This window comes from Nicotiana tabacum, chromosome 24, assembly GCF_000715075.1.
Source record: "Nicotiana tabacum cultivar K326 chromosome 24, ASM71507v2, whole genome shotgun sequence".
Lineage (NCBI taxonomy): Eukaryota > Viridiplantae > Streptophyta > Magnoliopsida > Solanales > Solanaceae > Nicotiana > Nicotiana tabacum.
Window position 1 is genome coordinate 74,825,595 of NC_134103.1, and position 72,089 is coordinate 74,897,683.

A 72,089-nucleotide genomic window follows, 5' to 3' on the forward strand; every position below is an offset into this window, starting at 1 on the left:
GGATGGACCCGGGTGATCAGGAAAAAACCTCCTTCATCACAAAGTATGACACGTACTGTAATAACGTGATGCCATTCGAATTAAAAAAATACCGGTGCCACTTATCAACGCCTAGTAAACCGGATATTCGAGGAACAAATAGGAAAATTGATGAAAGTTTACATTGACGACATGTTGGTTAAGTCCCTAAGAGCAGATGATTATTCAAAATATTTGCAGGAAATCTTCAGCATATTGAAGCAATACAATATGAAGCTGAACCCTGAAAAATGTATGTTTGAAGTTGGGTCAGGTAAATTCCTCGGATTCATGGTATCCAACCGAGGAATCAAGATCAACCCCTATAAAATCAAATCCATCGAAGATATCACGGTCGTGGACAATGTGAAGGCCGTGCAAAAACTAACCGGACACATAGTTGCCCTGAGATGATTCATTTTGAGGTCGTCCGATAAAAGCCATAGATTCTTCACACTATTGAAGAAGAAGAAGAATAACATCTCATGGACCCCAGAATGTCAACGAGCTTTGGAGGAACTCAAACGGTACTTATCGAGCCCACCGCTGCTTCACACACCGAAGGCAGACAAACAACTATACTTGTACTTGGCAGTTTCAGAGATAGCGATAAGTGGAGTCCTAGTCCAGGAAGAGCAAGGTACGCAATTCTCAATTTACTATGTTAGCAGGACCCTAGGTGAGGCCGAAACTAGGTACCATCACCTAGAAAAACTAACGCTCGCTTTGCTAAGCGCCTCTAGGAAGCTAAAACTGTACTTCCAGTATTACCCCATATGTGTCGTAACTACTTACCCATTTAGGAAAATTATGCATAAGCCCGAGCTCTCGGGACGGTTGGCCAAATGGGGCATGGAAATAAGTAGGTACGATATTGAATACCGACCCCGGACCGCCTTTAAGTCTCAAATCTTGGCAGACTTAGTGGCTGACTTTACGCCGGCCCTAATACTCGAGGTCGAAAGAGAGTTATTAATTAACTCAGGGACCTCCTCGGGAATCTGAACCCTCTTTACGAACGACGCCTCAAACGCAAAAGGGTCTGGACTTGGCATCATATTGAATCAACCAACATGCAACATAGTTAGACAATGTATTAAGACTGTGAAATTGACTAACAAAGAGGCCGAATATGAGGCCATGATTACAGGCCTTGAACTAGCCAAAAACTTGGGGGCAGAAGTGATCGAAGCCAAGTGTGACTCCCTGCTTTTAGTAAACCAAGTTAATGGAACATTCGAGGTCAGAGAATAGCAAATGTTAAGATACTTGGACAAGTTGCATGTAACATTACATGGATTCAAATAATGTACTTTGCAACACATACCTCGGGATCAAAACAGTGAGGCTGATGCCCTCGCTAACTTAGGGTCATTGGTCGAAGACGATGAGTTCAATTCGGGGGCAGTCATACAACTTATGAAATCGGTGGTGGAAGAAGGCCATGCCGAGATCAACACGACGAGCCTAACTTGGAACTGGAGAAATAAATATATAGAATATCTTAGGACCGGGAAACTGCCCTCGGACCCAAAAGAATCGAGGGCCCTGCGTATAAAGGCAGCCCAGTTTAGCCTGTCCGAAGACGGAACCCTGTTCAGAAGAGCATTCGATGGCCCACTCACAATATGTCTAGGGCCAGGAGATACTAAGTACGTTTTGTGGGAAATTCACGAAGGTACTTGCGAAAATCATTCGGGCGCCGAATCATTGATTCGAAAAATAATCAGAGCCGGTTATTACTAGATCGATATGTAAAAAGATGCGAAGGAGTTCGTATGAAAATGTGATGAATGTCAAAGACATGATTCGATGATTCATCAGCCCGGGGAGCTGCTGCATTCGGTTTTGTCACCATGGTCGTTCATGAAGTGGGGAGTGGATATTGTTGGCCCCCCTTCCATGGGCTCCCAGTAAGGCTTAATTTTTATTATTTATGACTGACTATTTTTCTAAGTAGGTGAAAATCCATGCATACGAAAAGGTCAGGGAGAAAGAAGTCATCAACTTCATTTGGGATCATATCATATGCCAATTCGGAATGCCATCTCAGATCGTATGCGACAACGAGAAACAATTCATAGGCAGCAAGGTAAGCAAATTTCTCGAGGATCATAAGATCAAAAGGATCTTATCAACACCCTACCACCCTAGTGGGAACGGACAAGCAGAATCGAAAAACAAAACCATACTCCAAAACCTCAGAAAGAGGTTAACTGACGCCAAAGGAAGATGGAAGGAAATCCTACCCAAAGTCTTATGGGTATACCGAACGACCTCGAAGTCCAGTACCGGGGCCACTCCATTCTCACTGGTCCATGGCGTCGAATCTCTAATACTGCTTGAAGTCGGAGAACCAAGTCTCAGGTTCCGATATGTAACCAAGGAATCAAACGATGAGGCTATGAACGAGAGCCTAAATCTACTGGATGAAAGGCGTGAAGCAGCCCTTGTCCGGTTGGCCGCCCAAAAGCAGCGGATCGAAAGATATTACAATCGACAGGTCAACATTCAACACTTCAATGTCGGGGACTTGGTACTAAGGAAGGTTACACTAAATGCCCGAAACCCGAACGAAGGGAAGTTGGGTCCGAACTGGGAAGGCCCTTATCAGATTATTGAGATCACCGGTAAAGGATCGTACAAACTCGGAATGATGAACGGTGAGCAACTACCGAACAACTGGAACATAGCTCACTTGAAGCGATACTAATTGCTAAGGTACGACCCCATTTATTTCCTTTTATATATCTATTCTGAACTAACACTTGCAGGCAATCATCAAAGAACGATACAATTTTTAGGTCTGAAAGCATGCGTTACACTCTTTGTCCCAAATGGGTTTTCCAGCAAGGTTTTTAACGAGGCAACAAGTAAATCGTGCTAACATAAAATTGAAGGTTGGCTTCAAACCGGTGACAAAGATCACAACAACATTTGAGGCCTCTCTTCGATCAACCCCGAACACTGGGGGCATTACCCTCAGATAATAACTTTAGCAAGGAAGGAAACTTTATGATTCAATGGTCTCGGCTTGATCGATAGGATTTATTGTAAGGTTCAAACGGTCACATGAACCGTGCCCGCATAGACTACTCGATCCCTGGCATAAAACTTGTACACATGTATAACTATCACGCACAAGAATAAAAGTTTCTACCTTGCGGATAAATATCTTGTCCTTTAAGAATTTCTCTTTTTTATTTTAAGGAATTTCTTACATTCGTTCCCCTAAAGGTATCGAGCCCAAGGGCCGCCTTTATCCGGGTTCAAACGATCACTCCCAATTAGAGGCCGCCGTCCAAAAACAAACTCGGGCGACTCGAATTATCGGAGCCCGGGGGCACAAAGCCTATTTGGCATTGCCCGAATTAAAAATCTACGGCCATTCCGGGATATCGAAACCTGAGGGCACAAAGCCTATTTGGCATTGCCCGAATTAAAAGGCTACGACCATTCTGGGATATCAAAACCCGAGGGCACGAAGCTTATTTGGCATTACCCGAACTCCAAAATGCTACGACTAACCCCGTTCGGGGATCTTTATCTAAGGCAAATCCGGATAACTCGAGGTGACAAACCCATTGGGCAGCACCCGAACTAAAAGGCTACGGCCATACTAAAATGGCTCGGAGACGTCCGAGACCCGTAACAAAAAATAAGGCCTTTAAAGTTTCATAATTGGTTTTAAAGGCTACCCTCGGCAAACTATAATATAAACTACTTTGGGAAAACAATTCCGGTAATACGAACTCCCACGATGCCTTAAAATGAAATAATGTTGAAGGCATGGTTTGTTCGAACCTCCGAACGTAACCTAACTATTTCATGCTAAGGCATTTCGATCTTTGCAAAGATAAGTACTAAAGCAAAGGAAAATTCAAAAGCTGTTGAAGGGAAAAAGCCTTATATACATATCAAAAAATCTTTTTACAAGGGCCAAACAACCCCGATACAAATTTTTACAAAGGCCAAACGGCCTCAGCAAAAAGGTAATACAAAAAGCAAAAAGCAAAAACATCTAAAAAGGGTCTAAGTGGCCTAGTCTTCGTTGGGGGGTGCATCATCACCTTCGGGGTCTTCGACACCCTCGGACTCGCCTTAATCTTCAGACTCCTCAAAATTTTCTTCCTTAGGATAGGCCAGCTTCCTGCCCTCGGCTTCGAGCACCTTGGCACTCTCAATCTCAACCGATAAATCAAAACCCCGAGTGTGGATTTCCTCGAGAGCCTCCCTTCGGGATTGCCACTTAATATGCTCAACTATATTTTTTACAAGGTCCTGAGCTGCCTCGGCATCGGCCTTGTACTTGGCCACCATTCCATCAGCTTTGGCTTTGACCACAACGACCTCTCACTTGGCTGTTAAAGCTCCTTGGCCAGACTTTCTCGATCTGAGACAGCCGAGCCTAACCGGGATTGGAGCTCCTCAACCTTTTTGGTCTGAACCTCGGCCCTCTCATTTTCTGCTCTAAGCTGGATTTCAGCCAAAGTTAGTTGTGCCTGAGCAGCCTCTTTTTCCAAGGCCAGACAATCCATTCAGCCTCTCCATTCATCGGTCTCAGCTTTGACTATATCCATTTCAGCTCGAAGCTGGTCAATCCGATCGAGTTTTTGCTAGACCTGCAAATTTTGACCATCAGTCACCAAATCAAATTCATCGTCACTAACCTCAAAAACTTTTACATGCTCGACCAAATCGGTATGTTCCTTCCGAGCAACTTCCAGCTCGACACGGAGGTTCTTAACCTCCCATTCGAACTACTCGCTAAGAAGTTTAAAAGCGTCTCTCTTCTCAGTGAGCTCACGAACTTCAGCTTCGAGTTATTTCAGCTCGTCCCGGTACCTTAAAAATGTGTCATGATGAACCACCGAGGCCTACGAGCACGAAGAAAAACACTAAGTTATCTACGAAATAATCTAAGTGTAAATCAAAAAATCACTTAGGGAAGCATGAAGTTACCTGGTTCAGCGCTTGTTGTGCTTCGTTGAAAAGACAGGGTGCATCTACCTCATTTATCTTGGCTTGATCATCCTCGGTCACGAAACACCGAAGATAACTGATCACCCCTACGGGGGTGGAGAGGACTCAAGCATCCTCCGAAAGGGAGATAACAATGGATCGCTTCCGATAGGGATTAGCACTTGGGACAGGGAATCAATCGACTAATTTCGGGCTCGAGGAAGGCACGCTTGCTTCAGAGGGTAAGCTCTTCCTTGGTATCTCTAAATTGCCAAATCTGGTGGCGTCCTCCGTGGCCGCCAAATCCACGCCGTCGAAAAAACCGCGAAAGGGGTCGTTCGCTTTATGGGCCTCCTCTATGGGGCGTTCGTTTGCACCTCGAGCCTCGTTGAACATCGACTCTGTGAATGAGGGAAACTCGTCAATCTCTATCGGGCCAAGTGCTTCCTACGGGGCTTTGCCCGCATCCCGGGAAGCTTCAGTTCGTGCCTCTTCCTCGGCCTCACCGACTTGATGAAGATCGGCCTCGCCTCTCTCTAGTTCGGAGGCCCCTTGCCCTTCGAGCTGTGGTGGCACACTGGCCACCAGATCAAAGGCTTCTCCTTACCCCTCAGACATATCCCTCAATCGATAGAGTGAGTCCGGAGACAGTACTCGAGCACTGGTCTTTTCCTTGGGTTTATGCGCCAATCTTTTCCTTGGCTTATTCTTCTCAGAGCTCGGAGAACTCGGAGCCCTTTATCATTTCTTCTCTTTATCCTGCCTCGGAGCAGATGGTTCGGTAAGGGTATCGTCATCACCGGATGGAGGCCTCATTGCGACATCTTCTGATAAACCTCTCAAAAGAAATAAAATGAGTAAGAACTCAACAGCGCAGAAGGGAAATCAAATGCCACTTAAGAAACATCTCACCATGGGAACGGGCCTCCCATCAGCCATTCGAAAGCTCGCGCCATGAATGCTCGGAATAGGGCCTTTGTGCAGTAATGCCCTCGACCCATTCCTTAAGTCGAGGAACTGCATCTGACATCCGAGCAATAGCTGCACCACCACAAAACATCGATGAAAAATGAGGAAAATGAATAGCGATCAACAAAATCTTGAAAGCTAAGATTATACTTACGTGTCATGTTCCACTTCTCAGGAAATGGCATATGCTCAGCTGGGATCAAATCTGAGGTCTTCACTCGAACAAAACGGCCTAACCAGCCTCGATCCCGATCTTCGTCGATGCTCGAGAACGGGGCCTTACTGGTCCGACGAGCAAGCTTGATTAGTCCCCCTCGATAAAGCCGGGGACTATATAAGCGCATGAGATGGTCGAGGGTGAAGGGATAACCCTCGATCTTGCTTACAAAAAAACGGAGGAGAATTACTATCCTCCAAAAATAAGGGTTAATTTGACCAAAGGTCACCTCGTACCTCTTATAGAAGGCAATAATGACGGGTCCAAGGGACCCAACATGAAGCGATAAGTGTAAACACTTAAAAATCCCTCCACGTGGGTAGTGATTGCTTCCTCAGGATTTAGGAACAATACGTGCTTATTAGCCCAGTTGCAATCTTTCTTGACCTCGGAAAAGACGTCCTCGGTGATCGAGCAAATATATCTCAAGACCGGCTCACACCGACCCGGTACTGAGGAGGGCTTCTCGGTCTTGAAATCAGCACCGGTCAGGCACCCCCCCCCCCCAGGGATGAACACTTTCAGATGCGATTCCGGTGCCGGTTCCTCGGTAGCAACAGACGAAACGTTTTCCTCTACAGCCGGTCGCGAGGCAGAGGGAGTTTCTTTTTGGGGAACAGATTTTGAAGTCTTCGCCATTTCTTTTATAAATGAAGAAAAGAGAGGGAGTTCAAAGATTAAGCTTGATGGTTTGGGATAAAAATAGAGCTGAAGTTCTTATAAAAGGATTTCAGAATAGTCAGAAATTTAATGCTTGGAAGTGTTGAAATTTCTAAAGGTACGAGGTCAGAACATTTGAAAGTAAAAGTTTGAATGAACTAATGAGGGGGTATTTGAATGAACTGACGAGCATTTAATGCCATTAAGACTTGACTGACGAGACGTTTCGACTGTTTTGTCGTTTCTGTCACAAAATATCGAAGTCAGGATCGGAAGTTCATATTGTTTCTCGTCATCTACTCTACAAAGAACGAGGGGACTATCTGTATACAGTCGAAATCGAGCTCGCCTACGACTTGGTAGGTTAGGTTTGGAACGTGGCAATTAAGAAATGAAGATCGACCTCGAGTCCCACCGATCTAGGACCCGAGGTCGGTACGCCTGCCTTCGACTAGCGGTGAGTCTGATGTCGACCTTAGCCTGCTTAGAGAGACATTGTTGGGATAACCAACAGAAGATCGAAATAACGGAAGGCCGAAATATCCATAACCGGTCGGATATCACAGCGAAAATCTCGGCACGTATCAATAAGGAACCAGCAAATCAGCAAACCAGGAAATTTTTACCTTTTATAGAATTATACCTAAAGTAGGACTCCCCTACTATATAAAGGGGGTTTGATTACTTATGAAACATACCGTAACTCGCATTCCAAAGCAATATATTATTATTTTTAGTTCTTATTATTCTCTTATCATTCTGTTCTGATATCGATAAAGCACTTTTGGCTCGAGGGCGACTAACCTTTTAAGGCTAAGACTGTTCAACCTGTGTGGTTTGCATTTATTTTCCTATTACTTATTTCAATTTCAATCTGATTTATCATTTTGTATCAAGTTAGATCACGTATCCTTAAAATCACGTACAAATCTAATAGTTATCCGATTTTGAGGGTAAATAGTCCCAATTTATGTGCATTATTTGATTTGTCACAACATTTTAAAAAAATGAAGACTTTGAAATTTGTGGTCAAATAATACTTAGACATTTGTATGGCCATAAAACATCTCATTAAGGGTAAAACAAAAATTTTGAAGTTAAATTATTTCTAAATATAAAAAGGCGACATTTGATAATCGGCTTAATGAATGCATATTTTGGTATATATCGCCTCACATTTTGCTCATGTCTCGACAATTTGAGATGTTTAATATGATTGTTTGTACTAAATTTTGGTATTTCTATGTGTAGGAATCATTCGGATGCAATTTGGGATGAAAGGGCGCGAATTGGAGCGAAATCGGGACAAAATTGCAGAAAAAGAAGTTGAGCGCCACAGCCAGCGTGGGGCGCTCGCTGTGGCGCACTTTACAGAAGCAAAGAAGTTTGAGCGCCAGGTCCAGCGCCCCACGCTGGCCTGGACGCTCACAACGGGAATTCTCCTTTTTTGACTAGGATTCGGTTATTTCGACCCCTAGACGCCCCCAACTCATATAAAAGCCAACCTAAACCTATTTTTGAAGGAAGAAAACGTGATTTAAAGGAGAAGAGAGGCACAAAACACTGAAAAGCAAGGATTTGATCAATTCTTCCATCCCTTTCCTAGTATTCATTGAATTTATGTTTGAAAATACAATTTTTGATGATTGTATGAACATGAGTGGCTAAGAACCCCTATTGTTCTAGGGTCATGGGTATACATGAATATTGATGTTTGAAGTTTAATTTGATGAAGTTGATTTTACCATATTGGGTTGTTTATTTAATTCTGTTTTTAATTATTTTGCTGAGTAGCTAACAGTGAAATACTATCTACGAATCTAGAGTTGAACTCGAAAGTGGGAACTCTAGATTGCATATAGAATTAAATAGAGTAAGTTCTTAAACCCGGGCATCGGGGAACGGATTCGCAATTAGGATAGACATATACCTAATTGTCTTACTCGGTTGCAATACAGGAATTGTAAATGCGTTCTTGTTAAACTTAATTTCATAGACATATAGGTATTAAGTTAGCTTGAATAGGCGAGTAAGGACTCGACAGATTCTTACGAGTAATATCAACCCTGTGAATCAACAATCCAGATAAATCAATTAGTTATTTTAAACTAAGAATGCAACATGATTGTTAGATAACCCGTGACCCTGAAATATTATATCCTATTGATTGTTATTCAAAACTATTTAAGTGTTGTGTTTGATTCTTAGTAATTCATTACTTGATAGCCTTTAGGTAGTAGTTTAGAAAATTATATATTTTGTTGGAAATATTTTGAATCGATAAGCTATTCGAGTTTGAATTAGTCAAAAGTTAATCATAAGTCTTCGTGGGAACGATACTTTATTCACTACTTTATTACTTGACGACCACATATACCTGCGTGAGTGTGTTTGGTCCCAACAACATTCTTTTCGGAACAAATTTAAAAAAAAATGTCACATAAATTAGGAAAATGGAGTACTAGAGTTAAATTATCTTAAATTAAGTTGCTAGTATTTATTTTCTCAAAATTCTATACGCTATCCAATCACTAGAAAGATAAAAAATAAAAAAAAGATTTTATATTCACATGAAACACGACATTCAGAAGAAATATATAACGTGATGTTTGATCTCTACCTCTTCACGTGATCCTTGTGTCGGTAACATTTATATAACGTCGAAATTTGTCCGCAATGAAATATTTGGCACGTGTACGTTCTTAGTTCCTCGATTTATTTCGTGGCGTAAATCTACCATGATCAAATGAGTATTTGGTTGTGTTATTTTGGGCATCGCTCTAATCAAAGCTATTGCATAGTTTTCCTTAATTAAAACCTCTTCTATTCTCTGTTTTAAAAGGCGTTTCTGGGGCGAGCCTCGGAGTTCGTCCCGGGACGAGGCGTACCAAAAACGTCCCGGGGCGATGGTGTGGGATGAATGTCTCAAGAGGCGTACGCCCCGCAATTTGGGACGTACGTCCGGACGTTCGGAGCGCGTTTTTTTAGTAAGGAATAAGCCCTAGAGACTTTTTCAAATTAAAACAAAATTTCTTGAATTAATCCTTCATATAATATCCAAATTCTCAAAAGTCAGTTTGGTAATTACTCAAAATGGTTTATAAAGGAATTCAAAAGTATTAAATTTAAAAGTAAAGACTTTTTTTATTGATTTAAGACCTAATTCATGGGTTTCCTAATTTTTTATCTTATCCGCTAGTCTGCTAATATCTCCCAAAAGCAACGAATATTTAATTTTTTTTACAAATACAAAGAGAACTACATTTTTCTTCATAGTAGCAAATTCAAAATTCAAATTGCAGGTTAATCATCATTTTTGTTCCTCTATATAGAAAACTTTATTCTTATAGACTCAAATTACTTGTGCTTGTAAAACGTATAATAGATTATTTTGATTAGTTTTTTGTGGGGATGGAACACACATATATATAGTTTTCTTTAATTTTTATGTAATTTTACTTGTTTATAAATATTAATTGTCATTATATTATTTTATAAAATATTAAAAATTAAATACCAATGGGGCTTACGCCCCGCGCCTCAGAATTTACGCCCCGCTAAGGTATATGTAAAACACCCCGTCTTACACCCACGCTTTTTAAAACACTGAGTTCTATTTCATTCGTATTTCAAATCCGTTAGTAATTGAAAAGGAAAAGGTACAAAACCAAAACATATTAGGTCATGGAATAAATTTGTGGAGGTCCTTTTTTTCAACAAATATGTGGAGAAGACAAAACAAATTTTACTTTTGGAAAAAAGTGAAAGAAAAAATAGTTGCATATGGAGCCAAATGATTGGAAAGACTTGACTAATCCATCTCTCTTTTAATTATGTCACAAACCAATGATCCAGAATTCCAGGAAACATATATAATTATTAAACAGGAGCTGCTGATATCAACTCCATTAGCACTATTATACAAACTAATCTCGATCTGTACCCTAAACCTAATTTAGTTACGTAGAAAGTACACGGAAAAGGGAAATAAAAGTATAAATTAAAAACAGATTGAGCTTGGTCCAATATTGTGACAAATAGGATCTCTGGTGTAAGAGGCAGATCTAGAATTTTAACTTTATCGGTTATGTATTTTAAAACGATGACTTTAAGTGTTTATAATTGGGTTCTAAGTTTAATATTTATACATATTTAATAAAAAATTTAATACAAATATATTATTTGAGTAAAAACTATTTCGTCCGAAGAACTCATAGTAGGTCCCGACTATGTGTATAATTCTAATTGAAGATATTATAAACTAAAAAGGGCTAAAAGGAAATGAAAACACGAGGCTATATCTTTAATTAGTATACCTTATCCACAAAATTAAGACAGATGATATAGTATCAACTATGGACTACCATTTTAAAAAATAAAAAAAGTATTTGCTTCCATTTATAATAAAGCTGCATGATGTAGGGTGACAAGATCTTCGAGAGAGAAAAATATCATAGAAGAGTGTGATAATATGATTGAAATTTTTTCAAAGGTCTAAGGTTTGATTTCTAGAAATGAATTTTTTAATAAGAATTATTAATTTTTTAAGTGAACCTACTTGGCGTAAATCGATCTAACCGAACATATAAGTTTCTAGTAACGAATAGCTAAACAGAAAAAAGGAAAAGTAATTAATTTCAGGGAATATTTGTTATCATAATTATGAAAAACTATAAAGAAAAGGTCATAGAAAGCAACCTCATAACTGCAGCAATAATTGGACCGATTATTATGAGTAATTTAAAACTGGGATAAGGTGCTAACTTCGAGAAAAAACAAAGCAATGTTTCTATATTCTAGTGGATAACATAATCAAGAGAATATTTTTTGAAAAAAGAAGAAAGAAAAGAGAGAGCAAAATCATCAACAGAGCATAGAGAGCAATGATGATGATTATGTAAAAAAAATGTTTTTAAAACAATATTTCCTTCGTTTAAACAAAATGAACCTATTTTGTTTAGTTTATTTTAAAAAAATTATCATTTTCTAAATTTGAAAATAAAATAACTTTAAACTTCTCATTTTACTTTTAGTGAGATGATTTACAACACACAAATATCTATGGATTATTTTACACCACAAATTTCAAAAGTTTTCCATACTTTCTTAAACTCTTAACTCAAGCAAATAGATTCACTTCTTTTTGAAACGGGAGGAGTACAATATTTTAATCAACAATGACATTAACTACTATATTTTAATTTATATATATTTTGGCATTTCTCTTTTAAGATGTCGAGAATCAAAAAAGAAAATAGGAACAAGAAAGTTTAAAACTCACAAAGGGAGAATTTGCACTCGCATATGCTCAATTCTCCTACCTTTTCCCCACTCCCCCCGCCACGTAGAAATGACATTAGGTAGTCATTCTAAAGGGCTGCTCTTTAGAAATTAGCTAGTGAGTCTTAACTTTCAGTTTTACAATTCAAATTTTTAGGATAAAACTATCATGAGTTGTCCTGAAGTTAAGATTTTTTAGTTTAAAATTTTAGGACAAAATAAATACTAACTAATCTCTAAATAGCATCCTTAAGAATGGCTATCTGTGCACTTGACCCATTTTCCATCCATTAAAAGAAGAATGGAAATTTTAAATTCTTATACACTATTTGAAATTTTATTACCCTCCCTACTCAAGTTTCAATTTAATTACATCCTATATACAAATTTACCAATTATATACATTTTAGGAATTAAATGAGTATCTCTTTATATTAGGAATCAATTATTTCTCATCCTTATTCTCTCTCCCTCCTGCTCTCTCTCTCTCTTTCTGTCTCTCTCTGCGTCTCTCTCTATTTCTCAAACCCTAATTCCAGTAATGTAGAGCAAAGGGAAAGAGAGCAACAATTTCATACTTATTGAAATTCCAGTAATGTAGAGATGAAGGTGTTGCACAATTGGTGTTCACCATTGACAACCATTAAAAAGCTTTGAAGCTTTGAATTCGAATTTGGGTTTTCAAAAATCACTATTTGTTTGGATTGAGTGTTGTTGCAAAAAATTGAGAATATTGTTTGGAGTTTATATCTCAATTTTGAGGATGTTTTGGTGAAGAATAGACTTGATTTTGGCTGAATTTCAGATTGAAACTCTAAGAAGAAGAAGAAGAAGAAGAAGACATGACATACATTATACTTACGAAATTGTAGTAAAGTTGTAGTAAAATTGTAGAAAAATTATATTCTGTTGTTTATATATATATTTTTATTTAAATATTGTATGAAAGTTGAACAATATTGTATAAAAATTATATTTCAGTTGTATGATATTGTAGTTGTATATAACTGGGTAGAAATAATATATGAAAGTTGCAGATAAGTTGTATAATATATAATTAGTTGTATAAAATTTTTACTATGTATAAATCAGATACAAAATATACAAAAGACATATTGTATAAAGTTTGTATAAAAATTGTAGTTAAGTGGTATGATATTGTAGTTGTATATAACTGGGTAGAAATAATATGTGAAAGTTGTAGATAAGTTGTATAATATATAATTAGTTGTATGAAATTTGTTTTTACTATATATAAATCAGATACAAAATATACAAAAGTCATATTGTATAAAATTTTGTATAAAATTTTATTTAAATTGTATGATATTGTAGTTGTATTTAACTGTTAAAAAAATATACAGTAGTAAAGTTTGATGAAAATACTTTTAAGTCTATTATAACCACTGTTATTTCCACTTTACTCGTTTTAAAATTTAAGTATAAAAAAGATGATTTTTTCCATTTTGCCTTACTGTTGGTAAGGATTTCCAATATCAAAATTACCTTACACAGAAAATATTTGATGAGGTATTTGTGTTGAAAAATGGAAGTAATAGGCGAAGGAAGATGCCACAAAGGCGTTTTGTCAAAGTAGCCAACGGTGATTTGTTGTCTCTGTTTCAAGAAGAGAGACATAACCATGGTTAAATTAATTTTAATTAAATAAATCTCGCCCATCAATTAGGGAGCAGGACACGTGTCAAAGGATGAGAACCCTATTGAAGGATACTGGAGCAATCTTTACTAGAGGGGATCCTGTACCAATATTCTGGAGAGAAGAAAGAGAAAGGAGGGGGAAAAAAAGGAAAAGGGTATAACTAAATCCCTTGATTGAAGGCACTAATAATGGATTGGAAGCCTTTTAAGGTGGAATGTATATATTTTGTAGATAAAACTTGTTTAGCTTGGATAATTAATTAAACATGGATATTTTTAATAATAAAATTTCAAATAGTGTATAGGAAAGAAAAAATCTCAAAGAATAGATTCATTGTTATTGATCCACAATTACATAGCCCGTTCAAGTTCTATTGGGTTGATCCCCAACTTTTTAGTTAAAGATCAAGCTGAACTCAACCCAAATCAACCCATCAAATATACTAGGTTAAAATAGGCTACTCTAATAAGTTGAAAACATAAACCAATCGATTTGTGGACGTACTAGGGATTAAATAGATTGGTAACTATATTTTGTGGGGTAGGAGGATCGATATATAACACTTACTACTACTTAATTATAGTTCTGACAAACTCATATTGACCCAAACATTAACCTAACCAGACCCATTGAACTCCTAGTATAGCCAAATTGGTTGTTTGGTTTTGGTAATCTGTCTCAACTTTATCTTCTTTTCTTTTATTTTGGATTGCTCCCAAAATAATATTAACTATTGAAAAATATACTAAACTGAATTACTGGTCAAATATAGGTCCTCTAACGTAAGAGACCAACTGACGAATAATATATTTAGAAACAAAGAAAGTGAACTATTATCAGATCGGAAATAATAGTTTTACTAGTAGTCAGACTAGATAAGACTAACTAACTACCTAAGATGAATTTGTGCTGCCCAAAATTATACGAGAAAATCCAGATTATCAACTAAATAGATGAGCACCAAGTATCTGCATCTTCAAGTAGTACAACCAAATATAACTTGTTGATCAAAGAAATATTCAAGCTCAAACTCATAGATGTTGCACAGTAAACATAATAAATTAAGATGAAATGATACATGCAGGAATCTCATAAACAAAATGGTTCAGACCGTTCACTGCAAAATACACGATAAATACTGACCAAATTGCACAGCTCTTTAAGCTATTATTGAGTAGAAAAATTGAATTCCTATTTCTACAGAGAGAACATTGCACCACTGAATAAAGTGGCAGCTGTGTTATCATGAATAACAATACACGTAATAGATACTTTTTGACTGCCTTGGCCTTCTGAAGTCTCACATACAGGGCGATAAGAATGGAGTTAACTTTACTCAGCTCTAGACTGCCCAGCTCGGGAAGACAAGATAATGCCAACAATAAGCCCATAAAGAGCCAAAGCTTCAGCAAAAATGAGAATGAGGATCATCCCAACGAAAAGCTTAGGTTGTTGTGCATTAGCCCTAGAAAATAGTAGTTGTTCAGTACAGAAAGAAAATCATCTTTAAAATAACAACCAGCATGACAACAGAAAAACAAATACGACATTCCAAACAAAATGAAGAGCACAGAACAGTCCCAAGCTGAATATGTAACAATTAGCCTGCAACAGTCATTAAATTGAGCCTTTGGCTAAAAAGTTTATCCGGTGATTTCTAGAAGCCAGTGTATGTTTTCTTTATATGTAATAGAAGTCAATGCATAATGTAAACAATAATAAAGACAGCTCGGTGCCAAAGCTCTCGCTATGTGCGTGGCCCATGGAAAGGCCGGACCCAATAGGGTCCATTATACACAGCCTTTATCTGCAAGAGGTTGTTTCTAAAGACTTGTGTTGTGAATGCTAAGCAAAAGAGTTGACAAGTGGCTAAAAGATATGAGAGAAGGAATTGTAAGGCAGAAACTATCCATGGAAGCCGCCCATTCCGTTGTAATATACTACCATATTTCGACTTTATTAACTGCAGAATATGCACCTCTGTTTGGAACAGTTTTGCTCGCAGCTCACCTCGAACCATAAAGTTGTAAGATTTGAAGGAAATCAGTGGGCTCTAACTGTCCACCGATCTTGAAAAGCAAAATACTATGTTTTTGTTTTGTTTTTTTAATCCGCTTCCCACTTTCTTAAGAGGCAATTCTTCTACAAGACTTCAGCATGTTTAGTCTGTGTCTTTAGTTTTACGTTAGATATTTTCTTTTTCAGGAACGTTGCAAGCTGATCAAACAATAAGCTATCTTAAAGCATACTACCAGTTATCTAGGACAGACTGGAAAAGGTCATTTTGGTATAGATTCTCTGGAGACAATGGAATAATGATGGGTAAAATTTTACCAGCAGCTTGAAACTGGAAGAAAAAAAGGACACAATGAGGCAGCCGTTGTCAAACAGACTCATATGACACACCCCTAACAAAGTCCCAGCATCACTATTTTTTTCTTTTTTTAACTCCCTCCGTCCCGATATATGTGGCGGTTTGCAGATTTCGAGAGTCAAATGAGTTAACTTTAATTGTGAATTCGGACATAGAATCTGTAAGTTTCTTTTAAAATAAAAATTACATATGTAGAAACACATTGGCAAACACAAGTACTAAGTTTAATTGAAAATGACAATCCAAGATGCGAACAACAAATTCACCTCAATCCCAAACTTGAGACAGTCCGTACAACTCCTCAATAACCATGTTATTCCATTTTAGACTGTTCCATTCCAATATATAAAAAGTAGGGTTCTCTAACACGAAAGGGTAAAATATTGTGAGTATTCACCATTATCATATGGATTTTAGTTTAGCATCAATTTAACTGTTGAGATATGTGGAAGGGGAACTGGCAATTAAGATAGTGAATTAAAGCAAATAGAACTTTAGTTTAGTTGCATTTGAAGATATATTAACCAATTTATTCAGAAAATTTCTTGCTCTGTTCTCATGCCAATGATTCATCCACCAGACTTTATTTCTTTCTCCTTAGAGCCTATAGAACAGAAATTGTTCAAGTAAGGTCGTAAATATATTTACTCATTACATTGGCGTTCCCAACATGGGGATCGAACCCATGACACAAGGTTAAGAGCCTTCTGCTCTACATTAGTTGAACAATTAAATTTGACTTAACTACTAAGCAACTATGTTCTCTATTTGAGCTTCTTATTTTTACTATCTTCCAAAAAACATTCCTGCAGATGTTAGCAGCAATTTTAACAAACCTAAAAGCTCGTGAAAACACACAAACCAAGTCATCAATATAAAAATGCAACATTCTAAATTCTACCAGAGCCACTCGCATTGAAACTCTAGTTCTACTGCTAAAATTGCTTTTCCCCCCCTTTTTCTAAAGGCTCGAGAGCTAAAACTTATCCTTGCCATTAAACCAAAAGATGAACAGCATTAATACCAACTCTAGATTTGTTCTAACAACATAGTACTAAAACTCAATGTCCAGGAGTTATTCATATACGATCTTTCACATTTAAAAGTCCTAACTATGGAATTTGGATTCAACAGGCATTAGCAAGCAAAGAAAGAAAAGGAAAACAAAAACAAAGAAAAAAAATTCAAGGAATCAATACCTAACACCAGCATCACCAACAATACCAATAGCCATTCCAGCAGAAAGGCCAGCAAGACCACAAGCAAGACCGGACGAGAGATGAGCATAGCCATCAAATAGGTAATACGACTTGGTTTTGGGGTTAATCCCAGTACAGATGATCACAGCAATAATCAACCCATAAATACCTAACACACCAGCCATAACCACTGGCACAATAGATTTCATCACCAATTCAGGTCTCATCACTCCCATTGACGCCACTCCAACACCACTCTTCGCTGTTCCATAAGCTGCCCCCATACCTACAAATCATTCACAAAAACATTAGATTTGAAATCCATTTTAAATAAGCGAACAACATACTCGTATCTGTTGGAAAGGCGGATCCAACGTTTGAAAGCTTACAGATGCAAAATCACATTGTCTTTGGTGGTGACAACGGTCAGCGGTACAGATTAAGCATAAATTTAAATTTCCAAGAAAAAAATCAACTATATATGTAACTCAAGAACAAATCTCAAATTACTACTAAATAAGCATAATTAGTATTCCATAAGCTTGCAAATAAGCATAAAGCATAAAATTTGCTCGAAGCTTAATCTGTGGTGCAGAATTAGTAAAACACATATATATATTAAAAAAATCAACTATATATAGTTCATGAAAATAGGAATTAAGTTAGCGTATGCAGACTACAACTGTATTTTATAAGAATAATAACATATATTTTTTTTAAAAAATAAAATAATTAACTTTATATATAATTCATCTGCAGATCTGGGGTAGGGTTGGAGGAACTTACAGGAGAAGACGAGGGCGGCGGCGGCGCCAAGGAAGCCGAAGAAAGGAGCAGTTTCATCTCCGGAAAAGGTCGACATTGTCGTTAGGATTTGGATCTGAGAATTGTAAATTATACAGAGAGTTTTTGAGTTTTGGAGTTGAATAGATCTGTCTGTAGTTTCTCCTCCCTCGTTCTCTCTCCCTGATTGGTTGTTGAAGCAAATAATTGATAACTCGGTGATATTCACGTGCTATTATGGGTTTGGGCTTACCGGCTATTTATGTAAAATCCCACATCAAAAAGGTCGATACTCTATTTTGCACAAATAGCCGGTTGGTTCACTGTATATTTTTTTTATCCGGTATATATAAACTATACACTGATTATACATGATTATAACTTATGCATATATGATATAAATATTATACATCCTTAATAATTTTTAGTTTAAACGGTTAGATGGGAGGCTATTTAGGTTAATTCTCATGCTGAAATTGGTCCATATTGGCAAACGTTTGCAAGTTGAAGCTGGTCACTAGCGGTCTAAACCAATAAGGCTCTTCTAGTGTAACAATTCATCATACTATATTATAAATATGAAGCTTCAAAATAGAAACTTGAATTACCAAAATACTCATCAAAAGATGAATGCCCATTATACCCTTCAGACAAACATTATTTCTATAACATTTTTGTACAAAAATGTAAATGTATATTTAATAAATTTTTTAATCTACTAAACATCTTTTCATATACAATGCATATGAACATGAAAATACAATAAATATAGAATTACGTGGAAACATTGGTTCTTGCCATCTTAAATGATATATTAACTACTCTATTTATTTATTGTGATTATTATTGATGGGGAGTCATATAGTTTTCATATTTCAGTTTTTGTTTCTTTCATCTTCTAGGGTAATAGTAGTGTAATATTTTTGCATAAATTCTTTATTTTACTCTATAAAAATGCACATCAAATTGTCTAATCGTTATATTCGTTTCTCTTGGTTCTATCAAAAAATTTCTTTTTCCTCAAAAAATCCATTGGCTTTGCCGGACTTCATTCTGCAACATATCACATGTTTAATTTTTGAATTCTTCTTGATTTTCTTCTCATTATTTATTGTGTCTGATTCATGTTCCATTTGTTAATATTCTGTATTGCTGTAATAAACAATTAAACTTTCTGAAAAAATAAAACAGAAAATTAGTAATACTTGTTGAACGAAATAGATTCTGGAAAACAAAAAACAGTATAGGAATAAATCGAGTCCACTGAATACACAGTGTGTCCTTAAGAAAATTATTCCCCTCAAGTACCCGAGGTGTTGGAATATATCCTTCCAGGATAGAACGATTTAACTTGCCAGTGTATTGGTACCAAAAATTCTGATGAACTGCGAACCACTCAATGGTCATAAAACACACTGGAAAATATTGTGCAGAAGAAGAAGAAGCTCAGAAAATTTCGTAAGGAAAGATTCTGGCATTGTTTCTGAAAAGGGTTTCTGAAAAGGTTTGCAACCTTTCAGAAACAGCCATGGCTGTTGAAAAGGGGTGTTTGAAATATTGCGGGAAAAATTAAAAACGGGCCTGACCGAACCGGGTCGCGGGTTATTTCGGATTGAATTTTTCGTTAATTATTTAATTAATTAATTAAATAATTGAAAGGAATTTTGTCCAAAAAGATTAATCAATCAATCGATCTTTGACCGAATCCGAAGCCGAAGCCGAAGCCGAGCCGAGTGAGCGACGACGACGACAGCGCGAGGCTTGCCTTTTTCTTAACTCTTTAAGAGCTAGAAGAAGAGCAATTATATATATACCCATCAAAAGTCTTTTCTTTCTCCGATATGGGACAATGTCCCTTTCCTAAGGGAAACTCAAATATTTCATTTTTCTTCCATTTCTCATTCACCTTCTTTAAGCTACACAAGCTTAAAATCCCAATAATCCCCCACATGAATGGGGAATGGCTATAAAATAAAGGAATGCACGGACGCGTGTGTGTTTTACATGCAAGAATTAATTACATCTGGATAAGTAGGTTTCTCTTTGAACTTTCCGTAGTGAACTTATATCGGATATACTCGGTCAATCGGTAGATTTGATATCTTTGAACCGTCGAGCTTTGTTGTATACCTAGACAACATAAGTCACACAATCAATCCTTAACCATCTATGGTTCTCACGGTTGTGTTCATTTCAGCCATGAACACCGCTTGATTTCATGAGTGCTTAGAGAATGGGCATTTACTTTCATTCCCCTTGAAGCGGCTTACACTTCACACTCACATAGGTGATTTCTAAACGTGTAATCCTATAGACACACTATCTGGTCATATCCTGCCAGACTTAGCAAATCATTAAAAAACCTTTAAGCTTTGTTGACTCATCAAAAAGCCTTAATGCTTTACCTCGATTTCTGAACATTTTCTTCATCACGAGAATGTGTTGAGTTATTTGATAATGTTGGACCATCATTCATAACTTTGTTTGATCTCTTTGAACCTAACTCGTGGGATCTCCAGTCTGCTAGGTAGAGTTATCGTCATGATGACTTGTCCTAGACCTTAACCCCATTCCCTTTGATGATCTTTCAACTGCCTCTCTAGATAGGCCTTTTGTAAGTGGATCCGATATGTTATCTCTTGACTTTATGTAGTCAATTGTGATAACACCACTAGAGAGTAGTTGTCTAACGGTATTGTATCTCCGTCATATATGACGAGATTTTTCGTTATACATAACGCTCTCTGCCCTGCCTATTGCCGCTTGACTATCACAATGTATACAAATATGTGCCAAAGGTTTGGGCCAAAATAGAATATCTTCCAAGAAATTCCGGAACCATTCAGTTTCTTTACCGGCCTTATCTAAAGCTATAAATTCAGATTCCATTGTAGAACGGGCGATGCACGTTTGTTTGGATAATTTTCAAGACACTGCTCCACCCCCAATTGTGAAAACATATCCACTCGTGGATTTAACTTCAGATGATCCAGTGATCCAATTTGCATCACTATATCCCTCGATCACGGAGGGATATTTGTTATAATGCAAAGCGTAATTTTGGGTATGTTTGAGATACCCCAAAACTCGTTTCATTTCCATCCAATGTAAATGATTGGGATTACTTGTAAACCGACTCATCTTACTAATAGCACATGCTATATCTGGTCGTGTACAATTCATGATATACATCAAACTTCCCAATACTCTTGCATAATCTAATTGTGAGTCACTTTTACCTTCATTCTTTTGAAGTGCATAACTCACGTCAATTGGAGTCTTGGCAATTTTGAAATCCAAATACTTGAACTTGTCAAGTACCTTTTCAATGTAGTGAGATTTTGATAATGTTAGACCTTGTGGAGTCTTATGAATTCTGATTCCTAAGATCACATCAGCAACTCCTAAGTCTTTCATATCGAATTTGCTAGCTAACATGCACTTAGTAGCATTTATATCTGCTATGTTTTTGCTCATTATCAACATGTCATCAACATATAAACAAACAATGACTTCATGACCTGGAGTGTTTTTAATGTAAATACATTTGTCGCACTCGTTGATTTTAAACCCACTTGCCAACATTATTTGGTCAAATTTGGCATGCCATTATTTGGGTGTTTGTTTAAGTCCATAAAGTGACTTAACAAGTTTGCACACTTTCTTTTCTTTACCAGTTACCACAAAACCCTCAGGTTGTTCCATGTAAATCTCTTCCTCTAATTCTCCATTTAAGAAAGCTGTTTTAACATCCATTTGATGGATTTCAAGACCATACACGGCCGCTATTGCCACTAACACCCTAATAGATGTTATCCTCATTACTGGCGAGTAAGTGTCAAAGTAATCAAGGCCTTCCTTTTGTCTATAACCTTTGACAACAAGTCTTGCCTTATATTTGTCAATAGTGCCATCAGCTTTCACTTTCCGTTTAAAGATCCATTTCGAACCTAAAGGCTTATTTCCTGGAGGAAGATCTACCAATTCCCATGTATGGTTATCCAAAATTGATTGAATCTCACTATTGACTGCCTCTTTCCAAAATGCTGAATCAGAAGATGACATAGCTGCTTTAAAAGTTTGAGGCTCATTTTCAAGCAAAAATGTCACAAAAACTGGTCCAAAGGAAGTAGATGTTCTTTGACGTTTGCTACGCCTTGGATCTTCTATACTTGGAGTATTTTCCTTTGGTTCTTCCCGAGGTCGTTTAGGTCTTTCACTTAACGACTCACATTCAGTTTTATACGGATAGATGCTTTCAAAGAATTCAGCATTATCTGATTCCATTACCGTATTAATGTGAATTTCGGGATTATCAGATTTATGAACCAAAAACCGACATGCTTTACTGTTTGTAGCATATCCAATGAAAACGCAATCAACAGTCTTTGGTCCAATTTTAACCCTTTTAGGTAAAGAAACTTGTACCTTTGCTAGACACCCCCACACTTTGAAATATTTCAAGTTGGGTTTTCTTCCTTTTCATTTTTCATATGGAATAGATTGCGTTTTGCTGTGGGGTACTCTGTTGAGTATTAGGTTAGCTGTAAGGATAGCTTCGCCCCACAAACTCTGCGGTAATCCGGAACTTATTAATAAAGAATTTATCATTTCCTTTAATGTCCGATTTTTCCTCTCCGCAATTCCATTGGATTGAGGTGTGTAAGGTGTAGTAGTTTGATGGATAATTTCATATTCCGAACATATTTCTGCAAATAAAAATTCATATTCTCCACCCCTATCACTTCTAATCATTTTGATCTTTTTATTCAATTGATTCTCCACTTCATTCTTGTATTGCTTAAATGCTTCAATTGCTTCATCTTTACTATTAAGCAAATAAACATAACAATATCGAGTGCAGTCGTCAATAAAAGTAATAAAATATTTTTTCCCACCTCGAGATGGTGTCGACTTGATATCACAAATGTCAGTATGAATTAAAGTCTAAAGGATTTGAATTCCTTTCAATAGACTTATAAGGATGTTTTACAAACTTAGACTCAACACATATTTGATATTTTGATTTATTACACTCGAATTTAGGCAACACTTCTAAATTAATTAACTTCCGCAAGGTTTTGTAATTGACATGTCCTAAACGAATATGCCATAAATTATTTGACTCCAATAAATAAGAAGAAGCTGCAATTTTATTTATACTGTCAACAACCATTACATTTAGTTTGAAGAGGCCCTCTGTGAGTTAGCCCTTTCCAACATATATTTCATTCTTGCTTACAACAACTTTATCAGAAACAAATACACATTTCAATCTGTTCTTAACAAGTAAAGAAGTAGAAACTAAATTCTTCCTAATAGTAGGAACATGAAGAATGTTGTTGAGCGTTAACACCTTGCCGGAAGTCATCTTCAGGAATATCTTCCCATAACCTTCAATCTTGACTGTTGCAGTATTTCCCATGGAAAGCTCTTCTTCGGGACCAGCAGTAGAGTAAGTCGCAAATGCTTCCTTGACAGCACAAACATGTCGAGTTGCTCAAGAGTCAATCCACCACTCCTTCGGATTTTCAACTAGGTTGCATTCCGAAAGCATTGCACACAGATCATCAATGTCATAATTCTTCTCTACTATGTTGGCATGTCCCTTCTTCTTATACTTTTTCGGGAGACGACAATCAAGGGCTTTGTGATCGGTTTTTCCTCAATTGTAGCAGTTGCCTTTGAATGTCTTTTTGTTCTGCTCCTTAGTCTGTCCAGAAGACTTCTTTCTCTTCTTACTTTTTGGAGCAGTCTCCTCAACGATATTAGCTCCCATGATCGTTGAATTTCCACGAGACTTCTTCTCGGCTGTTTTGTTGTCTTCCTCAATCTTGAGACGAATCACAAGATCTTCTAACTTCATTTCTTTGCGCTTGTGCTTAAGATAGTTCTTGAAATCTCTCCACGAAGGAGGCAATTTTTCAATCATTGCAGCCACTTGAAATGCTTCATTCACGACCATACCTTCAGCAATAAGGTCATGAAAAATAAGTTGAAGCTCCTGAACTTGGGTTCCAACAGTTTTACTGTCTATCATTTTATAGTCTAGAAACTTGGCAACCACGAACTTCTTCAAGCATGCATCTTCAGTCTTGTACTTCTTCTCAAGTGCGTCCCATAATTATTTCGAAGTATTCATCGCACTGTACACATTGTACAAGTCATCCTCTAAAGCGCTTAAGATATAGCCTTTGCAAAGAAAATCTGCCTGCTTTCACGCCTCAACAATCATGAATTTCTCGTTGTCCGGCATGTCCGCAGCAGGCACTGGAGGTTCTTCACTAGTGAATTTCTGCATACCAAGTGTGGTAAGCCAGAAGAACACCCTTTGCTGCCATCCTTTGAAGTTGGCTCCGAAAAATTTCCCCGATTTCTCTGCCGGTGGAACAGCAGTCCGGCTTGACGAGGCTATCGTCGTTGCCACAATAGTCACAGAAGAATTTCCGTTATCAATTGCCATTTCTCACTGTAAACAACAGAAGAGTTCAATTAATGACAAAATCAGAACAGTAAACAATACTGTTATTAACAAAAATAATATGTATAATAAATAAAACCGAAATTTTTATATACTGTTTCACATAAAAACGATGAAGTTTTTATGTTCTTCAAATTGTTTTACGAATTTCAATACTCTGATGAAGTTTTTTATATCTTCAAATCAGAATAGTAAAATTCAGAAGGAGTAGAAATCACACGGGTTTTAATCTCCACAAACAAAATACAGAATATAAAAAAAAATTAATTTTCTTAAGATTGTTAATATTCTGTATTGCTGTAATAAACAATTAAACTTTCTAAAAAACAAAACAGAAAGTTAGTAATACTTGTGACTATTTTTTAATTACTAGCTCGAAAGTGACTATTCGTGAATTTTGCCCAATATAGTTTATTCTGCTGTTATAAATTGTTTACTTTGTTTATTAGGATGTTGATAACATTACTTTTATAGTTGGTTTAAGTAATCCAATATAGTAGTGCAAAATTTCTTGCACTATAGTTCTTCACTACTGGTACACTTGACAGCAGACATCAGCTATTTTATGTATCTGAAACTGCCGTAGTCACGCCACGTAATGGAAACAAAAGTAAACAAGGCCATTGCAACAAAATCAGCAAAATCTCCAACAAAAGTGAGTGAAGATTCGAATAAGCATCTTACACAAGTGATAGATCAAAAGCTGAATGAGGTGCTCAGAATCTTGAGTGGATAAACAGATCAACTTTGACAAGTATACCATATATATGCCAATACCTGTTTGCACGTGTATTTAATTGGAGTGCCAAGACAATTAATGTTGTGACATATCTCTTTCGGAATATATTATCAACTACCACAATTGCCAAAAACACCCCATGGCCGCATAGGTGGGTAGAAATTAAGTAGTAGTAGATGCCTTCTGATAGATTTGCTTAAACTTGTGGCACCAGCCAATCATGATGTGCCATGTGATAAGGTGGTATAAGATGTGAGATTAAATTTATATCATGGTCGGTTAACGGATGAATTTAATCTCAATCTTAATACAGGATATTATCCCATCAAACTTGAGATTATATTATCCCACCTCCCGGATGAAATAAATTAGTCCAAGAATTTTAATCCCAAGATTATAATCTCGGGATAATTTAGCCAACGTACCAAACGAATCCTTAGTACTACCAGTAGTACATTTGCCTGTTTGACCGTGCTTTTAAAATTAATTTATTTTGAAAAGTAATTTTTTCAGAAGTACTTTTCAAAAAAGTAATTTTGGTGAGAAGTAGTTTGTGTTTGGATAATCAATTTGAAAAGCACTTTGGAGCAACAATTAGTGTTTGGTCATGCTATTAAAAAAATATTTCTAAGCATATTAAAAGTACTTTTCAAAAAAGTATTTTTGAAGAAAAACTATTTTTTTTTATTTTTTCTAGTAAGTTATAAATTGAAAGTGTAAAGTATTTTTATATTATCTGTACAATTTAACGTGTTATAGAAGTATTCTAATTAGCAATCCGCTCTTACCTAAACCTTGTAGTAAAGGACCATATAGAAATTGCAGGTATACTCTTTTGGCTAAGCTTCCTAACTGATAAGGAAGTTTTTATATACTGGAGCCATATTTCTTCAAATATATTGGTTAATACTTAAGCTTAGCGTTTGTCTATTCATTAAATCAAATATTGCATGCAGCATGGTAACCTTGTAATGTAAATGGTTGCTAGTAGCTACTTTCATTTGAATATGCTATCTCTTTTTTCTTGGTCAGATATCAGCATGCTATACTGATAAAACTTATATTGTTTTTCCTCTTCTTTTCTATAAAAAAGGATTGCATATATTACAATGCTGTATATTTTGTCATGAACGGATCAAATACCATTTACTATATATCGACAAGACAAACTAAAAAACATCTAGTAATTGGTTTTAGAAAATTGTAGAATATGTTGTTACTCTACAATTAACAATCTAGCTGTGAGTGTAGCATTGTTCCACACAAGTCAGCTAAGGTGTCAATCAAAGAGGTCTTTTACTGTTACAGAAATATATTGAAAATAAACCAATGGAGTAAACTCAAGCAAAATAATCTGATAAGAAATCTGAAACGAGTAGACAAGACATTTTCAGAAAACTATCTTTAGGATAATAATTTCCCCCACACAATACAAATGGTTAAAGGAAAATCTATCCCCAGGATACAATGTTAAATTCTCACGATTGAGCTGGAACAATTATCAGATTTGGAGAAGAGAAAAAGCATTTCGAAAAGAGAAAGCAGATTATGAAATCTTCATCTTCAGTTGTATCGGAAATACTCTGTACAACTCTATATAACTAACTTTTACTCTAACCAACTAACTAGTGCCAACTCATGGATAGCTGTACAATTAACAGACTAATATCTAACTACAGTTACAAAGTGAACTAACTACAGTTAAGTAAAACCACACGTGAGCTAAGGCACTGCATGCATGGACACATCCTTTATACCCCCCCCCCAAGCTAGGACTACTAAAGATGTTCTTCAGTCCTAGCTTGGACACCAAATAGTCATGTTGAGATCGCCCAAATCCCTTGGTTAGCAAGTCAGCTTCCTGTTCTGCAGTAGGTACATAGATGGTACTAATCAGTCCCTGTTGAACCTTTTCTCGAATAAAATGGCAGTCAATATCAATATGTTTCATGCGTTCATGAAACACTGGGTTCGCAATAATTTGAATAGTTGATTTGCTATCACAGTAGATGGGAACAGAAGAAGAACGAGGGACACCAACTCCTTGAACAAACCAAGAATCCAAATCACCTCAGCTACTGTAGAGGCCAAACTCCTATACTCAGATTCTGGTGAGCTGCGAGAGATGGTTGACTACTTCTTGGACTTCCAAAAAAATCAAAGAGCTGCCAAACTTGCCAAAACACCCTCTGATAGACCTGCATGTGTTGGGGCAAGCAACCCAATCAGCATCACAAAAAGCTGAGAGAGAATCTGAGCAGGTAGCATGTAATAAAATACCCAGACTAGGACTAGACTTAACATATCTCACGGACCCTCAGAGCAGCCTCGGGTTTATGCATGAATTGACTCAAATACTGCACTGCAAAGGAAATGTCAGGACGAGTAATAGTTAAGTAGAGCAATTTCCCCATCAATCTCTGATATGTGCCAGGATTAGAGAGTACAGAATCACCAGTAGAAGCTATATGATCATCAAATTCAGTGGTAGTTAATTTGAGGTTCTTCTCCATAAGAGCGTGGACAGGTTTGGAACCCGCTAACCCCATATCAGAGATCAACTCTAAGGCATACTTGCGTTGGTGCATCAAGATCCCCTTGTCACTCCTAGTAAACTCAATGACCAAGAAAAATTTAAGCTCACCAAGGTCTTTGATTTTAAAACTGGACTGCAAATCATCCTTGGTCTGTTGTATAAGCAGCATATCATCACATGTGATCAACAAGTCATCAACTTAGACTAAAACCACTACCAACTTTCCTGCCACTCGCTTGATGAACAAGGAATAGACTAGGTGTCTCTGTTTAAAATTGAAATCCTGCAATGATGTGGTTAATTTGATGTTCTACTGTCTAGAAGCCTGCTTAAGTCCATAGAGTGACTTAAGCAGTTTGCACACTAAGGACTTATTAGTGGAATCATTGAACCCATGTGGAACTATCATATACACCTACTCAAAGAGATCACCTTGCAAATATACATTGTACACATCCATTTGATGGATGGTCTAATGCCTTGAAGTTGCTATGGAAAGCACACTCCGGACAATCACCATTTTCACCATAGGTGAGAATGTCTCTTGATAGTCTGAACCTTCTTTCTAATTATACCCTTTTTTCCACAAGTCTAGCTTTGAACTTTTCAACTTCACCAGAAGCCTTGTATTGATCTTATAGACCCATTTATATCCAATAGCCTTCTTTCCCTTAGGTAGAGGAACAAGAGCTCGTGTGTTGTCTTCCGAGGTCTTGATTTCTGACTGCATAGCTTCTACCCACCTCTTATCTTTAATTGCCTCTTGGTAAGTCACTAGTTCTACTTTAATAGAAAATTATGACAGATAACTTTGATATTTAGATGTAATGTGATCATAGATGAGTACCTCATAAAGAGGATATTTACAGCAGCCAACAGACTTCCCCTTGGTAGGCTAAGCATAATCCGACATCCATATGGGAGGTTTAGACACTCTTCCTGAATTCCTAATCTCCTGACCATGTGTGTATGGACCACATCTGAATGCTGGAACATCATTACGAGTGGAATCAACATGCATAAAAGCACTATTAGGAATTGTAGTAGGTGCAGTATCTGTGGAGTGGGAAGTCTCAGGTAAAGTAGAAGAGCATGGTGTTGATTGTGTACAAGGTTCCTTATGTGGAACCTGTATTGCAATTAGAGCTGAATCTGTGATAAAATCTCGCCTAGGAACAGGACTAGAGTCCAGAAAAAAATCTGTTGAACTAAGGTCCGGTGATTGGAAAGGAAACACATCCTCATAAAAGACTACATCTCTGACAATGAAGAAAACTCCGTGCTCCAAGTCTGATAGCGTGTAACCCTTCTGGTGTGCTCCATACCCCAATAGAATAGACCTCACAGCCCTTGGCTCAAACTTATCATGCTTGATTAAGTTTGTTGCAAAGCACAATCATCCTATCACTCTCAAGTGTGGAATAGAAGGTTGTTTGCCATGTAACATTTCATAAGGGGATTTGCCTGCAAGAATTGAGGAGGAAATCCTATTGATGATGTAAATAGTTGTGTCAATGCAATGGCCCTAATACCTAACATGCAAGTGTCCCTGAAATCTGATAGCTCTAGCAGTCTTAAGTATATGCCTATGTCTTTTTTCAACTACTCCATTTTGCTGGGGGTGTATGGGTAAGAACTTTGATGTACAATGACATGCAATTGAAACAAATCCTTGCAAGAATGATTAAAAAACTCTCTTTTATTATCTGATCTAAACACCTTAATTGGCTTGCCATACTGTGTCTTGACCAAAGCAATAAATTTTTTGAGTAAGAAGACCACATCAGACTTTAGTCTCATAAGAAACACCCAAGTCCATCTACGGCAATCATCCACCAAGGTAAGAAAACATCTCATTCCATTATGAGTAGTAACTTTATAAGGATCCCAAACATCTATGTGTACCAAGTCAAAACTAGATAAGCTTATGCTCTTACTAAGCGGAAATAGTATTCTAGTTTGCCTTGCTAGTGAACATATCTCACACTTATTCAACTTATTGTTACAAAAGAAACTGGTATTATTCAGTAGGCTAGGAAATTTCCTAAGAACCTGCATTAGGACATGTCTTATTCGTTTATGCCATAAGTCTGCACCTGCTCCACTAGTTGCTGCAAAGGCTCAATTTACTTTCCTTCCAACTTATGAAGACAATACATATAATCCATCCTCCTCTTTACCAATCTCCTTCACCTTTTCCAGATAATAGGTCCTGAAATATACAATATTGTGGAAAGAATGTGACACAACATTTCAAGTCATTTTCCATCTTAGACACTGACAAAAGATTGAACATAAAAGCTGGGACACAAAGAACATCTTTAAGAGTATCACCTCATGTGAGTTGACATTTCCCCAGATGTGAAATTGTGGCTGAATCTCCAATAGGTAATTGAACTTGTCATGTGCTTCCTACTGCCATGTAAGCAATGGTATCTCCAACAGAGTTCCTGTTTAACAGTTGTATAAGTTGATTGTAGTGATCTTGTGTGAAGAACTGGGCCGGAACTACTGCATTACTTGTTTGTTGGTTAGGCATTTGTGGGGTCTGAGACTGCTGCCCCGATCCTTCTAGCAAAACTGCATTCAATTTCCCCTTTGGCTTGAAATCTGGAGGATAACCCACAATCTTGTAGCAATTCTCCTTTAGGTGTCCTGTTTTATAATAGTCTTTTCTAGTATGCCTTTTTAGGTGACAAAATCCACATTCCAAACTATAATTCCTTCTTTTGTTTCCTGATTGTGCAGTAGGCTCAATGTTTCCTGCATTTCCATAATTGCTACCAGTGATCATGCGCCTGCTTTTCAACTTGAACTACCATGGCATAGGCTTTGTTGATAGGCGGCAAGGTAGGCATTAAGAGGATCTGAATTCTAGCTTATTCAAAGCTATCACTTAATTGTAACACCCCAGAAAATTTTGAAGTACTTAAGTATAAAATCTCGTAAAATTTGGCAAATGAATTTGTAAGGCCCCGTTAAAATTTTCTAATGATTTAAGATTTTAAAGTGTGACAACGGTATTCGGGAATAACGTATTCTAGTATTCAAGGAGACCCATGGGATTTATGATCAAGTTTGAGTTTTCTTTTGTATTCGACCTCGAATCGGAATTTTGATAATTCAGTTAGATCCGGATGGTAATTTTGGACTCGGGCGTATGTCCGGAATTTAATTTGGATATTTTTAGGATGTTTCGACGTCGCTTCTTCAAGTATATGTGGTAACACAATAACCAAATGAGCTCCGAATTCAGTTTTGATTCAAGCATTAGATCCGTATTGAAATTACGGAGCCATAGCAAAAAGAATCATCGAATTCGGACATTGTATGAGAGAGTATGCCCATTCCCATGTCAGAAAAAACTATTTCCCGTCGCCAGTGCCCATGGCAGTGCGGGGTGCTATCCCTGGTGTTGGGATCTTTCAGCTACTGGAATCAGCGCCAAAGGCAGCGCCCCACGCCTCTTGTGGCGCCCAAAATGCTATATACTCATTTCGGGGTTCATTTTACTCCATTTCTCTTGGTCGAACTTTGGGTTTTTCCTCCATTCTCTCAAGACCTACAAATCCTCCCATCTTTAAGGTGAGTAATCCCTACTAAATTTATGTTTCATTCCATCAATTCCGCCCTAAAACTAACTCAATCCTCCATAAAATACATAGATCTTCAAGAAAGTTCTTCAAGAACTCAAGGGAGGGTTTTGTAAGATTTCTTTCAAAAGGCAATCCTACACCCTTAGACTTACATGTATGGATATATTATGGGAATATGAGTATGAATTAAGTATTGGAACTTATTATATGGTGATTGGAAGCCATAAGTTCCCAATTTAAATACATATCCATTATAGAGATTGAAAGGTGATTATTTGGTGGAAGTTTGTTGATTGGATGTGGATGGATGATCATGTATGTGATGTTGGAAGTTATGAATTGTTTAAGAATTATGATGGGATAAATTATTTGTAAATGGTAGTAGATGGATGAACTAATTCTATGGGTAAGAGATGTAAAGATTCATGCCTACTAAATGTTTGATAAAATGCCTAAATGGCCTAAATTATGGAATTTGCTACTAATATTGGTCCAATTGAATTATGTTGATGTAGATTGAAGCTGTAAGAGTAGTAGGTGGTTTTAGTAGCACTAAAGAGCTCCATCAAAGTATGTTGGCTAAACTACTTTCTTAAAATTGAATTCAATGATGTTCTCATAAGTTTCAAGTATGGTTGTCTCAAGTTCCTTATTCTATATTCCGAGTTATTCCCAATAAATTTGATTATCCCGAATAAGCAAAGTGTCGAGAATTAAGTATTCAAAATGTGTTCAGAATGTTCCTAACACATTATGTTATCCTTTGGGAATGTGTTCAAGAATGATACGTGTATTAAAATGCTATGTCTTTGAGTTGTGTTTCAAATGAAGGTTATGATTCCAAATTGAGTGAGAAAACTCAATATGCTTAAGACTCTTAATTGCTCATATGTGTACCTAAAGCTTTGATTGTAAATGTCTTACCGTTGATAACCTATAAAGATGTGAAAGAAGTATGAAATGCGATGATTGATATAAGTGAAAGTTATACTTGTGGCCAATGGAGCCAATGAAATGAAATGATGTGAGAAAGGTTATGAAATGAGCCTTGATTCAACTATTCCGAATTGACTTCGAAAATAGAATTGCCTAAAAGCTTATAAACTCAAGTCATGCTTATATGTGGTTGTTTTAAGAGACGTTATAATTTGTGAGTATTTTCAATGTGTATTGCCTTTTGTGGGGGAAACTGTGTCAAGAATAAATAGTGTGTTATTTGTTGATGATTTTAACTTGCGCATCAATTGCCAATCATTTTACTCCACTTCTCGGAAAGAAATCTATGGTGCTTAAATTGTTCATTTCTAATAAACTTAAAGTTGTGATTTCCGAAATATTATATGTATGTTGATATTTATGATGATGATACATGAGAGGGAAGAAATAAAAGTGTGGAATAACAAATATGGCCACCGTGCCTTGAATAAAGAATCTTGTGAATGGCCAAAAGAGCCAAGGAAATATTGTTGTTATTATTAGTTGAAAATACTAGTGGAAGATGATGAGGTAAATACATTTGCACCTATGTTATTTTTGTGAATTATTCCCCTTATTTGGGATAAGATTGATGTGATAACATTATTTCTCTTAATTGGGATAAGATTGATTGATATAAAGGGTTGATGTCTCGAATAAGATAACATAGCCGATCGGGTCGTGATCGGACACCATGTCACACACATGGTGGTGGTTATGCTGGAAATTATAATTGAAATTGAGATTGTGGTTGATTCTCTAATGAGATAACCTAGCCGATCGGGTCGTGATTGGACTCCGTGCTAAAATTACGGTGGTATTGGTATTGATAATAATTGTGGTTGATTCTCTAATGAGATAGCCTAGATGATCGGGTCGTGATCGGACTCCGTGCTAAAATTACGGTGGTATTGGTATTGATAGTAATTGTGGTTGATTCTCTAGTGAGATAGCCTAGCCGATCGGGTCATGATCGGATTCCGTGCTAAAAGTACAATGGCATTGGTATTGTGAACATTGGTGTTAATAATCTCCCAACCAAAAATTGTATATGAAGTTCGTATTTTAAAAATTATTATGTTTTAACTGGACATTTGGATATTGTTGATTGTGACTTGTTGTTTCTATGTATTGCCTTTTCTTATATGGGTATTTTATTTTAAAAGAGGACTTTTAGCTATACATACTAGTGCTATTCGACGGTACTAACGTCCTTTTTGCCGGGTGTACTGCATCTTTAATGGATGCAGGTGGTTCTACAACAGGCGGCATTGATCAGTGATAGCGGTACACTCTCTTCAGTCAGCTTGGTGAGCCCCACTCCATTTCGGGGCCATGTATCTTTTGTTTCTCATGTACTTTGTGGTTGAGGTATAGCCGATGCCTTGTTACCGGCTTTTCCATATTTCTCTTCCATTGTACTTAGAAGCTCCGTAGACAGGTTGCGGGTGGTGTTTAATGTGGATAATTGAACTAGAAATATTGGTATTTGGCAAATACATTTTTATTATATCTATAAACTTGTAATACTTTAGAAATTATGAATGAAGTTGCTAATGGATATGAAACGAGAGTTGTTAATAAAATATTTTAAATATTTGATTAATGGAGTACATCTCCTCCTTATTCATGGATGAGTTTGGGTAGAAGAAAATCTAACATGCTTGATCGGTCGGGTTCACTCGGTTGAGCGCCGGTCGTGCTCCTCGATTTCGGGGCGTGACATTAATCCCATGAAAAATTGTAATAGACGTTGATATTCCAACTGTTCAACATACTCTGCAACTGGAAGTGGAGGCAAGATGGAATCATACTCTGCACATAGATCTCTGAGCTTGGTAAAGTATGTAGAAACATAAGAAATTCCTTGAGTCATTGTGAAAATCTCCTTGTGCATATAGTATAGCCTTGATCTATTGACTTTATCAAGGTGTTCCTTGAACACATCCCACATTGTACTAGCATTAGACGAGAAATATACTCCAGTTATCAAATCCTTACTAACATTACTCATCAACCACGAGATCACAATCGCATTGCATCGATCCCAGTGATGTGCTAACACAGATCCAAAGTCCTCCTTTTAAGTCAATCCATCAACTAGACACAATTTATTTTTTCCTAATAAAGCAACCTTCATCGCACGACTCCAGATAGTGTAGTTCTCCATTCCAGTTGGCACAAGCCCTACAGACATGGATCCATATCCATCGGAAGGATGTAGATATAGCAGGTGATTATGATTAGAAATTATAGATCCCCCAACCGTAGTAGCTCCGCTGTTCACAATACTGCTTGATTCATCATAAATCGCCATGAATTACGTCAAATCGAAGTACAAAAAAATTGCAATTGCACAAAATTAGGGTTCTAGAAAATAAAACTAAGTGAATTCTCTCGAGTTTTCTTCAATTGCTCGAAAATACTCTAGAATTACTCGATCCATTGCTCTGATACCATGTTAAATATCATAATTGAGCTGGAACAATTATCAGATTTGAAGAAGAGAAGAAGCATTTCAAGAAGAGAAAGCAGAGAATGAAATCTTCATCTTCAGTTGTATCGGAAATACTCTGTACAACTCTATATAACTAACTTTTACTCTAACCAACTAACTAGTGCCAACTCATGGACAACTGTACAATTAACAAACTAATATCTAACTACAGTTACAAAGTGAACTAACTACAGTTAAGTAAAAACACACGTGAGCTAAGGCACTGCATGCGTGGACACATCCTTTACATACAATGTCTACTCTAGAAATCAAAATCGCACTCTTCAATTTCCCAACCACAAGAACTCAACCCAAAAGAATGAAGGATTTGGAAGAAAGTAATTAGGCATAAAGATGTCTTATGGAAGATTTCTTCGAAGTTCTTTCAAGACTTTTGTAGAATGCCCTTTATATAGACAAGGTTTATGACTTTTGCCAATGGGTGCTTCATTTAAATTTAAACAAGCAGTTAACAAAGAGTTAGTTACTCATGAAAAAATACACCAGTTTGTTTCACAGAAGGCAACAGTTGAATTCAAATTTAAGATAGTATTTTTTTTTAAAAATAAATATTATTATTAAATAATACTTATATATGATTTATATATAACATTTACAATATTAATTTGCGAGAAAAGTCAAGCCAGATATAACCAACTTTGAACATTTTTACGTCTGTACGTAGGGGATTTAAGTTATATTCATTAATTGTGTAAATATTTTTTACATTATAAATTAAAATGTTTAATATTATTTTTATCAAACTAACAGCTAACATATATCATTAAAAATTTACGTATAATTACTTTATAAAAAAATCTAATTGTATAAGTTTTTTAAGTGCATAAAACTTAAATTACTCTTATGTGCAATATTGAAAGGGAAATCTTAGTCAAACAAGGCACGATATGAGACACGACAGCAAGTCCCATGCATTCAAGAAACATAATTTTTGGTTTCATACACCTAAAAGGTTGAAGTTTTGGAAAATAATTAAATACAACCCCATGGCTAACCCCTTGGACACCAAACAAGAAAAGAAGCAAAAATCGCATTGTCCAAGTTTGAAAAATATGCAACATGTGGTTATCCTAGAGAAGAAATAAGCAGCATTAGACTCATTATGCAAATGCTCCAAATTTCCATTGAGCCAAAACGTAATTATTACTCTTATCAACTTTTTCCTTGCTTTAGCCTGGTCAAACTGGTGGGGTTGCTTTCTTACTTGGATGGTTTAATTAGTCTATACCCTAATAAATGGATTATAAATAAGCCCGTGGGATAAAGAACTATTATGTCAAAGAGTATAATATATTTTATTTGTCAAAATATTAAGTTCTTGATGTCCTTATTCCTTAATGTGACAGCCAAGTCGCCATAAATTCCTATACTCTTTAGTTGAACCTTTTCTTCCTCATCGTTAACTAAGTAAATAAAAAATAAAACATAAGGAAAGGAAAGAAGAAGAAATAGCTTATTACGCTGATTAAATGGTAGAGAACTAGTTGCATTCTATTTTGCAACTTAATTCACTCCACAGTCCACACTAATCGTGTACATATATAGTTCAAATCTCATCAACAACATTTACTCTCTCCTTTCTTCGAAAAAACAAAGTTATTCATACTGGTGTTTATATTAAACTATAATATTATTTAATCATGATTGGTGAATGGTGGTAAAAATAATTCAAGAATGTGTTACCTATAGAGATATATGTCATATATTTATTGTATCAATGTAAACATAATAAAAGCTTATGTTCTCCCTTATTATATATTCATTGGCATAAACATTAATTATAAAAAAAAATGAATTTTGTTCAAATACTAAGCGTAAAAAATCTTTTTTTCAAATATCCTCTTCCCATAGAAAACGGCGAAGAGAAAATTAATTGAAATCCTATATAAATAGTCAATTGAATTTATTATTTTTAAATAGTATTTATAATTTCAAAAAGAATAAATTATGTATTATTTGAATTATATTTATTATATATATTCATTGATTATTTTTAATTAAAGCGATTGAACAGATAAATATTTATGATAATTAATTTGGATGCCAAAGGTATAAATGTTGACAAGAAAGGTTCTTCTCCTCTCTCATTTGGGCAGGCCCCAGTTAGTTGCCAGATATGTGGGCCATTGATGCTTTGCAATTGACAATTGGAAAGCTAAAGCTGTATTATCCAATTCAGAAGCATAACATTCAAACACGTGTGTCCAACAAAATGGGACCCCCTCACTCCCCAAATTTCAAGTCAATCACTCAATTTCCGGTATTCCATAAATACAGTTTCATAATAATAGGAGTAATACTTCTCCTATTTATTAAATTTCTGGCAGGTCAAATGTTCACTGTAATTTTATTTAATAACAGATTTAATTTATTTGTAATACTTTTTGCATAATAACGCAATTTAACATACTATAATAAATTATCAGTTTTATTTTTCAGATAACATTTTTTAATAAATGTTTACAAAATTTCATGCATTATTAGTGTATAGAAATATAGATAGAGAAAGGATTACATTCGAAACTATTTTTGTAGTTAGTATACTGAAACATTTCTATTAATTAACTTTTCTATATAGACTGACTAATGTAAAGTTTTTTCCATACTATTAATATAACTGTTATTATAATTGTCTTTAGTTGATCTATTATCTAAATATTAAGTTGTTAGTGCATAAAACTTGATATTGTTATATGTGAGCAATGATCTAAACTTTGTTCTAAAAAAATATTTAGCAATCACTCTATAATCACTCAATTTTCAAAACTATGTTGTTAAATAAATACATACAAGAGAGCTGATCAAGGCAAATTGCACCTCAACTCTCGAAAATTAAATTTGTCTAATTATTTAAATTTATAACACCGCCTTTATTATTTTGCTTACACAGTTAATATGAAATAAGTCAATTTTACGATAATTCTCACATTACGGAGCTGTACATTTTAAATATGGATATGATATTTTATATATTAAGCTAATTTTTTCAGTCATTACTTTAAAATATATTCATATTATCATTAATTTAAAAGTAAGTTAAAATTAAATTTTATTTAGTGTGTACATTGTAAGATCCGGTTTGACCATAGATTTTGATTATTATTTTTCAAAAGAAATAAAAAAATTATTTTTTATAGAATATGATCACTTTCTGAATAATTTTTTATTTTTGTTTCAAGTTCTCAAAAAATAGTTTAAGGCAGTTTTTGGGGGAAAATTTTTCTTCTACTCACAAAATTTTAACTTTTTTTTTTTCAAATAAATTTCATGTCCAGACACAACTTCAACTTCAAAAAGTTATTATTCAACACAACTTTAATTTTTTTTTAAAAAAATTCAACCAAATATATGTCCAAACGTTAGTTTTAAATAAAACCGAGGGATATATAATATATTAGAGGGAGGAGAGATTCATTGCTACATAATCTGCGGTGATAGAGGGAAAAAAGATTGGATAAATGCAGTCGGAATGAAATTGAAATGCGGCCTAAATGCACATTCCACCTAAATGAAATTGAAATTCATATTAAATTCACGCGTCTTGAGTACTACTCCTAATTAGAAGAAAGGAAGAAAGAAAGAAAGCAGTAGCAGTAGACAGTAGTAGTAGTAATATTCATGAAATCCGTGCAAACCACAGTAGTAGTTGTAACCATTCCTAGCTATAGAGATTATATACCAAACAAAAAGACAGCAATAACACACAGAAAAAGATAAGAAGAAAAATAGAGAGAAGAAATTTCCTCCTTTGCCATTTTATATTCAGACCCTTCAGTCATTGCTCAGTTTCAGGTACTCTTAAGCTCGGATTTAGTATAAATTTGTGTAATTTAAAGACCTTTTAATTTTAGTTTGATTTGAAAATCGTGAGTTCAAATATGTAGATCCGCCCATGGTCCAAAGGTTGCAGCTTTTATACTACTTAATGTTTTATTTCTTGGATTATTGATTGTTTATTTGAAGATTAAACTAGGTTATTTCTTAGTTTTTGTTTGATACCCTTTTTGGGTTTTGTGTCATTTTTGAGTTTGATGGTCAAAGATTGCAACTTTTTTCTACTGACTATCCATTTCGTGATTATTCCTTGTTTTGGAGCTTACACTGTAATTTAGTTTCAGTAATTGTTTGTTTGTTTGATGATTAAAATTGGTCATTTCTTGGTGGGGTTTTGTGTTATTGATTAGCTTGACTTGAGATTTTAGCTTTCAAATTCAGGTGCCAAGAGCTGCAAACTTAGGTATCTTTTTTGTAAAAGTGGAGGGTATAATAAGATCACTGTTTGATAATAGTTGAAAATTTGGAGCAAATGGGGGGTGAGAGTGATGAAGCTAATACTGAGATGATGCGGAGACTTCAGTCATCATTTGGGACATCATCTTCTTCCCTACAGAAACCCCAATATATTTTGACGAACCAACTTGACATACCTCAGTTGTCTACTTCCCAGTTTCATGGTCAAATGCGGCAGTTTTCTCCTAATTTCGGTGTTGAAAATAGTACCAAAAGGGTTGGTGTGTCGCCTTCTCATCCACAAATGCCCCCTATTTCGCCATATTCTCATATCCCAGTTAGCAGGCCAACAAGTCAGCAACACGGTATGCAGAGTTTTACTACTCAAGGGTCCTCACATTCGCGTTCTTTATCACAACCATCGTTTTTCTCACTTGATTCATTGCCACCCCTGAGCCCTTCACCGTATAAGGAATCCCTCTCGACGTTCATCTCTGACCCTGTCGCAGCTGATGTGTCAATGGAGGATCGGGATGGAAATTCACATTCCTCATTGCCGCCCTCACCTTTCTCTAGGTGTAATTCATCAAGGGCAGGAGAGAGTCTTCCTCCTCGTAAGGCTCATAGAAGGTCTAACAGTGATATCCCATTTGGCTTTTCTACTATTATGCAGTCCTCACTGCAGCTTGTTCCATCAAGGAGTCCTGCACAGTTGGTTAAACGTGAAGCTTATTGGGATAAAAGCAATGATAAAAATGCTGAGGGAATGGGTGAAAGAAAATTTGAAGGAGAAGTCGTGGATGACCTGTTTTCCGCATATATGAATTTGGACAATATTGAGTCATTGAACTCCTCAGGTATAGATGAGAAGCAGGGTAATGAGAACCGTGAAGATTTAGATAGTAGAGCAAGCGGTACAAAGACTAATGGATGTGACAGCAGTGACAACGAAGCAACAAGCAGTGTGAATGACAGCGGCAGCAGTATGCATACACTAGGGATGTCTTCTTCAACTGAGAAGAGGGAGGGGATCAAAAGGAGTGCTGGGGGAGATATTGCTCCGACCGTCAGACACTACAGGAGTGTTTCGATGGATAGTTTTATGGGGAAGTTAAACTTTGGTGATGAGTCGCCGAAGTTGCCTCCATCCCCTGGACCCCACCATGGCCAACTCTCCCCCACAAATTCACTTGATGCGAATTCGGATAGTTTCAGTTTGGAGTTTGGGAATGACGAATTCAATGGAGCTGAATTGAAGAAAATTATGGCGAATGAGAAACTTGCTGAGATAGCCTTAGCTGATCCGAAACGTGCCAAAAGGTAGTGTTCCCTTCAAAGTGATGCATGGATTTTGATTTCCTTTTTTCCATGCTGCTGACTTACCATATATTTTATATTTATTGTTTTAGGATTTTGGCCAACCGTCAGTCTGCTGCTCGTTCGAAAGAGCGAAAGATGAGGTATATTGCGGAGTTGGAACACAAGGTACAAACCTTACAGACTGAAGCAACCACATTGTCTGCTCAACTCACTCTACTGCAGGTAATCATCTCAAATTTTGGTATCGTTTAGTTCAAAGCTTCTTGTCTTCCTGTTCTCATATCTTTGACATGTCTTCTAATTCCATTCAGAGAGATTCTTCTGGACTCACAAGCCAAAACAATGAGCTAAAATTCCGTCTGCAAGCTATGGAGCAGCAGGCTCATCTCCGTGATGGTATGCATGTTTCTTTTGCGATACATTTCTTTCATATTTCTTCTCAAAATACATGAGTTCGTACTCAAGTATTTAATTTATGTGACATAGTTTCGCTGCAGCCAAAATGGTCTCTTCCTTCAAAAATGACTGATTGATATTTGCTTGCAATTAGCATTGTTTCTGGATTGATTATGATACTCTGTTTATGACAATGCTAATAGTAAAAATGCAAATCTCCAAAATTTTAAAGCCTGTGAGGTTTTGCAGTCTTGAAGTCAAGTATCAAAACCTCTTTTTGCTTTTTTATTAATTTTTGAATAAGTATCAAACCTTATGGTATGTTTTCTTGAATATGGCAGCTCTAAATGAAGCATTAACTGCTGAAGTTCAACGCTTGAAGATTGCTACTGCTGAACTAAATGGAGATGCTGCAAAGTTTCAGCAGCTTTCTCTCAATCCCCAGATGTTCCACTTGCAGCGACAGCAGGCTACTCAACTAAGCATGCATCAGTTGCAACATCAGCAGCAACAACAACAAGAAAAAGCATCATCGCAACATCAACAGCATGCGCAGACAAAGCCACAGCAGCTTAACAGCAGTGCACCTGCAAAGCACGAGTCGAAGTAGTTGGAAATGTCTGGTTCTCATTATATTTATATTAGCCTCTATGATAGTTTCATAACTAGTAAGTTCATTCAATGCATTCATTCATTAGTTCTCCATTCACAACAAAACACCCTAAGATGTCAGTAATTTCTCCATTCATTCAAAGCGTGCATGTTCATTTGAGTGACTGTCATTTGGTTCAAAGATAACATTAGAATTTTTTGTCATGATATTTGTAAAGTTGAGTTAAATTCAACGTTCCCTCTGTTCTTTTCAGTTTACGACCAGTTATTTCTTAATCGGCCTCTATTAGTGCTCCTAAATGTGTGTGTCAATGGGGATATTGCCCCGAACTTAAGTCATCATGTCAAAGTTGGGTGATGTTGACCCTCGTAGTTTATGCCAAACCTAGAGCGAATTTTTGTTTTACAACTATAATTCGAACCTTGGAATCAACCATTGATGCTTGCGTCAAAGTATGCTGGCTACGTTGAATTTCTTGGAGTGTGGTCCTTCCCCAAACCTGAATTCTTTGGAGTGTGGTCCTTCCGAAACCTACACGAATGCAAGATACTTTGTACACTTAGCATATTCGGTTTGATTCAATTCTAATAGCTTACTAGTGAAGTGAGGTCCAAAATCATATAAGGCAGCAGGGCATTCATTCATTCAACTAGTCTCTAACACCCTTTAACACATTCAGATCCGGACAACTAGAGCGTGAATAACAACATAACACAAGGGCTGAACATCGTGAAACACAATGATAGATATGAGTTCGACTCTAATACTATGTAAAGAAAACTAAATTTAGATTAAACTCAAAATCCAAAACGGACAAGTTTGACTTGGATATCATGTAAAGAAAATGAAGTTTTTGTGAGATGAGTATTGTCTAAAACAATGTTCTAAGGTTCTCTGAAGTGGTGTAAATAAATGTTCATAAATAAGTAACTATGATTACATGTATTTGCGTCAAAGGAACACCAAGTCAGGATGGCCGAGTGGTCTAAGGCGCCAGACTCAAGTTCTGGTCCTCGTGAGAGGGCGTGGGTTCAAATCCCACTTCTGACAATTTTTTTGCCTTTGCATTTTTCTGCGCCCTTTATTCCTCTTATAAATACATACATAGCCCCTTAAACTTGGCACCAATTTCCACCTAAACACTCTAACTAAGGTTTGTTCCATGCTACAAACCACTACAAAAACTATCACTCGTGAACTTCACATGCCTGACATGTCAAAAAGAACGACTAAAAAAGCGCCATGTGGCTTTTAATTTGCAAGCCTAACTTTTAACTTTCTTCTTCCATACAACTCACCCCACCTCAAATAGTAGTTTAGATAGCTTTTGCGAATCCCACTCCGTCTTATTCTATAACGTCTCCCCCCTCCTCCCTTACACTGTTGTTGTCTCCCCACCGTAGCCCCTACTCACAATTTTCAGATACCCATAAAGAAGAAGAAAGCTTTAAAATTTGTAAAGGCCAATTTTATAATCAGACCCCTCATGACTAACCACTACAAAAACTATCACACGTGAACTTCACACGCCTGGCATGTCAAAAAAAATAACTAAAAAAGCGCCATGTGGCTTTTAACTTTGGCTAATCCCAAAAATAAAGTTTTTCAGCAAGCCTAACTTTTAACTTTCTTCTTCCATAAAACTCACCCCCACCTCAAATAGTAATTTAGATAGCGTTTGCAAATCCCCACTTCGTCTAATTCTATAAAGCCTCCCCCTCCCCCCTTACACTGTTGTTGTCTCCCCACCGTAGTCCCTACTCACAATTTTTAGATACCCATAAAGAAGAAGAAAGCTTTAAAATTTGTAAAGGTCAATTTTATTTGTGAGTTAAATTTTGTTTGAATTTATCCGAAGTTGATGTGTTCTTTGTTCTTCCCAAATGAAAGAAAGAAGATATATATATATATATATATATATATATATATATATATATATATATATATATATATATATATATATATATATATATATATATATATATATATATATATATATATATATATATATATATATATATATATATATATATATATATATATATATATATATATATATATATATATATATATATATATATATATGTGTGTGTGTCCACCACTTTTGGCACCCAACTCCACTGTAATCACAATCGAACAACCACCCTACTACCTTCAAATCGTTCATGATTGGATTTGACAAGTCTTTAATGAGTTTAGCAGGACCTCTCTAACCAAAGACATGAAGGAATGAAATAGATGAAGGTGTTATTTTGGTGCTGTCTTTATGGAGATGATAGTGGATGGTGATTTTTTTGGGTTGTGAAATTTTCGGTTAATGATGCCTGAAGCGGGTGGAGCAAAAAATATGATTCTTTTAGCATTTCACGCGCCCAAGAGAAGTGTAAATTACATAATATGCCACATCATCGCTATGTGTTTAATAGACACATACGTGTTGGAGTTTAAGTGTCTAAATAGAACAAATCTTAATTAGAGTATTTAGGTGAAAATTGGTGCCAAGTTTAAGGGGTTGTATATGTATTTGGCCAATTTATTTTGTAATGATAATATAAGACCAGCTTCTGCATACTAGCCTTCACATCCCTTTTTTTCTGCATCTTTTTCATTCGTAAACATTTGTTTCAATATAATTAAGAATATCATAAAAAGGTTATGAATTCATAAACAATTCTTTTACAAATGACTTACTAATTCTGGTTATGTCAATATTTTTTACAGAAAAATGACAATAAGTACAGAACAATAGAATGGTTCTATTGGGACTACTGCTGCAATGGCTACTGCGTCTTCAAGTCGCACAACTCCTGCACCGGCGATGGCACCGGCAGAAAAGCCCGAAAAGTTTTTCGGCGTGGACTTTCAGCGTTGGCAGCAGAAAATATTCTTCTACCTGACCTCACTCATTTTACAGCGCTTTATCAGCGAAGATGTTCCAGTTCTGGGAGAAGAAACTCCTGAAAATGAGCGATTTGTGGTCACGGAGATATGGAAGCATTCTGACTTCTTATGCAAAAATTATATTTTAAGTTGCTTGGAAGACAACTTGTACAATGTTTATAACGTCATGAAAACATCACGAGAGTTGTGGAATGCTCTTGAAAAGAAGTACAAGACTGAAGATGTTGGACTTAAGAAGTTTGTGATCGCCAAATTTCTGGATTTCAAAATGGTTGACGGTAAATCTGACATAACGCAAGTCCAAGAACTACAAGTGATTGTTCATGACCTTCTTGCTGAAGGTATAAATCGAGTCAATATTTTTATTCAAGATATTAATTTTTTTACTAATTATAAATTTATGGTTGAAGGTATGGTCATAAATAAAGCGTTTCAAGTTACGACATTTATTGAAAAGCTGCCTCCACTGTGGAAGGACTTTAAGAATTACTTGAAACATAAGCACAAGGCAATGACGCTTGAAGACCTTATTGTTCGTCTACGGATTGAAGAGGACAACAAGGTTGCTGAGAAGAAGTCCCGTGGTAACTCAATAATAATGGGAGCAAATATTGTTGAGGAAACATCTACAAGCAACAGAAAGAGAAAGAAGTTGTCTGGTCCAAAGAATTACCCCAGCAAGAAGAAGTTCAAAGGTAATTGCCACAACTGTAGAAATATTGGACATAAAGTTGTGGATTGTCATGCACCGAAGAAGGACAAGAAGAAGAGTCAAGAAAACATAGTTAAAAAGAATGATGAAATTGAGGACTTATGTGCCATGCTATCTGAATGCAGATTGGTAGAAAATCCCAAGGAGTGGTGGATTGATTTTGGAGCCACTCGCCATGTTTGTGCTAATAAAGAATTATTTGCCTCTTATGTTCCCGCAGAGCCCGATGAGACTATCTTTATGGGAAACCCCGCAACAACAAAAATTGAAGGAGTTGGAAAGATATCTTTGAAGATGACTTCGGGTAAAGTTGTGACTCTAAACAATGTTCTCTATGTTCCTGAAATTCGCAAGAATTTGGTCTCTACTGGACTTCTTATCAAGAATGGATTTAAGTGTGTGTTTATTTCTGAAAAAGTTATAATAAGTAAGAATGATGTGTATGTAGGAAAAGGTTACCTAACCGAGGGCCTTTTTAAGTTGAATGTAATAGCTATTGATATCAATAGAGTTCAAGCTTCTTCTTACTTACTTGAGTCAAATAATTTATGGCATTCACGTTTAGGTCACCTCAATTTCAAAACTATACGAAAAATGGTTAACTTGGAATATTGCCTAAATTTGAATGCGATAATTTGAAATGTCAAATATGTGTGAAATCTAAGTATGTCAAATATCCTTATAAGTCGGTAAAGGAATTCTAATCCTTTAGACTTAATTCACACAGATATTTGCGAGATGAAGTCAATATTATCTTGCGGTAGAAAAAAGTATTTCATAACTTTTATTGACGACAATACTAGATATTGCTATACTTACTTACTTAATAGTAAAGATGAAGCAATTGAAGCATTCAAGCAATACAAAAATGAAGTTGAAACGCAACTAAATAAAAAGATCAAAATGATAAGAAGTGATAGGGGTGGAGATTATGAATCTCCTTTTGAAGAAATATGTTTGGAATACGGCATTATTCACCAAACAACTGTCCCTTACTCGCTGCAATCTAATGGAATTGCGGAAAGAAAGAATAGAACGTTAAAAGAGATGATGAATGCCTTGTTGATAAGTTCGTGTTTACCCCAGAACTTGTGATGTGTGTGTGTAGGGGGGGGGAGCTATTCTTACAGCTAATCAAATACTCAATCGAGTTCCCTATAGTAAAACGCAATCCATTCCATATGAAAAATAAAAAAGTAGGAAACCCAACTTAAAATATCTTAAAGTGTGGGGGTATTTGGTTAAAGTATAAGTTCCTAAACCTAAAAGGGTAAAGATTGGACCAAAAATGGCTGATTGTGTTTTCATAGGATATGCAAAAAATAGTAAGGCATATCATTTTCTGGTCCATAAATTAAAAAATCCTGACATTCATATTAATACGGTAATCTAATCCGATAATGCTGAATTCTTTGAGAATATTTATCCGTATAAAAATGAATACGAGTCATCTAGTGAAAACTCTAAGCGACCTCGAGAAGAAGCAAAGGAAAGTACGTTTAATGAGGAAAATCCAAGACATAGTAAACGTCAAAGGACAACTACTTCCTTTGGACCAGACTTTCTGACATTTTTGTTAGAAAATTAGCCTCAAACGTTTAAAGAAGCAATGTCTTATTCGGAAGTACAGTTTTGGAAAGAGGCAGTCAATAGTGAGATAGAATCCATATTAAGTAATCATACTTGGAAATTGGTTGATCTTTCTCCAGGAAATAAACCTTTGGGTTCTAAGTGGATTTTCAAAAGGAAAATGAAAGCTGTTGGTACTATTGACAAATATAAGGCAAGATTAGTTGTCAAAGGGTTTAGATAATGAGAAGGTCTTGATTACTTTGATACATACTCACCGGTAACCAGGATTACATCTATTAAGGTATTAATAGCGTTAGCCGCCATGTATGGTCTTGAAATCCATCAGATAATATGAAGACAACCTTCTTAAATGGATATTTGGAGGAAGAAATTTATATGGAACAACCTAAAGGGTTCGTAGTTCCAGAAAAAGAAAAGAAGGTGTGCCAACTTGTTAAGTCTCTTTACAGATTGAAACAAGCACTCAAACAATGGCATGCAAAGTTTGACAAAACAATGTTGGCAAATGGATTTAAGATTAATGAGTGAGATAAATGTGTTTACATTAAAAACACTCCAAATCATATAGCCATTGTATGTTTATATGTTGATGATATGTTAATAATGAGCAAAGACATTGCAGATATAAATGCTACTAAGCGTATGCTTGCTAGCAAGTTTAATATGAAAGACTTAGGAGTTGCTGATTTAATTCTAGGAATTAAAATCTATAGGACTCCTCAAGGAATGGCATTGTCTCATTCTCATTACGCTAAAATGGTACTTGAAAAATTCAAGTACTTAGATTTCAAAGTCGCAAAGACCCCGATTGATGTAAATGTTGCTCTTACAAAGAATCTAGGTCAGAGCAAATCTCAACTGGATTATGCTCGAGTGTTGAAAAGTTTAATGTATATCATGAATTATACACGACCTGATATAGCTTGTGCAGTAAGTAAACTGAGTCGTTACACAAGTAATCCCGACCAAACTCATTGGATGACAATGAAACGAGTTTTGGGGTATCTAAAACATACCCAAGATTATGTTTTGCACTACAATAAATATCATGTGGTAATTGAAGGATATAGTGATGCAAATTGGATCACAGGGTCATCAAAAATAAAGTCCACAAGTAGATACATGTTTACTATTGGTGGAGGAGCAGTGTCTTGGAAATCAACCAAACACACATGCATCGCTCGCTCTACAATGGAGTCTAAGTTTATAGCTTTAGATAAGGCTGGAGAAGAAGATGAATGACTCCGGAATTTCTTGGAAGATATTCCATTTTGGCCCAAACCAGTGGCTCCTATATGCATACATTACGATAGTCAAGCGACAATAGGAAGGGCTGGAAGCGTTATGTATAACGAAAAATCTTGTCACATACGACGAAGACATAATATCGTTATACAACTACTCTCTAGTGGAATTATCACAATTGACTACGTAAAGTCAAAAGATAATGTGTCAGATCCACTTATAAAAGGCCTAAATAGAGAGGCGGTTGATAAATCATCGAAGGGAATGGGACTATGGCCGAGGACAAGTCACTGTGGCAGTAACTCTACCTAGAAGAATAAAGATCCCAAGATCTAGGTTCAAGGAGATCAAACAAAGTCATTAGTGTTAGTTTAACATTGTCAAATAAAATTTTGGTCTATTCTCGTGATGAGACAATGTTCAGTACCAAGGATAAAACATTAAGGCTTTTTAATGGTTTCTAAGTTTGATACAGAGTATATCAAATAGTGTATCTATGGGATAACACGTTTAGGAATCACCTATATAAGTGTGAAGTATAAGCTGCTTCAAGGAGAATTCTGTAAGGCCAGTTCTCTACGCACTTATGAACCAGGCAGTGTTCATGGCTGAAACAAACACAACAATGAGAACCAAAGGCGGTTAAAGGGTTGATTGTGTGACTTATGTCTATCTAGGTATACACCAAAGTTCGACGGTTCAAAGATATTAAATCTACCGATTGACCGAGTATATCCGACTTAAGTTCACTATGGAAAGTTCAAAGGTAAACCTACTTATCCAGATGTGATTAATCATTGCTTATAAATCATACAATTTTTGATGCATGTATATTTTTATATAGTTATTCCCCATTCATGTGGGGGATTATTGGGTTTTGTCTAATTAGATAAGAGGTGTGAATGGTAAATGGAGGGAAAAGATTTGGAGAAAAACGAAAAGTTTGAAGTTGTTTCCTTTACTAATGCACTTTGTCCCTCATCGAAAAAAGGAAAGAAAATCTTTTTGCTTATATATAGAAGCACATCTTCTAGCTCTTAAAGAGTTTTGTGGACCACATTTATTTCCCGTTTTCCGTTATACAATTTCTTTTCTAATATTTTTTCGCAGAATTTTAATTTAAAATTTGCGGTTCCCAACGGTCATTTTGAGTTTAAAATTCGAAACCAGATTTATGTCGAAATGGTACCTCATATGAACAGGTACCTTCGCACCTATTCAACCCAGCCCGTTTGACTATAAATTCAGAGGTTTTGCCTCAATTTTGAGCACCAAAAATTTGCATACTCTCCCCTCTCTCTTCTGCATTTCTACAGTGTTTTTCCAAAGCAAAAACATAAGCACAAGTGTGGTTTACTGCCATTTGTTGAGTTCGATAAAGTTATGTAATTTTCATTGCCGGTATTATAGAATAGTTATTCCGTTCTATCCTGGGAGGGATTAATCCAATAACCTTGGGCAACAGTGAGGGGATTAAATTCCTTAAGAAAACACAATTTTTTGTTGGATTCGAAACTTTTATTTATCTTTGTTTTTATTTTGTTTCTGCTTCTGTTTGTTTTATTTTTTGCAGAAATTATTTTCGAACACGGCTTTATAGCATTTTTTTTCTATCATTGGAAATTGAAATAACATGTGCAATAGTGTTGTATGTGACCAATCATTCCCTGCATATGCTAGTCGATCTACACTATCTGCTTTGGGAAATACTAGTGTTAGTGTCTGGATCTTTATATCAAAGATAAAAGGGGCAAGTGCATAGATAGCCATTTTCAGGGATGCTATTTAGATATTAGCCATAACTTATTTAATTTTGAACTTTAAAAATAAAAATCGTAACTTCAGGACAATTTAAAAAATTTTTGTCCTGAAAAATTAAAATGCAAAGCTAAATTTCAGGATGCACTGGGTAATTCTTAAATAGCAACGCCTTAGAGTGTCATCTGGTGTCATTTCTACGAGATAAATGCACCATCGAAACTGGTTAGTTTCTACCACCTCAAAGAATATAATTGTAATGCCCCGACCGGTCATTTTGAGTATTACAGCCCCATTCCCCTATTTACTGCTCAATTTATGCTTTACAGTTGTTGTATGACTTACCGAGATAATTGGTTCGGGTTCGGTGAGGTTTTGAAATGAATTGAGATACTTAGTTTCCAAGATGAAAACTTAAGTTGAAAAGATTGACCGGATGTTAGCTTATGTGTAAATAACCCCGAAATAGATTTTTGATGATTCCAATAGCTCCGTATGGTGATTTTTCACCTAGGAGCGTATCCGAAAAATTATTTGGAATTCCGTAATTTAATTAGGCTTGAAATGGCTAAAAATAGAAATTTAAGTTTGGAAATTTGACCGAGGGGTTGACTTTTTGATATCGGGGTCGGAATCCGATTCTGGAAATTTGAATAGGTCCGTTATGTCGTTTATGATTTGTGTGAAAAATTTCAGGTCAATCGAACTTGATTTGATAGGTTCGACATCGAATGTAGAAGTTGAAAATTCTTAGTTTCATTAAGCTTGAAATGGGGTATGATTCATGGTTTTAGCGTTGTTTGATGTGATTTGAAGTTTTGACTAAGTTCATATGATATTTTAGGATTGTTTGGTGTATTTGGTTAAGGTCCCGAGGGTCTCGGGTGAGTTTCGGATGGTTAACAGAACCAATTTGGACTTAGAAGAAATCTGGAAAATTTCTATTTTCTGGTGCTGGGCTGGCCTGGGCAGGGCGCAGGTGCGAGGGGATTAACCGCATCTACGAGCCTGCAGGTGAGAGTGAGGCTCCGCAGATGCGGACTTGAGGGAGAGGCACGTTCCGCAGGTACGGGGGATGGAGCGCAGAAGCGGCTCCGCAGGTGCGAGAGATGGAGCGCAGGTGAGGAGTTTGAGAAACCAAGTGGCTTCCGCAAAAGCGGAAATTGCACTGCAGAAGCAGTTCCACAGGTGCAGATAGGGGGTCGCAGGTGCGAAAAGCCTGGACAGAATGTTAAAAACAAGGTTCGCAATTTTAGCTTCATTTCTAACATTTCCAACACGATTTTGGGGCGATTTTCAGAGAGAATTCACGGGAAAACTTGAGGTAAGTCACTTGTGATCATTGTTAGTCAATAATATTGGATTATCATTTAAGGTCGAGTTGTTGTCGGAATTTGGTAAATTTGGTATGGTTGGACTCGTGGTTGAAGGAAAGTTCATATTTTGTAACTTTTGTCGGGTTCGAGACGTGGACCTCGCTGGCGATTTTTGAGTGTAATTTCAAATTTTTGTGGGAAAAAATTAGTATTTTGATATGGAATTAATTCCTATAATTTATGTAGATTGAATCAAATTAATTGTGACTAGATTCAAACCGTTTAGAAGTTGTTATGCACATAATGGAATTTCTTCTAAAGCACTGTTTAGCTTGCTCGATATTGGATTCGTCTTGTTCGAGGTAAGTAACTCTTCTAATCTTGGAGCTGAGGGTATGAACCCTGACTATACATATTATGTGTTTGGTGTTGAGGTGACGAACATGCTAGGTGACAGGCGTGTGGGCGTGCACCGTGTGAACCGTGACTCTGTTATTTCTGTGGTACTGTATAGTTACCTGAACTTATCTGTAATCATGAAATCTCTACGTACTAGAGTTATCGAGCTGTGATTCATGTTAGAAACCATGTCTAGGCTACATGCTTATTCTGTTGGGACCCACTGAGGTCATTACTTTTGTTGAGTGATTTGCTTACATTGCAATGTCATACTCAGTCATATTCATCATTGCATATCATATCTTAGTCTCTGTTATTATTTATTGATACATCATATCATCATTATGGGCTAGTTCATGTCATTGTGAGCCCGAGAGACTGGAGAGGTTAAAGACTGAGTGAGGTCGAAGTCCTAATTTTAAGATACTAATACTATGGCACATGAGTTGTCCGTGCATCACGTTAGTTGTTCGTGCAGATTTCAGCGCTTGGGCTGAAGGAGCACCTTCGGAGTCTGCACACACCCCAAGTGAGCACGGTTGATTTATATTGAGGGATGGATCTTCACTGGATATGGATCTTGTCCGAAGCATTTATAACTGGGGATGGATCTTCCCCACGGGCTCGATTGTCCCTACTCGGTACTGAGTGACTGATGGTCAGTTGTTGTATATATTCCGGGATGGATCTTCCCTGGGCCGGATTGGCCATATACAGTATCGCGTGATTGGGCATGATGAGTGGAAAGTGTGAGACAGTGAGATTGAGTACTCTAAGAGTGTGAGTACATGAGTTCATCTCTGAGATACATTGCATTGATATGCACACATGACATACATGCATAGAGATGTATTTTTCCTCATGCTGTACGATATCACGTCATTGATGACTTCTCACACATGTTTACATATGGGCATAGAGATATATTTTACACTTGCTATCTGGAAAGAAAAATGGAACATCTTATCTATTGTTGAAAGGATTTTTGAGGAAAAAATACTGTTTTCAAACTTACTCATATTTTTGGCAACTTCGGTAAACGAATTGGGTTTTCACTAATATACTTGAAAGGTAGAACTATTTTCAGAAATCATGATTTAGTTGAGCATTCTATCTCTGAGTTACTTCTTTTATTACTTGCTTTACGTTGTTATGGACTGTTGTCGGCTATTGGTGTTGGACCCGACCTTTGTTCCAACTCGTCACTACTTTGAATTTAAGGTTAGGTTTGTTACTTATTGAGTACATGGGGTCAGTTGTACTAATACTACACTTCTGTACCTTGCGTGTAGATGTTGGTTGCTGATGTTGCTGTGATCGACGAGAGTTGGAATTGAAGATGTACATGCGTTCCGGTTGTAGCTGCCTTAGATTCATAAAAATATGTTTATATACATTTCGAATAGATGATGTATTTATTTCATACCATCTTTGTAAATTATAATCTTAGAAGCTCATGATTTGTACTACCAGTCCTTGGAAAATGTATAAGATTCAGATAATTTCTTTTACTTAATTGTCTTATTAAATATTATTGGAATTGGATAGTTTAGTTGGTTTACCTAGCGAGTTGGGTTAGGTGCCATCACGACTAGTTGGATTTTGGGGTGTGACTAGGTGGTATCAGAGCTCTAGGATCATAGATTCTATAAGTCATGAGTAAGTGCCTAGTAGAGACTTTCAGATCGGTATGATGACATCTATACTTATCTTCGAGAGGCTACAAGGAATTTAGGATAATTTTTCATCTTTCTTTCCTTATCGTGCGAAATTGATTCAGCTTGAAAAATAACTCTTTGAATTCCTTCCACGCATTTGTATGCGCACATGAGCGCTCGATATCAGTTGTGCATCAACGGCTTGTGATTCCATGGATGAAGTGCGATATGTGATTTCTGTGTGCTGATGATGGGCTAGTCTGGAGAACTTGAGGCCGGGTTATGACTGTGGCTTGAGCACAGGGATTTTGATTGTGTGAGCACGTGCTTTTGGACATATAAGTTCTATAATGTCCCTACAAGTGGAATTTGGGGCTCGATGAGTGTTGGAATGGCGTTGTGATGAGTATAATGTGATTACAGGATGTGTTAAGACGATTTGAATGTGACGGGAAGTGTTTTCTTGAAATGTAAAGGAGGGGCCATTGAGTTCTTGATTTTCGTTTTGATGTGACGTACAGTCGCGAGTATGAATGTTTTGAAGGATCTTTCACATTGTTAAATTTTGGGACAAATTAAATTCTCATGTCTTGTTAATGAGTTTGGACTTAGATAGACTAAGTGATTGCATAGTAATTGTGACTGCGAAAGGGTATAACAAGATATCAATTTGAGGCTAAGTAGGTGGGTTTTCCCTTGCGGAGTAATCTACGTAGTGTGTGTAACGACCCGACCAGTCGTTTCGAGAGTTATAACACCATTTTCCCCATTCCTACTTCTTTTTGGTGTTATTCAGCTATATTATATTATATTGGGTTAGTGGGTTCGAGTCCGGAAGGAACTCAGAGTGAAATGAGACACTTAGTCTCATAATTGAAAAAACAAATTGAGTTAGAAAAGTGGATTGGATATGGACCTATGTGTAAACGACCTCAGATTTGAATTTTGATGATTCCAATAGCCCCGTATGGTAATTTTGGGCTTAGGAGCGTGTCTAGAATATTATTTGAAAATCCGTAGAGGAATTAGGCTTGAAATGCCGAAAGTTTTATTTTTGAGAAGTTTGACGGGGGGGTTGACTTTTTGATATCGGGGTCGGAATCTGATTCTGAAAATTAGAATACCTCTGTTACGTCATTTAGGACTTGTGTGCAAAATTTGAGGTCAATCGGACGTGATTTAATAGGTTCCGGAGTTGTTTGTAGAAATTAGAAATTTCAAAGTTCATTAGGTTTGAATTGGGGTGTAATTCATGGTTTTAACGTTGTTTGAGGTGATTTGAGGATTCGACTAAGTTCGTATGATATTTTAGGGCTTGTTGGTATATTTGGTTGAGGTCCCGAGGGCCTCGGGTGAGTTTCGGATGGTTAACAGATCAAAAATTGAATTAGAACAGTTGCTGCAATTTCCTTCTATTGGAAATTCCTTCTACCTAGAAATCGAGCCCAGATTTGAGCCCAGATCGAGCTCAGGGTCGAGGGCCATGATCGAAGCCCATATCGAGCTCAGGGTCGAGGGCCATGATCGAAGTCATGATCGATCCCAGAGTCGAGTTCCATGATTGAAGCCATGATCGAGCCCAGAGTCGAGGGCCACGATCGAAGGCATAATCGAGGGCAAGGATCGAGAACCAGGATCGAGGGGCAGGACCAAGGACCAGGATCGAGGACCTCGATCGAAGGCCAAGATCGAAGGCCAAGATGGAGGCAGAACCGAGGATGTCTGGGCAGAATTATAAAAATAGGGACTTTGTCCCATTTGCCATTTTTGACAAATTGGAGCTTGAGGAGAGGCGATTTTTGATATATTTTCAAGGAAAACTTGAGGTAAGTCCCTTGTGATAATTTCTACTCCATAATATTGAATTATCATCGAATAATCCGACTAGATTACATGCTTTTGAGGTGTAAATCGGAGATTAGAACTTAGAAATTTGGAAATAAAATTTGTAGATTTGAGGGTCGAGTTGAGGTCGGATTTTGGTAAAATTGGTATGGGTAGACTCGTAGTTAAATGAGCTTTTGGATTTTATAACTTTTGTCGGGTTCTGAGACATGGGCCCCACGGGCAATTTTTGAGCTAATTTTCGAATTTTTATGGAAAAATCATTATTATCTTGTGGAATTAATTCCAATAAATTTTATTGACTGAAACGAATTATTTGTGACTAGATTCGAGGCATTCGGAGGCCGATTTGCAAGGCAAAGGCATAGCCGAGTAAAAAGTTTCACATTTTGAGGTAAGTAACGATTGTAAATCTAGTCCCGAGGGTATGAAACCCCAAATTTTGTATTATTCTACTATTTTTAGTGACGCACATGCTAGGTGACGGGAGTGTGGGCGTGCACTGTTGGGGATTTGTGACTTGGTCCGCCCCGTAGCAACTGTAAAGTTGCATACTTTGTTGAAACCATTGATACTTATATGTTTTAGAAAGATGTTTTTGTAAATTGGGCTGAATGCCATGTTTGCGCCTTGCGCCAATGCTGTTTGGACCCTTAGGGGCTGTTTCTTACCATCCTCTCACTGTTTTCAATTGAAAATCTATACTCAGTCATGTTTATACTTGTTTACCGCATAACTCAGTTTTATGACTCTATTTTGATGCATATAAATGTTTTGGGCCGAATGCCCTATTTTACTGAAATGCCCGAGTGGCCTGATTTGTGAGGATGAGTGTGGATCGGGGCTGCCCGCCTGCAACATACTTTATGACTGAGTGAGGCCGAGGGCCTGATTTGTGAGGATGAGTGTGGATCGGGGCTGATCGCCTGTAGTATACTTTATTATTATCGCATGTGAGTTGTCCGTGCATATTATAGCGCTTGGGCTGAAGGAGCCCCTCCGGAGTCTGTACACAACCCCAGTGAGCGCAGGTACCTACTGAGTGCGAGTGCCGAGTGCCGAGTACCAAGTGCTGAGTGACTGGGAGGCAAGAGTGATTGTGAGGTATGCCCGAGTGGCATGAGTGATTGTGAGGTATGCCCGAGTGGCAAGAGTGATGGTGAGGTATGCCCGAGTGGCACGAGTGACTGTGAGGTTTGCCTGAGGGGCTGTATATGAGTGATGTTTTGCCCGAGGGGCTGTTTATGATTTCATTATTTTTGCTCACCTTTGCATTGAGCCTTTATTTGAAAAACTGTTGAAAAAATGTCTTTAAATGATTTTTTTACTGGAACTGGGTTTAAACGAGATGTTTGATTCAAATCCTGATTTTTTTAAGAGCATGTGGTATTTTACTGAGATTTCCTGATATGAACGTTATATGCTTTATTGCTCGTCACTACTGCTCAGTCTTTATTTATTTTTGTTACTTACTGAGTTGGCGTACTCACGTTACTCCCTGCACCTTGTGTACAGATCCAGGTGTAGCTGGACACGGTAGCGGTTATTGAGTGTTCTGGTTGCAGATTTTCTTGGAGATAGCAAGGTAGCTATTTGGCGATCGCAGCCCCTGCTCTTCTCCCTCTTATCTTCCTCTAGTTGTATTTAGCTATTTTTCGGGCTGAGTTAGCCTTGATATTGTTAGACAGATTGTAGTATATGCTCATGACTAGTGACACCCCAATGTCGGGCTTTTTTTTTTCTTTTTCGCACTTATGTTTTTCTTTGATTTGAACTCTTTAAATGGAGGTTTTATGTTAAATAACCTTGGAATTATCTTTAAAATGAAAATATCGGTTTGTTTTGGAAATGAGTCAGCTTGCCTAGTTCCACGATAGGCGCCATCACGACAGGGGTTAGTTTTGGGTTGTGACAGATTGGTATCAGAGCCTAGGTTACATAGGTCTCACGAGTTATGAGCGGGCTTAGTAGAGTCTTGCAGATCGGTACGGAGACGTCTGTACTTATCTTCAGGAGGCTGCAGAACCTTTAGGAAACTCCACATTCTTGAATTCTTGTCGTGCGAATCTGTTGATTCTAGTAACTAAACATATGTTGTTTCATTCTCTTACAGATGGTGAGGACTCGTGCTACCGGTCTGGAGGGCCAGCTACCAGTACCACCAGCCAGGGCCATGAGAGGTCGAGGCCGCGGTAGAGGCCGTGGTAGGGGTAGAGGTGCAACCCGTATAACAGTTGGGACAGTACCTACAGATCTACCGGTTGTCCCAGATCATGACCAAGTTCCAGTTGTTGATGCACCAGCTCAGGCACCACCTGTGCCTATTATGATTCCAGGCCTTTAGGAGGCCCTAGCTCAGATTCTGATAGCGTGTATTGGCCTTGCTCAGGCGGTCTCTATTTCGATGGCTGCAACCACTTTTCAGGCCTGGGGAGGCACTCAGACTCCCGTCGCTCGCACACCCGAGAAGGTTATTCAGGGACTTCAGACACCAGAGGCACCACTAGCCCAGCCGATTACTGTTGCTCAGGATTATGTGGTTCCTACTATGCTTGAGGATGATCAGCGTAGGTTGGAGAGGTTTGGGATACTTTAGCCACCACCTTTCAGTGGCACAGAGAGAGAGGATGCTCATGACTTTTTGGATAGGTGTCAGAGGATACTCCGTACTGCTGGTATTTTGGAAACTTATGGGGTATCATTCACTACCTTTTAGTTTTCTGGGGCTGCACTCAGATGGTGGGAGACTTACGAGAGGCGTAGGCTTGTTGGCGCAGCACCCCTTACTTGGCAGCAGTTCTCCGTGGTCTTTTTGGAGAAGTTTGTGCCTCGATCCCGCAGAGAGGAGTTGCATAGACAGTTTGAGCGGCTCCGCCAGGGTGATATGTCTGTGACGCAGTATGAGATGCGGTTCTCCGATTTGGCCCGTCATGCTATCTGGTTGGTTCCCACGGACAGAGAGAGGATCATGAGGTTTATTGATGTCCTCACTTATCAGCTACAATTGTTCATGACCAGGGAGCGGGTTTCGGGTGCTACCTTTGATGAGGTTGTCGACATTGCTCGACAGATTGAGATGGTTCACAGTTAGGAGAGGGTTGAATGGGAGGCCAAGAGGCCTCGTGGTCATGGTGGATTCAGCGGTGCTCCTTTTAGGGGTCAGTTCCAGCAAGGTAGAGGTTGTCATTTCAGACAGGCTCGGTCAGCTCGGCCATTTCATCGGGGTGCATCATCTGGCCATGGTTCTCACAGTTCTCATCAGGGCCACTCATCACTTAGTGCCCTTCCAGTTCAGAGTTCGTCCCGTGCTCCACCTGTTCAGGGCTCTTTCATGCCAGGTTCTTCTACCAGTCATCCCGGTGCTAGGGGTTCCCTTCAGTTTCCGCCGCTAGCACCAGGGAGTTGTTTTGAGTGTGGGGAGCTTGGGCATATGTGGATGCAGTGTCCTCGTCGTTATGGAGGTCTATCTCAGCAGAGGAGTCAGCCTCCGACTACAGCACCAGCTACCTCACCACTCGCCCAGTCAGCTCGGGGTGGAGGTCAGTCAGCTAGGGGTCGCCCTAGAGGGGGAGGCAAATCAGGGGGTGGTCAGGCCCGTTTCTATGCTCTCCCTGCCAGACCAGATGCTATTGCTTCAGATGCTGTGATTATAGGTATTGTCTCAGTTTTCCACATAGGTGCCTTAGTATTATTTGACCTTGGTTCCACGTATTCATATGTTTTCTCATATTTTGCCCATTTTTTGGATATGCCCCGTGAGTCCTTAGTTTCATATGCACATGTATCTACTCCCGTGGGCGATACTATTATTGTGGACTGCGTATATAGATCATGTGTGGTGACTATTGGGGGTCTGGAGACCTGAGTAGATCTATTGTTGCTCAGTATGGTTGACTTTGATGTGATATTGGGTATGGATTGGTTATCTCCATGTCATGCTGTTCTAGATTGTCATGCTAAGACGGTGACGTTGGCTATGCCGGGAATTCCGAGGGTTGAGTGGAGCGATTCTGTAGATTATGTACCAAGTAGGGTGATTTCATATTTGAAGGCTCAGTGCATGGTTGAGAAGGGTTGCCTATCTTATTTGGCTTTTGTGAGGGATGTTAGTGCAGAGACTCCTATCATTTATTCTGTTCCGGTGGTACGCGATTTTCCAGATGTGTTTCCTGCAGACCTACCGGGCATGCCGCCTGACAGGGATAATGACTTTGTTATTGATTTGGTGCCGGGCACTCAGCCCATTTCTATTCCACCGTATCGTATGGCACCAGCGGAGTTGAAGGAATTGAAAGAACAACTTCAAGAACTCCTTGATAAGGGGTTTATTCGGCCTAGTGTGTCACCTTGGGGTGCACCGATTTTATTTGTGAAATAGAAGGATGGTTCCATGAGAATGTGTATTGATTACAGGCAGTTGAACAAGGTCACAGTCAAGAACAAGTATCCTTTGCCTCGTATTGATGATTTATTCAACCAACTTCAGGGAGCGAGGGTGTTCTCCAAGATTGATTTGAGGTCCGGTTATCATCAACTGAAGATTCGGGATTAAGATATTCTCAAGACAACTTTCAGAAACCGATATGGCCATTATGATTTCTTGGTGATGTATTTTGGGCTGACCAATGCCCCAGCAGCGTTCATGCATCTGATAAACAATGTATTCCAGCTCTATTTGGACTCATTCATCGTTGTATTCATTGACGACATCCTGGTGTACTCTCGTAGCCAGGAAGAGCACGCTCAGCATTTGAGGGTTGTATTGCAGAGATTGAGGGAGGAGAAGCTTTATGCAAAGTTCTCTAAATGTGAGTTTTGGCTCAGTTTAGTAGCATTCTTGGGGCACGTGGTGTCCAGTGAGGGTATTCAGGTGGATCCGAAGAAGATAGAGGCGGTGCAGAGTTGGCCCAGACCGTCCTCAGCCATGGAGATTAGGAGCTTTCTTGGTTTGGCGGGTTACTACCATCGTTTTGTGGAGGGATTTTCATCTATTGCATCGCCCTTGACCAAATTGACCCAAAAGGGTTCTCCATTCAGGTGGTCGGATGAATGTGAGGAGAGCTTTCAGAAGCTCAAGACTGCTTTGACCACAGCTCCAGTGTTAGTTTTGCCATCAGCTTCAGGTTCTTACACCATGTATTGTGATGCCTCGAGGATAGGCATTGGTTGTGTTTTGATGCAGGAGTATGGTGATTGCCTATGCCTCGCTCCAGTTGAAGACCCATGAGAAGAACTATCCTATCCATGATCTTGAGTTAGCAACCATTGTTCACGCCTTGAAGATTTGGCGTCATTATTTGTATGGGGTTCATTGTGAGATCTATACTGATTACCGGAATCTGTAGTATCTGTTAAAGCAGAAGGATCTTAATTTGCGTCAGCGGAGATGGTTGGAGCTTTTTAAGGACTATGATTTCACTATTTTGTACCATCCGGGGAAGGCCAATGTGGTGGCCGATGCTTTGAGTCGCCGGGTAGAGAGTTTGGGGAGTTTAGCATATCTTTCAGCAGCAGAGAGACCTTTGGCATTAGATGTTGAGGTCTTGGCAGGCCAGCTTGTCAGATTGGATATTTCGGATCCTAGTCGGGTATTGGCTTGTGTGTTCTTCAGGTCTTCTCTTTATGATCGTATCAGGGAGCGTCAGTATGATGACCCTCACTTGCTCGTTCTTCAGGACAAGGTTCAGAGAGGTGATGCTAGGGATGTGACTATTGGTGATGAGGGGTGCTGAGAATGCAGGGCCGAATATGTGTGCCTAATGTAGATGGGCTTCGAGAGCTGATTCTTGAGGAGGCCCATAGCTTGCGGTATTCCATCCATCCGGGTGCCGTGAAGATGTACCAGGATTTGAGGCAGCACTATTGGTGGAGGCAGATGAAGAAGGATATAGTTGGGTTTGTGGCTTGGTGTCTAAACTGTCAGTAGGTTAAGTATGAGCATCAGAGACCGGGTGGCTTGCTTCAGAGGTTAGAGATCCCAGAGTGGAAGTGGGAGCGAATCACTGTGGACTTTGTAGTTGGGCTCCCACGGACTTCGAGGAAGTTTGATGCTATTTGTGTTATTGTAGATCGGCTGACCAAGTCCACGCACTTCATTCCATTTGGTTCTACTTACTCTTCAGAGCGATTGGCTGAAATTTACATCCAAGAGATCGTTCGCCTGCATGGTGTCCCAGTTTCCATCATTTCAGATAGGGGTACTCAGTTCACACCGCAGTTTTGGAGGGTCGTGCAGTGAGAGTTGGGTACTCAGGTTGAGTTAAGCACAACTTTTCACCCTCAGACGGACGGGCAGTCCGAGCGCACTATTCAGATATTGGAGGACATGTTGCGTGCTTGTGTCATTGACTTTGGGGGTTCATGGGACCAGTTTTTGCCACTCGCGGAGTTTGCATATAACAACAGTTATCAGTCAAGTATTCAGATGGCTCTGTACGAGCCTTTGTATATGAGGAGGTGTAGATCTCCGATTGGATGGTTTGAGCCGGGTGAGGCTAGGCTCTTAGGTACAGATTTGGTCCAGGATGCATTAGATAAGGTGAAATTGATTCAGGAGCGGCTTTGCACGACGCAGTCTAGGTAGAAGAGCTATGAGGATAGGAAGGTCCGTGATGTGTCTTTTATGGTTGGGGAGAAGGTTTTGCTGAAGGTATCACCTGTGAAGGGTGTTATGAGGTTTGGGAAGAGGGGCAAGTTGAGCCCCCGGTTCATTGGGCCTTTTGAGGTGCTTCAGAGGATAGGAGAGGTGGCTTATAAGCTTGCCTTGCCACCCAGCTTGTCGAGTGTGCATCCAGTGTTTCATGTTTCTATGCTCCGGAAGTATATTGGAGATTCGTCCCATGTTTTGGATTTCAGCACGGTTCAGTTGTAGGGTGATATGAGTTATGATGTGGAGCCGGTGGCTATTTTGGATCGGCAGGTTCGAAGGTTGAGGTCAAAGGATATAGCTTCAGTGAAGGTGCAATGGAGAGGTCAGCCTGTAGAGGAGGCCACCTAGGAGACTGAGCGGGAGATGCGGAGCAGATATCCACTCCTATTCGAGACTCCAGGTATGTTTCTAGACCCGTTCGAGGACGAACGGATGTTTAAGAGGGGGAAGATGTAACGATCCGGCCTGTCGTTTCGAGAGTTATAACCCCGTTTTACCCATTCCTACTTCTTTTTGGTGTTATTGGAATTGGAATACCTATGTTACGTCATTTAGGACTTGTGTGAAAAATTTGAGGTCAATCGGACGTGATTTGATAGGTTCCGGAGTTGTTTGTAGAAATTAGAAATTTCAAAGTTCATTAGGCTTGAATTGGGGTGTAATTCATGGTTTTAGCGTTGTTTGAGTTGATTTGAGGATTCGACTAAGTTCGTATGATGTTTTAGGAATTGTTGGTATATTTGGTTGAGGTCCCGAGGGCCTCGGGTGAGTTTCGGATGGTTAACGGATCAAATATTGAACTAGAACAGCTGCTGCAATTTCCTTCTGTTAGAAATTGCTTCTGCCCAGAAATCGAGCCCAGATGTGAGCCCAGATCGAGCTCAGGGTCGAGGGCCACGATCGAAGCCCAGATCGAGCTCAGGGTCGAGGGCCACGATCGAAGCCCAGATCGAGCTTAGGGTCGAGGGCCACGATCGAAGTCATGATCGAGCCCAGAGTCGAGGGCCACGGTCGAAGCCATGATCGAGCCTAGAGTCGAGGGCCATGATCGAAGGCATAATTGAGGGCCAGGATCGAGAACCAAGATCAAGGGGAAGGACCGAGGTCCAAGATCGAGGACCTCGATCGAAGGCCAAGATCGAGACAGAACCGAGGATGTCTGGGCAGAATTATAAAAATAGGGACTTCGTCCCATTTGCCATTTTTGACAAATTGGAGCTTGAGGAGAGGCAATTTTTGATATATTTTCAAGGAAAACTTGAGGTAAGTCCCTTGTGATCATTTCTACTCCATAATATTGAATTATCATCGAATAATCCGACTAGATTACATGATTTTGAGGTGTAAATTGGAGATTGGAACTTAGAAATTTGGAAATAAGATTTGTAGATTTGAGGGTCGAGTTGAGGTCGGATTTTGGTAAAATTGGAATGGGTAGACTCGTGGTTGAATGGGCTTTCGGATTTTGTAACTTTTGTCGGGTTCCGAGATGTGGGTCCCACTGGCGATTTTTGAGCTAATTTTCGGATTTTTATGGAAAAATCATTATTATCTTGTGGAATTAATTCCAATGAATTTTATTGACTGAAACAAATTATTTGTGACTAGATTCGAGGCATTCGAAGGCCGATTTGTGAGGCAAAGGAATAGCAGAGTAAAAAGTTTCACTTTTTGAGGTAAGTAACGATTGTAAATCTAGTCCTGAGGGTATGAAACCCCAGATTTTGTATCATTCTACTATTTTTAGTGACGCACATGCTAGGTGACGGGAGAGTGGGCGTGCACTGTTGGGGATTTGTGACTTGGTCCGCCCCGTAGCAACTGTAAAGTTGCATACTTTGTTGAAACCATTGATACTTATATGTTTTAGAAAGATGTTTTTGTAAATTGGGCTGAATGCCATGTTTGCGCCTTGCGCCAATGCTGTTTGGACCCTTAGGGGCTGTTTCTTACCATCCTCTCACTGTTTTCAATTGAAAATCTATACTCAGTCATGTTTATACTTGTTTACGGCATAACTCAGTTTTATGACTCTATTTTGATGCATATAAATGTTTTGGGCCGAATGCCCTATTTTACTGAAATGCCGAGTGGCCTGATTTGTGAGGATGAGTGTGGATCGGGGCTGCCCGCCTGCAACATACTTTATGACTGAGTGAGGCTGAGGGCTTGATTTGTGAGGATGAGTGTGGATCGGGGCTGCCCGCCTGCAGCATGCTTTATTATTATCTCACGTGAGTTATCCGTGCAGATTATAGTGCTTGGGATGAAGGAACCCCTCCGAAGTCTGTACACACCCCCAGTGAGCGCAGGTACCTACTGAGTGCGAGTGCCGAGTTCCGAGTGTTGAGTGACTGGGAGGCAAGAGTGATTGTGAGGTATGCCCGAGTGGCAAGAGTGATTGTGAGGTATGCCCGAGTGGCAAGAGTAATTATGAGGTATACCCGAGTGGCACGAGTGACTGTGAGGTTTGCCCGAGGGGATGTATATGAGTGATGTTTTGCCCGAGGGGCTGTTTATGATTTCATCATTTTTGCTCACCTTTGCATTGAGCCTTTGTTTGAAAAACTGTTAGAAAAATGTCTTTAAATGATTTTTTTACTGGAACTGGGTTTAAACGAGATGTTTGATTCAAATCCTGATTTTTTTTAAAAGCATGTGGTATTTCACTGAGATTTCCTGATATGAATGTTATATGCTTTATTGCTAGTCACTACTGCTCAATCTTTATTTATTGTTGTTACTTACTCCCTGCACCTTGTGTGCAGATCCAGGTGTAGCTGGACACGGTGGCGGTTATTGAGTGTTCTACTTGCAGATTTTCTTGGAGATAGCAAGGTAGCTGTTTGGCGATCGCAGCCCCTGCTCTTCTCCCTCTTATCTTCCTGTAGTTGTATTTAGCTATTTTCCGGGCTGAGTTAACCTTGATATCGTTAGACAGATTGTAGTATATGCTCATGACTAGTGACACCCCGATGTCGGGCTTTTTTTTTTCCTTTTCCGCACTTTATGTTTTTCTTTGATTTGAACTCTTTAAATGGAGGTTTTATGTTAAATAACCTTGGAATTATCTTTAAAATGAAAATAGCGGTTTGTTTTGGAAATGATTTGGCTTGCCTAGTTCAACGATAGACGCCATCACGACAGGGGTTAGTTTTGGGTCGTGACAGTGTGTTCCTTATAATCTTAGTGGAGAGTTTCTTATCTACCTTCGGGTTATGTGTTGAGATTTGAATTTGAATCTGGTTGAGAAAGTTGACTTGACTGTCAAGAAAATAAATGCGAGTTTAGCGGATGACTAAGGTATCTTATGGTTGGTGTTGCATGAGCTTAAGAATAATTTTCGTTGGACTGACTGCGGTATTATGGTAGTAATAAAGTGTGGGTATTGTGAGTTATCGAGTATTTTAATCTATGGCTTTGAGCCAAGTGGGGGAGCCTGCTATTGACAATTCAATTCGTGGTTATATGTTAAATTTTAGTTTTGGTCTGAGGCATACTTGTGGATTAGTTATGACTTGTAGAGGTTGAGATCAAGGATGACACGAGTACTGAAATTCTTAAATACGGGTTATATTGCATTTTATGAGTATATGAAAATCATGGGATGAGTGAGTTGTTATTTGTGAATGATGTAGTGTGCACGGAGTATGATCGGTGGTGTTAAGGCATGGTTACCTCTTTGAGTGTTGCTGTGCTAATGGGGCACGTGTCTTTCAGCTCATTTAGGCAGTGCAATTTAGATTTGAGCAAAGTGGGTGACTCCCGAGAAGGTTCTAATGGGTTCGATATATATATGTAGCAATCAAGAATTTTTTTGGATTTGTGTATGGATAGAATCTGAGATTTATATTTAATGGTGCCGGACTTGCGGTAATTCTGTATGACTATGGATTATATATTTCAGTATAAGAAAGGTAAAAGAACAATTTTAAATTCACATAAGGTCTTTCAGAGTGGATATCTCGGTTGTGGTATTTATGGGGTGCTTAAGAAGAATACAACGGCTTATGGGCCTTAGGGCGGTGTGGTTTTATGTTAGGGTGTCTTATAGGGAGCTTTGGGTAAGGATCGTAGTGTTCTGACAAGGAGAAGTGTCAACTTGAGGGTAATTTAGAAGAAACTCGAAGAAAATAGGACAACTGGGTAGTAGGCTAGACCAGTATGGTAATGGTATGCTCGGTTCTTTTGGGTGATTATGATGTGGTGAGGCTCTACAGATGTTTTGGTGGCAATATTCTTGGGTTTGGTGACCTGCGTGGCTTGGTCGAGTTAGAGGAATTCAGTTCTGATAGCTTAGTTATGTGCAAATGTATTTCAAAGTGTTCTTGATGGTTTCTACCATAGTTTGAACCGGATATTTTCTACCTGTGTGGGGAACGTGTTATGTATTGTGATTTTCTCTTGGAAGGAATCAAGTGGAAGGATGCTAACTGACCGTGTATGTAATTTGCTGGTGACTCAGAGTGTTAATGAGGTTCTTGTGTTTTCATGGAATGACCTAATAGAGGCGGCACGTGGAGTGAGACTGGGATTTGCATGTGCAAGTATACGGTTCAGTTTTGAAGGGATGGTCATGAATTCTTAGACAACATGGGCGGTTCCAAATGACTAGATGAATACTATTACTACTTGGTATTGCATGAGAAGGGTGCGTATTTCAGAAGGCGCATTGTGTTTTGACTTACCGATGTTTCATTAGTATTGCGGTACTCACCTGGTTGATAGTCTGCTGGTATTCGAATTTTTGCTATGTGGCATGGAAAATTTTTGGAAGAATTCCTCGTGGGTTGATTTCGCATGAAAGATGTATTAGTCATTCGAGTGCTGGAGTTGGGACCCGTTATAGCGATTCATGTGTCTTGTGAATTTGGAGACTAGGAGTTCTCAGAAGCATATTGTTTCAGGGTTGCGGCCTGTTTGAGGTGAGTATTTTATTTAAACCCAGTTGAGGCACTAGTTACGTTAATTATTTGTGATAGCTACGCACTATGAGTGTGCATATATGTGAGGTTTGAGCCCATGTACGGGACCTGGGCAATTGTCCGTGCGGTTGATGTTAATGTGAGCTCTATGAGAGCTGGTTACCCTTATTAGATTAGTGTGTCTTGGTTCTACTATATGTGATGAGCTTATAGCATTGCAGTTGTGGAGGTGCTTGTTGAACTTGCAATACAGTTCTCTTCTTTGAGACATTTTCCATTTTTGGGTACATGGATTGCACAGTTATGGCTTGAGTTATATTGGTATGGCATGTCTGTGGTATAGTTGAGTTTAATAATATATGGTCATTGGACCTAGAATGGGTACTATCAGGTTTGATTACGGTATATTTGGGAGGATGACATTGAAAGTCGGCTTAGAAAGTGATTATGGTTCTGGTTGGGGTGAGAGAGCTCCATGACTTGTTGATCTGATAAGGGGTTATGAGATTCCGCGTGGTTCTTTTATTATCAGCAGTGTACAAAGGTTTTGGAGCGAGGTTTGGCTTGATATGGGGTTTTATACTAGTACCGGGTTAGTTTGGAGTAGTTACTGTGATCGGGAATGGTGCTGCGAGCATGCGAGTTGTGTAGAATGTTATGTGATTATATCTGGGGTTATAGTTATGGCTTGATACAACTTGTTCATACTCATACAGTGTGTAGATGTGAGATTCGTGTCTTGAAAAGAATTCTGGATGTTGGAAATTTGGGTTCTAAGTTTTACGGACTAAAGTTAAAGTAATGATCTTCAATTATGTTGTATTGTCAGGCCTATATGGAATAGGGTGGCATGGGATCACCCCCAGGTACGTGCGTGGTAATATGGAATAGTGATTTGATGGCTTGGAAACAACTCTTAGCATATTCAAGGGCAAACGTATGTTTAAGTGGGGGAGAATATAACGACCCGACCGGTCGTTTTGAGTATTACAGCCTCGTTCCCCCATTTGATGCTCAATTTATGCTTTACAGTTGTTGTATGACTGGCCGGGGTAATTGGTTCGGGTCCAGTGAGTTTTTAAATGAATTGAGACACTTAGTCTCCAAGATAAAAACTTAAGTTGAAAAGATTGACCGGATGTAGATTTATATGTAAACGACCCCGGAATAGAGTTTTGATGATTCCAATAGCTCTGTATGGTGATTTTGGATTTAGGAGCGTGTTCGTAAAATTATTTGGAAGTCCGTAGTTAAATTAGGCTTGAAATGGCTAAACATAGAAATTAAGTTTGGAAGTTTGACCGGGGAGTTGAATTTTTGCTATCGGGGTCGAAAACTGATTCTGGAGATTTGAATAGGTCTGTTATTTCGTTTATGACTTGTGTGCAAAATTTGAGGTCAATCGGATTTGATTTGATATGTTTCGGCATCAAATGTAGAAGTTAAAAATTCTTAGTTTTATTAAGCTTGAATTGGGGTATGATTCGTGGTTTTAGCGTTGTTTGATGTGATTTGAGGTTTCGACTAAATTCGTATGCTGTTTTAGGACTGTTTGTGTATTTGGTTAAGGTCCCGAGGGTCTCGGGCGAGTTTTAGATGGTTAACGGATCAAATTCGGAATTAGAAGAAATCTGAAATTTTTTTGTCTTCTGGTGTGATGGCACCTGCGAGGAATTGGCCGCAGGTGCGATGCTGCAGATGCGGCTCGTTTTACGCAGAAGCAGAGCTGGGCTCATTTTACGCAGAAGCACATGTACGAGGGGATTAACCGCATCTGCGAGCCCATAGGTGCGAGCGAGGCTCCGCAGATGCAGAGTTGAGGGAGAGGCATGTTGTCACGACCCAATTTTCCCTCCGTTGGGTATCATGATGGCACCTAGTCTTAGGGACTAGGTAAGCCTAACAATAATTAAAACAACAACCTTATTTAAATAGAATCTCTTAAAATTCACAAAACCGGTAGTACAAGTCATAAGCTCTACAAAGTGTTTGCTAGAAAACTTCTAAATTCAATTGTCCAGAAATGAGGATAAACAGTGCAAAACGAAAACTGGAAGGTGACTCCGAAGCCTGCGAACGCAGTAGCAGGTTTACCTTGAGTCTCTACAGCAACAATCCACACAGCTAGCTAACGAACAAGTACTTGGATCTGCACAAAAATGTGCAGAAGAGTAGCATGAGCACACCACAGCGGTGCCCAGTAAGTATCAAGACTAACCTCGGTGGAGTAGTGACGAGGAACAGTCAAGACACCCACTGGTCTAATAAACTGAACAGATATAAGTACATGAATAACAGAAGTATGATGTCTACATAAAGACTATGCAATATGGCTCACAATACAGTAATGGCAATAAGGAAGGAAACAACAAGTATCAACGGAATATCATGAAAATGACACAGACAAAGTGAATGGAACACAACCTAAATCCGGAATCACGAGTACATCAAGGACAAGTAATAACTCAGTAATTACAACCGCTTTTACATCAGGTCTTAGTCCACAACTCCACGAGGTATCGAACCTCGAACAATTCACAACTCACGGGTCTCAATACATGAACCCTAACACTTGGTATCTTGTGCCCTCATAATACCTCATAACCACACTGACGACTCACATGCCAATAGAGCCAATCTCACATAGAAGGCAAGTAAACAAGGGTGAGCATCTATGTTCAAAAATATCAAGAACACCTCTTATCCGATAAGAGTGCTTAACTACGTGTATGCTTGTGCAAGTGTCCTAACATAGTCCATACCAGCAAATAAGCATAAGGAAGAAGAAGAACGGACAACACGTAGAATATTTTCTCACAGCTTTCACAAGATAAAGCTCACACAGGTACGTATACCACTACACAAATATCAACTACAAGAATGCTCCCAGGCCATAAATCATCGCGATTCAATCCCTGACACAGCCCACCTTGTCTCGCCACGTGTGCAATAGTAACATAAATGCCCGCCTTGTCTCTCCACACGTGCATAATAATGTTCCCACCTTGTCTCGCCACATGCGCAACCCATAAATATATATACATATCCCGCCTTGTCACGCCGCCTGTGCAAATATCAATGGTAAAAATAGCACGGCAGAAACTCGTGCAACCCCATAATAACAACCGCACGGCAGAAACCTCGTACATCACAATAATAACAACCGCACAGCAGAAACCTCGTGCATCACCACAACAAGTACCACAGCAACAATGACAATAATACAAAGTACGACAAGTAAATCAACCCAAGAACTTTAATTCACAAAGAAACGGTAGAACCAATTCACAAGGAATAACCACAATAAAGAATGCTAGGCGTAAAGGGACCAACTCAACAAAGGGAAACTGATGTGTATCAACAATCCCACAATATACATTTCAACAACAGAGAAACTAACACGAGTCAAATAATTCCAAATAAAATAAGTCGAGTAAGATATAGGATATCTAAAACTTCTTTTAAGGTTGAGGAATTACTAAGGATTTTCAACAATTTAATTAAGGATAAGCAGCAGAAAGATAATCATAACCTCAATTAAGACTGAACAAATTATAATATGATATAATAATAATTTCAAATAAAGCTAAGCAGTTATGAAAAGATAGCATGACAATAGAGGAGGTAAAATCTTCAGTTAAGTCAAATAAGAGTCAAATAGGCAATAAGAGTGAATCCTGAAAGCAATTAATTCTAATTAAAGCATGTAGAGGTGAAATTAGTAAATAGGAACTTAATCATATCAAGAACAACTTCATACTCAGTGAATATAAGGACCTAAGAATCCTAAAAGGCCAACGTTTCACAAATAAGTCCGAGCACGCACTCGTCACCTCGCGTGCATGGACTACAATCAACATAGAAGACTCAATCCTAAGGAGAAAATCCCCCACACAAGGTTAGGCAAGATACTTACCTCAAACCAAGCTCAACCAGTCCGTAAGAATGCCTTTTTTTGTTCAATTATCCAACTCCGAATGGCCCAAATCTAGCCAAACACAATTGCATAACATGAATACAACCATAATAGACTCATCTAATTAATAAAATCAATACTTTAACAAAAATCCCTAAATCCGCCCTAAAGATCGACCCGGGCCCACGTCTCAGAATCGGGTAAAAGTCACAAAATACGAACACTCATTCACTCACGAGTCTAACCATACAAAATTCATCAAATTCCAATATTATTTCGTCCCTCAAATCGTGATTTTTCATTTTGAAATTTTCTTTCAAAAACCACCATTTTCCTTAACTCAAAACACAAATTAAATGATAAAAATAAAGATAGAATCATGGAAATAACTAAATTCTAGGTGAAGAACACTTACCCAAACGATTTGCATGAAAAACCCATAAGGAATCGCTCAAAACCGAGCTCTAGAACTCCAAAAATGGTGAAAATGGCAAACCCTCGGAATAGAGGACTTTATATTCTGCCCAAGGGTTTTGTGCATCGAGAACGTGGAGAAAGGGACGCGTTCGCGAAGAAGAGAAACAAAAGCTGCCCAGTTGTTCTTCGCGAACGCGACAACACGTTCGTGAACGTGGAGAGGAAAAATATGATGGCCCAATGACTGCTCTTCGCGAATGCGTGAATTAGTACGCGAACGCGAAGAGTGTAATGGAATAGCTACGCGAACGCGAAGAGGAAAATGATCACCACTGCCCAGGGCCTGGTTTGCACTTCGTGAATGCGAGATAGGGAATGCGAACGCGAAGAAGAGGGTGGCAGAACTTCATGAATGCGAGAGGGTGACTGCGAACGCGAAGAGGAAATATTTCACCCTCCAAAATAACACTACGCGAAAGCGAAGGCAAGGACACGAACGCGATGAAGGAAACCAGATGACAGATAACAACAGTTCAAAAATAGGGGGAAAAGACCCGTAGCCCATCCGAAACTCACCCGAGGCCCCCCGGGACTCAGTCTAAACATACCAACAAGTCCCATAACCTAACACGGACTCGCTCGAGGTCTCAAATCACATCAGACAATACCAAAAATATAAATCGCACCACGAATCGAACTTATGAACTTTCAAAACTTCCAACTTTGAAAACTCGTGCCGAAACCAATCTAACCAACCCGTAATGACGTCAAATTTTGCAGACAAGTCCCAAATAACATAACGGAGCTGTTCCAACTCTCGGAATCACATTTCGACCCCCGATATCAAAAATTTCACTTCCGGTCCAAATCTCTAAAAATTCGACTTTCGCCATTTCAAGCCTAAATCAGCTACAGACCTCGAATTTACAGTATGGACACGCTCCTAAGTCAAAAATCACCCAGCGAAGCTAATGGAACCGACAGAACTCCATTCTGGAGTCGTCTTCATATAGTTCCGACTAAGGTCAAAATCCTAAGACTTAAGCTTCCGTTTTAGGGACTAAGTGTCCCAAATCACTCTAAATCATCTGGTAACTGAATTCAACCACGCATGCTAGTAAATACACATAATATGAAGCTCCTCAAGGCCTTATGCCGCCGAACAAGACTTAAGTTCTTAAAACGACCGGCCGGGTCATTACATCCTTCCCCTCTTAAACAAACGTTCG

General features: G+C 38.1%; 2 protein-coding genes and 1 non-coding gene across 4 annotated transcripts; 2 read left to right on the forward strand and 1 right to left on the reverse strand.

The window, feature by feature from the left end:
• Positions 1–14,747: 14,747 nt before the first annotated feature.
• LOC107798013 (V-type proton ATPase subunit c1) lies at positions 14,748–18,361 on the reverse strand. The gene is made up of 3 exons (XM_016620939.2): positions 18,126–18,361; positions 17,340–17,625; positions 14,748–15,231 (listed from the first exon to the last, which is right to left on the reverse strand). The coding sequence occupies exons 1-3, from the start codon at positions 18,199–18,201 to the stop codon at positions 15,099–15,101; spliced, it is 495 nt and encodes a 164-aa protein (XP_016476425.1). The 5' UTR covers positions 18,202–18,361; the 3' UTR covers positions 14,748–15,098.
• Positions 18,362–38,512: 20,151 nt separating this feature from the next.
• On the forward strand, positions 38,513–41,801 carry LOC107823228 (bZIP transcription factor 29). 2 transcript variants are annotated; one of them, XM_016649843.2, is made up of 5 exons: positions 38,513–38,759; positions 39,183–40,517; positions 40,607–40,739; positions 40,829–40,913; positions 41,255–41,801. In XM_016649843.2, exons 2-5 carry the CDS (start codon positions 39,274–39,276, stop codon positions 41,521–41,523), a joined length of 1,731 nt encoding a protein of 576 aa, XP_016505329.1. In that variant the 5' UTR covers positions 38,513–38,759; positions 39,183–39,273; the 3' UTR covers positions 41,524–41,801. The 2 variants fall into 2 exon arrangements, with proteins under 2 accessions (XP_016505329.1, XP_016505330.1); XM_016649844.2 differs by having other exon boundaries at positions 38,515–38,759; positions 39,170–40,517.
• Positions 41,802–42,492: 691 nt separating this feature from the next.
• Positions 42,493–42,576, forward strand: TRNAL-CAA (transfer RNA leucine (anticodon CAA)). Its single transcript has one exon. It is a non-coding gene; the product is annotated as a tRNA-Leu (tRNA).
• The last annotated feature ends 29,513 nt before the right edge of the window (positions 42,577–72,089 follow it).

Excerpts from the sequence above, each read along its gene's own strand:
- LOC107798013 (XM_016620939.2), bottom strand. The coding sequence starts at position 18,201 with ATGTCGACCTTTTCCGGAGATGAAACTGCTCCTTTCTTCGGCTTCCTT. Across the intron at positions 17,626-18,125 it reads CGCCGCCCTCGTCTTCTCCT|GTATGGGGGCAGCTTATGGA; the intron begins GTAAGTTCCTCC and ends AATGATTTGTAG. Across the intron at positions 15,232-17,339 it reads GTTGGTGATGCTGGTGTTAG|GGCTAATGCACAACAACCTA; the intron begins GTATTGATTCCT and ends ACTATTTTCTAG.
- LOC107823228 (XM_016649843.2), top strand. The coding sequence starts at position 39,274 with ATGGGGGGTGAGAGTGATGAAGCTAATACTGAGATGATGCGGAGACTT. Across the intron at positions 40,740-40,828 it reads CTCAACTCACTCTACTGCAG|AGAGATTCTTCTGGACTCAC; the intron begins GTAATCATCTCA and ends AATTCCATTCAG. Across the intron at positions 40,914-41,254 it reads GCAGGCTCATCTCCGTGATG|CTCTAAATGAAGCATTAACT; the intron begins GTATGCATGTTT and ends TGAATATGGCAG.